This window comes from Neoarius graeffei, chromosome 9 (genome assembly GCF_027579695.1).
Source record: "Neoarius graeffei isolate fNeoGra1 chromosome 9, fNeoGra1.pri, whole genome shotgun sequence".
NCBI lineage: Eukaryota > Metazoa > Chordata > Actinopteri > Siluriformes > Ariidae > Neoarius > Neoarius graeffei.
The window spans coordinates 84467240-84539328 of NC_083577.1; the positions used below are offsets into that span (position 1 = coordinate 84467240).

Below are 72089 nucleotides of genomic sequence, written 5' to 3' on the forward strand. Positions count from 1 at the left end.
ACAGATGGTTCGAAAGACCCTCAAAATGGTCAGTGTGGCATAGGAATCTGCATACCAGAACTCAAGAAGACATATGGATATCGACTGAATAACCTCTTGTCAATATACTCAGTAGAATTAACTGCTATAATTACAGCCTTAAGATGGATTGAAGAAGTTAAACCTTTAAGGTCAGTCATATGCATAGACTCACTCTCTGTTTTGCAAAGCTTTGTCTCTGGAAATGCAATAAGAGATGACCTAGTTCTTGAAATGAAACAGCTATTCGCTCAACTCAGAAATCTTGAACTCACTGTTCAATTTTGCTGGGTTCCAGCTCATACAGGCCTCAAGGGTAATGAAGTTGCAGATAAAACTGCCAAGGAAGCTTTAGGTCATCAATGTATTGCAATTCACACACCATTAGGAAAAGGGGAAGCTAAATCTCTTATCAAATCAATACTATGAGTAGATGGCAAGATGAATGGGAGACAAACCCAAAGGACAGGCAATACTTTAATGTACAACAACAGATTAGTGGGAAAAGAATCACTTCAATGGGACTGGGAAGGAAGGTGGAAGTTATGGTACATACACAAGGCTGAGACTAGGACACACTGGCCTCAATGCCACACTACATATTTTAGGGAAAACTAATGGACTTTGTGCTGAATGTCAAGTTAAGGAAGACGTAGAACACATTCTTTTCTGCTGTAAGAAATATAACGATCATAGGGAAAAATGGTTAGAGCAAGTAGGTAAAGAAGGAGACATTCATAACATTCTGAAAGAGGAGGGAATGCAGGGAAAGAGTATTAAAGCCCTTATGACATATCTGACAGACACTAGACTAATGGGTAGAATTTAGTTCCTTACAAATTTTTTTTCTCCCCCCATCATGCCGAAGACTTGACCTGACCAACTCACACACTCCTATACAGTAGGTGGCGATATACAATTAAATATTGTGAAACGCCATTAATCAGAAGAAGAAGATGATTTCACTATGGAATTAGTTACTAAACAGAGCGCAGAGGAGCAAACACCGCGAAGCAAACAGACACACGGTATTTACATCGGAGATCACCATTTCTAGCAAAAAAAAAACGCAACCTCGTTTTCCAGATTGAATGGAATACTTGAATGATCGGATGATACACGGACCGTTCTAGGATTACATTCCATCGGAGGCATTGGTGTGTGCAAGGCGCGGTTTCTCTTTCTGATGGGGTAAGTTTATTAATCTAAGGCTGTGTGGTTATTTTTGCATGTAACGGAGAGTGTTGTGGTTTGGTTAAGCCTAGGTCACAACTGGACGTATGATTTTTTGGCTGTGTGATTTTTGGCGTTTCCCAAATCGCTGCGTTTTTTTTTTGTTCACGGAGAAAGACGCGCGTTGGCCGTAAGTTTGTCTTGCAACCTGAAAAAAACGTAAGCGCCCGTAGAGTTTGTTTGACATGACAAAGAACCTCTGCGGCCGGTCTGCGGCTCGAACATCAGCGCATCACACGCGCGCTCTCGTGCTTTTCACACGCGCGCTCTCATGCGTTTCATGCGCGCTCTCCGTGTGTTTCTTGCATTTTTTTTGCATGTAGACCGGCCGTAGGAGTGCGTACTGTACGGCCGGTTGTGACCGAGGCTTTACATGAAACTAGTGTTGTGTTAGTTGTGTCATCATCGTGCTCTTTCTTATGGTGTGAGTAATTTTTCAACCACAAAACGTTAAAGTATACTTTAGGACTTATTTTTGTACTTCATAATTGTGTTGGGCATACTTTGCATGGAAGGAAAATTGACGTAGTGATCTTTGTTTACATGAAAGTAGTATCGTGCTAGCTCGTAGGGGGTAGAGCTTTCCTTAATGTCATGCAAATGAGCAGCATTATGTGCCCGCCCTACACCCAGAGTAGCTGAGATGGAAAACTTTGAGGGCGATTTTGTCCCTTTTCTGTTTTAAGAAGTATACACTTTCAAAAGGCCACACATTCTTCAAATATTGTCAGATCTCCACATGGAAGGCATCATTGGAAAGCTTAGAAACTGTACTTTCTGAATCTGTCGATAACTCAAAATGCCCCCAGGCAGACATGTGTCCCTGGATTCTGTGATCTGCCACATATTCTCCCGGTCTCTGAGCCACCACCACAACAAGGAGATCCCCATGACAACACTCCTGAAACCCAGACATCAACCTCCCGTACTGCACACCATGCACATGGACCTGTGCAACACACTGAAGAACAGACACCTAGTCACACACAAAACTTAACTCAAGATCCTGTCCAGTTTCTCCATTGCCCAGCAAGTAATAATTACACTACACGCTCTGGGAGAGTTTGCAAGCCAAATCCTAAGTATGAGCAGTAAGCATTAGGCTATGGGACTGTAAAAAAAAATGCTGTAAGATTTATTGACTTATTGAAACTGAATGTGATAGACTGTGATTCAGTTTGAAATTAATTGATAATTTTCAAGCGGTAATGGCATGGATTAGAATCCCTTGTTAATGCATTATATTGAAGATTTTGTTCATTGTTTACACAGCCATGAGCTAAAAAAAAGGGGATGTAGAACATTTGACTGTTATGTTATTGAATAGTTTAGAATAATGAGATCAGTCTGTGCACCTATTAGAAATGAATAGCACACTGTGCAGGTGCGGAGTTGAGAGGCCAACCTAATGAGTTCTGACCACAAAAAGTCACTTGCCTGTAATGCCACTACAAGTTACTAAGTAAAAGCTGTTATTTTGGAATCCTGAATCCAATCGCATCTTTCAGCAGTATGTGTGGCAGTGTGTGTGTGCACTCTAAAATCTTGGTTTAAATGTGCATCACCAACACATTCTTCAAGACAAGGCCTCACCACAGAGTGTCCTGGAGACACCCAAGGTCCGGACACTGGCATCAACTGAATATGATCACCAGAAAAGCTGCTCTCAGCAGCTTGTTTCTCACATGGAGTTTTCACAGTGCTAATCGTGAGACAGACCATTCCATGGTGTGCAGCAAAGTCTGACTGAAACCTAAGAAGATCCACCAAACCAAGCAAAAAGGATGCCCATGCATGAATACCACTAGGGCAACCAGTCCAGAGCATCACACAGCACTCAGTGATCAGATGGAACACGCCTTTAAAGAACATAGTCATGTCCATGGAGAAGAGGCGGCAATTCATCCGTGACACCATCTACAACACGGCCATGGTTTTCTTTGGGAAGAAGGGGAGGAAAAGTCAAGATTGGTTTGAAGCCAACCTATCAGAGGTGGAACCTGTTACCAATGCCAAGAGAGAAGCCCTGATCAACTACAGGAGAGACCCATCAGAGAAGAACCTCACTGAATTAAGAACAGCACAAAGCAACACCCAAAGGATGGCTAGATGTTGCACAAATGAGTATTGTCAGAACCTTTGCCAGAACATCCAGTCCTGCACTGACAGTGGCAATGTGCAAGGCACGTATGTATGAGGGGATGAAGAAAGCCTTCGGACCCACCGGTAGCAAGATTGCTCCACTGAAGTCCAAGGATGGTGAAGTCATCAAAGACCATGCCAGGCAGATGGAGAGGTGGGTCAAGCACTACCAGAAACTGTACTCCACCAAGAACGTAGTTGCTGAGCCTGCCCTTGCCAGCATCCCAGTTATGCCTGTCATGGTAGAATTTGACATACCCCCTTCAGAGGATGAACTCAGCAAGGCCATTAACTCGCTGGCTCATGGCAAGGCACCAGGCATGGATGGCATCCCTGCTGAAGTGATCCAGTGTGGGAAACCAGTGCTACTGAGCTGCCTTCACGAACTGTTCTACCAGTGCTGGGAGCAGAGATCCGTTCCCCAAGACATGCAAGATGCAAACATTGTCATGCTTTATAAAAACAAGGGAGACCACAGTGATTGCAATAACTACAGAGACATATCCTGCTCAGCATTGTTGGCAAGGCATTCACCCAAGTGATTCTTAAGAGGCTGCAGACACTAGCAGAGCACGTCTATCCTGAGTCTCAGTGTGGTTTCAGGGCAGAGAGATCTACAATTGACATGATCTTCTCACTCAGGCAGCTACAGGAGAAGAGCCAAAAACAGATGCAGCCCTTATGTGTTGCCTTCATAGACCTGACCAAGGCCTTCAACCTTGTGAACAGAACAGGCCTATTCTCACTCCTGAAGAAGATTGGATGCCCACCGAAGCTGCTGAAGCTTATCACCTCCTTTCATGATGGCATGCAGGGGATAGTGCAGTTTGACAGTTCTTCCTCAGAGCCTTTCCCCATCCAAAGCGGTGTGAAGCAGCTCTCCAGGATCATCTTCTCCCTTCTACTGTTGTACATCTTCAGGACATCTGACAACAGGGTGTACCTACACACTAGGTCCGACAGCAAGCTCTTTAACCTTGCACACCTCAGAGCAAGGACCAAAGTTTGCTGGGTCCTGATCCAGGAGCTCCTATTTGCTGACGATGCTGCCCTCACTTCCCACACACAAGCTGGTCTTTAGAGGCTGGTCAGCTCCCTTGCACATGCTTGTCAGGAATTTGGCTTCACCATCAGTCTGAAGAAGGTGGAAATCATGAGCCAGGATTTCAACAAAGCACCCAGCATCAGCATTGGTAATCACACCCTGCAAGTGGTGGATGAGTTCACCTACTTAGGATCAACAGTCTCCAGCAACCTATCCCTCGACCCTAAGCTCAAGAAGCGAATAGGAAAAGCTGCTGTTGCCATGGCCAGGCTGTCTAAGTGAGTGTGGGAAAACAAGAAGCTCACCACAGCCACTAAGATCACAGTATACAGAGCCTGCATAGTAAGTACTCTCTTCTACAGCAGCAAGAGCTGGACAGCCTACAAGTGTAAAGAGCACCACCTCACCAGTTTCCACATGCAGTGATTGCACCAAATCCTTGGCATCTCCTGGAAGGACATTATGTATTATGCAATTATCCAACCAAGATTCAAGAGCCATTCAAGATTCAGGAGAGCTTTATTGTCAATACCTTCATAAACAAGTATACAGTACAATCAGCCAATCATGTGGCAGTAGCACAATGCATAAAATCATGATCATGCAGATACAGGTTAAGAGCTTCAGTTACTGTTCAAACATCAGAATGGCAAAAAAGTGTGACTCCTGTGACTTTAACCACAGCATGGTTGTTGGTAGCAGATTGACTGTTTTGAGTATTCAGATCCCTTTATTTGTTGCACAAGTCTTTGACTGTGTTTGAATTTGATTTTGAAGGGATATAACTGCCATTTTACCCATTAATCTACACTTAGTAGCCCATAATGATGAACTGAAAAGTTTTCAGAGATGTTCAAAAACTGAAATCCCTTTTTCACAAAAGTATTCAGATCCTTTATTCAATACTTTGTAGAAGCCTCTTTGGCAGAAATTACAATTACAGTCTTCTTGGATATGTTCAAAAGCTTTGCACACTAGGATTTGGACAGTTTATCCCATTCCACCTGACAGGTCCTGTCATGCTCCATCAGATTTGAATGACTGGACCCTTTATTATCACTGAACCAGTGAAATTGACCATCAACCTGTCCTTACAGAGGGGGAACAGGACAGGAAGACAGGGATAAAAGAAAAAGAAACACAGTAGTAACATGAGGTGAGATGAGGGAAAAAAAGCACCCCCACACTATGCTCCTGTCAGGAGTACAGTGTGGGAACATTAAAAAAACCTCAGCATAAGCACACAATAACACAAGTACACTTTAAAACATGGGACTTGAGGGGGGGAAAGGAGGGGGCAATCAGGGGTAGGGGTAAGGGGGGAGGGGAGGAGGTAGAGATAACCCAGCGCAAGCAAGCAGCCTTCTGTTTCTGCAGCCATGAGGGTGCTGGTCACGCACCCGCTTGTCACACTGGGGGTGAGAACGGCGATCGCGGAAAGTTGGAAAAGGAATGCGAGAGCGTCTCCCAGCAGTGACCTTCAGGGGGAAATGTTGTCCCAGCAACGGTCTTATCCGAGGCCGGTGCTGTCTCAGGGAGCCGAATGTCGACAAGATAAAGATTGTTTGGTCTTTCGAACAGACGCAGTCTTTGCACGTCCACACCGCTTGTCCATATCTGTCCATTTCGTCCATTCTGTTCAAATTGGTCTCCGAAATACTTATTCCTTGCAAAGCTGAAAGCTTCTCCAAGATGACAACCATATTGTGGTTCAAGTTCTGAAATGGTCACAGTCTGAGTGCTGACAGCTTTGCCCACTGCTTCAATCATATCGGGCAGCTTTGTGGGGCTTTGAACAGCTGTCACCATTGTCTGATTTCCTCGATATACCAGGGCAATGCCTAATCCAATCAGCAAAAGCCCTGTAATCATGGTTCCGAATAGGTAGATATCTTCGATGTCCTCCACAGAAAGAATTCCCAGGCACACGACCCGCCACCGCTCCCACACATCCATCGTGTAACCAGCCACGAATGTTCCGGCAGGACAGGTGGGTTCCCCCGAACCCAGGCTTCTCGTCGAGAAAACTGTGTCAATTTCGTTAGGAGACCAGTTTATCAATTCCATGCTTTTTTTAGTTTAGAAAGCAATGCGGAGAGAGTCTCTTCAAAAAGTACAGACAGATGAGATGAGACAAAGAAGCACAAGCAGGGAAAAAAGGAGGGAGAGCAGAGAAAATGCAACCGCCTTCCGTGGAAGCATGGAGAGAAAATTTGATGGCGAGCATCTGTGAACTGCTATCTTCAGGTCTATCCACAGATATTCGATAGGGTTTAAGTCTGGGCTTTGTATGGGCCACTCAAAGACATTCAGACACTTGCCCTGAAGCCACTCCAGTATTGTTTTGGCTGTATGCCTAGGGTCATTGTCATGTTGACAGGCAAACTCTCTCCACAGAGTCTGCATGGATTCTGGAGGAGGTTTTCTTCAAGAATGTTCTGGCCTTTAGATGTGTTCATCCATCCCTCTATTGTTATTAGTCTCCCAGTCCCTACCATCCACTTTATTAGGAACACCTGTACACCTGCATTTTCATGCAGTTATCTAATCAGCCAATTATGCACGGTAGCACAATGCCAAAAATCATGCAGATACAGGTCAAGAACTTCAGTTAATGTTCATATCAAACATCAGAATGAAGAAAAAATATGATATCTGTGACTTTGATCATGACATGGATGTTAGTACTAGTAAGGCTGGTTTGACTATTTCAGAAACTGCTGATCTCCTGGGAATTTCACACACAGCAGTGAAATTTTTAACCAAAGGAAAATTAAAGGCAATATACTATGTCTTGGATATTCAATCTTCAATTTTCTGTACTATTTCTAGTCATTGTTTAAAATTACACAGATTTGTGATACTGACCATGTTCAAGCCTTTGTACAAAAGGACAGATTTTTCTTGAGTCTTATCCCTTCCATTGAAGCACATGTTCAGACAATATTGCAATGGATTTTATCTAACATGGATTGTCAGATTTTATACAAATGTACAAAGCCCATGAGTCCATGTCAGCTTTAGTGAATACTGTCATTAAAGGCAGAATTACCAATTACTAAGAAATTCTGAAATCCATGACAATATTTATGAAGATTTTAGTTTTCAATCAAGTTGTTGCTGACAGTATAATTTGTAATATACATATATTCTGCAAAGGAGTTTGCATGTTCTCCTCGTGTCTGCATGGGTTTCCTCTGGGTGCTCCTGTTTCCCCCACAGTCCAAAGACATGCAGGTTAGGTTAACTGGTGGCTCTAAATTGACTGTAGGTGTGAATGTGAGTGTGAGTGGTTGTTTGTCTTCATGTGTCAGCCCTGTGATGACCTGGTGACTTGTCCAGGGTGTACCCCGCCTTTCGCCCGTAGTCAGCTGGGATAGGCTCCAGCTTGCCCGCGACCCTGCACAGGATAAGTGGTTATGGATAATGGATGGATGGATATATTCTGCAAATCCTTTTCTACCAGAGAGGATGGAATACTGAAATCTTACATTCAGCAGATTTAAATTTATAAATTATGGTGTCTTTTTGCATTGATGCCATTCGCCGTATTGAAAAGACAGATCTGTGAAGACCATAACATAAAACTAATTCTGAATATTAAAACAAAGGACAGAGCCACTTTATGTAAAAGCTTTGGAATAATTTAAATTTGATATCCTACTATACATTTTTGCAACATATTTTAAATGAAGAGCCACTTTTTAAATACACAGCCACTGGGATTGCACAAGCAAGTGTATACTTAGTGCTGGTCCCAAGCCCGGATAGTTTGGGGGTTGGGGGGTTGGGTCAAGAAGGGACATCTGGTGTAAAAACCTATGCCAGATCAAAGATCCAGGAAAGCCTAAGGGTTCACAAATTATATGAGAATGTAGTATTATTTCAAGATATCTCATCTCATTATCTCTAGCCGCTTTATCCTGTTCTACAGGGTCGCAGGCAAGCTGGAGCCTATCCCAGCTGACTACGGGCGAAAGGCAGGGTACACCCTGGACAAGTTGCCAGGTCATCACAGGGCCGACACACAGAGACAGACAACCATTCACACTCACATTCACACCTACGGTCAATTTAGAGTCACCAATTATCCTAACCTGCACGTCTTTGGACTGTGGGGGAAACCAGAGCACCCGGAGGAAACCCACGCGGACATGGGGAGAACATGCAAACTTCACACAGAAAGGCCCTCGCCGGCCACGGGGCTCGAACCCGGACCTTCTTGCTGTGAGGCAACAGCGTTAACCACTACACCACCGTGCCGCCCCTATTTCAAGATATAACATGTATAATTTAAATGCTTATATAAAATAAGTAAAAAACTATAAATTCTGAACCCCAAGTCCCCATAAATAAACTGAATTAACGACACTGCATTTAAAAAAAATTTACTCATTTAAGCATAAATTTAAGCATTATTACACAAACTGTACATTAAATAATTATAGAATTTCCTGAATGGATAGCTGTAAACTGTTTGATACAATCTTTCTGTTGAAGACTTTGGTTTGCTTGAAGTTCTTTGTGGGCCAAGTCCACTGTCTTGTCCATGCAAGAAATTCTGTGGTAATAACAGTAAAAATAACAATTACAATATTAAGAACATGTTAGTGCATAAACATGTCATTTTGTAGAAAAAAATTAAGGCACTCATCTGAAAGACATTTTAACAGTGTTGAAGATGCCTGAAATACAGGCTTTGTATATCTCCTGATGTTGGATGACAGAAATACATTTGAAAAATAGTTTATGATAGACTAAACTGCCATTACAATATTGATTTTGTTTACTGCAAATGAAATTTAAGATACCACTTTAACTGGTATTGCATAATATTATACAATACACATTGTAAGATATTTATGTTCATGTCCTGAAATAGCCAAAAGAAATCATTACTCCATGCAGTGAATGTGTGTATATACTGTATATTGTCCTATTTTACTCGAAAGTCTCACCAATGCCAAAAAAAACTTTTTTAAAAATTTTTTTAGTTTCTGTTTTACTTCTACACAGTTTGATTTCAACACAATACAATTTGATTTATGATATTTATCTTAAGTTTACATTACAGTACCTGTATTGTTCTTGTATCAAGGATCTTTGAATTGTCCATATACTGAGTTGAATCTCTCAAAATATTGGCTGTCCTGAGTACGGTTCATTCTTCTTCCTTGCATTTGCTTTGAACAAACAAAAAACAAATGTTATCTGATAGCATGTTAGAAATGTATTATATTTACTTTCCTTTTCATGGTAGATTTTTTTTTTCCAGAAAACTTAAGTTTTGAACTCAAAAGTTTAAAAGTTAATGAACGCACTCTTCCTGAGCATACACAGTCAATCTGTCCTTCTAGATCCTTAAAAATTTTAGAATTATAGCGTAAATGTGATCTGACTAACTATCTAAACTATTTAGACCTAAATAGTTCCACCATTGATTAAGCAATGTATCTCGTGATGTCAAACATAAAAAAAAAATTTATATGGTGCGAGTCAGTCATGGTATATCCTGGATATACCATGAACTGATGTCACAATTTCAAGCTATACAGCTGACTCAAGTCACAGCTGTGGCTCCATGAGCAATTCTGTGTGTGTAGATCTATGTATCATGATCATGCCTAGCAAGGTAGGCAATAGCATGGTACATTGCACATGTGCAGGTTGAAGGTCACAACAAATAAATAAACAACAAATATAGTTGCCTCCAGTGAGTTTATGCTGAGATTCAGTCTAAACACTTAGTTTTAAATTTTTTGATGAGTGATATTTAAGTTATTCTACGAAATCAAGTCGTACATGAGCTGATAGCCAACGAGGCACATCATGCAGAGTCAGCTATAAGCCATATATGACGAAATTGAGTGGAATATCTTTTATTCTATTCACATTCACTGGATTTTGAGAAACAGAGCATTTTTACTTTTATTCTTTGCATATTTGATAAATAAAACCTATACAAAACGTCCAACAAAATAATTTCCGCTTAGAATGTAAACAAACCAGCAAAATGACAGGAGCAATTTGTGAAAAATGCTATCATAATATGTCTGTGAAGATTCTCAGTCATCCAGGTCATGGTAAACTGTGAGTGGTAAAAGAGAGCAACTGGACTTGCTTGAAGATTCTTGAAGACGTTTCACCTCTTATCCGAAAGGCTTCTTCAGTTCTGTCTGACTAATAGGGAGTATCAAGTATTTATCCTCTCATGGATGAAAAGCAATCCTAAGGTGTTGTTGAGTCATCCTGTTGGTGTGGGTCACTGGGGGCTGGGTGTGAACGGCCTAGAGTGTCGTTGGGGTGATCAATGGATTGTTGGTTCTTTCTGTCCTCCTGTGAGTCACTGAAAACAGCTGGGTTTTGGTGTGCATTCAGTTGTCTGGGAAGTGTGCCAAGGACTGCATTGTAGGTGGCTGATAAATTATGTCTTAGACCACCACCTCTGTTCAGTGATGGCCATTCCAGGTTGACAAAAATGGCTTCTTTAACTCCTCGCTCATACCAATGATCCTCTCTGGCTAAAATGCGTATGTTGCAATCCTGAAATGAGTGTCCTTTGTTGTTAAGATGAAGATAGACAGCAGAGTCCTGGCCTGAGGAGCTGGCTCTCCTATGTTGAGCCATGCACCTGTGAAGCGGTTGTTTTGTTTCCCTAATATACAAGTCCGTGCATTCCTCACTGCACTGAATTGCATACACTACATTGTCCTATTTGTGTCTGGCTATTCTGTCCTTAGGGTGGACCAATTTCTGCTTCAGGGTGTTACTGGGTCTGAAATGTACCGGAATGTTGTGTTTGTAGAAGATCCTCCTGAGTTTCTCAGATAGACCAGAAATGTAGGGAATGACAATGTTCTTGCATTTGTTCCTGTTATCCTCCTTGTCCATTATTTTCCTTTTTCTGCTCTTGAAGAAAGCCCAGTTGGGATACCCGCAGTTCTGAAGTGCTTTCTTGATGTGATTCTGCTCCTTCTCTTTTCCCTCTACCATTGTAGGAATGTTCTGAGCCCTGTGTTGCAAGGTCCTAATGACCCCCAATTTGTGTTCCAGTGGGTGGTGTGAGTCAAAGTGTAGGTACTGGTCTGTGTGAGTGGTTTTCTGGTAGACCTCGATGCTAAGGCTTCTGTCTTGTCTAATGTGTACATCACAATCCAAGAAGGCTAGATTATTCCCACTGACATCCTCCCGAGTGAAATTGATGTTGCTATCCACTGCATTGATGTGCTTAGAGAAGGCTTCCACCTCATGGGTTTTGATTTTAACCCAGGTGTCATCCACATATCTGAACCAGTGGCTGGGAGCAACTCCTGAAAAAGTGGTCAAAGCTTTATGATCCACTTCCTCCATGTATAGATTGGCCACAATAGGGGACACCGGTGAGCCCATGGCACATCCATGCTTCTGTCTGTAGAAACTTTCATTAACTTTCATTAAACTGCTTATAGCAGCAAATTATAGCACCATAGCCCGTGCTATTGAAATAATGTTTAGGTGCCACTATTAATAATAATAATAATAATAATAATAATAATAATAATAATGTTCTAAGGTGGGCGGCACGGTGGTGTAGTGGTTAGCGCTGTCGCCTCACAGCAAGAAGGTCCGGGTTTGAGCCCCGTGGCTGGCGAGGGCCTTTCTGTGCGGAGTTTGCAGGTTAGGTTAACTGGTGACTCTAAATTGACCGTAGGTGTGAATGTGAGTGTGAATGGTTGTCTGTGTCTATGTGTCAGCCCTGTGATGACCTGGCGACTTGTCCAGGGTGTACCCCGCCTTTCGCCCGTAGTCAGCTGGAATAGGCTCCAGCTTGCCTGCGACCCTGTAGAACAGGATAAAGCGGCTAGAGATAATGAGATGAGAGATGAGATGTTCTAAGGTTGTCAATGCCAGGGTGATCAGAAAAGATGAGCTCTCGCTGATCTATAAAATACTCCAATGGTGTGCGTCTCAAAGAGCCTCTGACAACCAAATCCAGCTTCTAGCCTTCTCATGGCAGAACTGTTTGGAACTAACAGTGAAAGGTGGGTTTCTGGTGCCTCAAAACCAGTTGCTCCAGGTGGATTAGGCTCAATAGCTGTGATAAGCAACTAATCTAGGGGAAGGACAACCCCGAAATAAAAACCAGGGTGGATGGAACCCTTCAGCCTTGGTAGGCATTCCATCTAGCTGAAGGTGCCAGTGAGGAGTCTGTGAAATACCAGGTTGGGATCTGGCACGGGATAACTCTCCTGTGATGAGGGTATGTGGAGTCTCTCTGAGCTTTGGCTAGCAGGCCACTAGTTTTGGTGTGTTCTAATAAACACACTGGGAGGAAAGCCCTACACAAACCAAACTTGTTCATGAAATTATGCAAAGTTATGAAACAGATAATGCCGAATGGGACTGATCCTATATTGGACGGTGTTGTGCCCGGCAGGTTGGATGTGGAGGACCAAGCACCCATCGGTTGTCATCCTGCGACATGCCAAACCAACACAAATAAGCAGTGTGACAGTGCAAAAATACACAAGTGGACAAATGCTAAATATAAGATTGTGATTGAGTGTCATGAAAGAGTAAAACTTGAAGGGAGTAGAGGTGTTGGAAAGAGGACACTTAGTCAGTGGGAAGCAAGAGGCATGTTCAAGATGAGCGAGAATGGGCTTATGAACTGGATCTGGGCAATACTGCATGAAGGCTGGCTAACAGACGCTGGAGGTCAGAGGAAAAGTGCAAAGAGATGGGGATGGGAACCATCAGTCAGGACTGGAGGATGTTTATGTTGATAGAGATGTTGAAGATCAGGAGGAAAGCTGATTGAAATTGGTAATCTGGAAGACATTCCAGAGGAAATCGTGGAAAGAAGAATGCCCAACAATCTTAGTGATGAACGGGTCAGTCTTTTAAATAGACTGAAGGAAATTATTGTTATTGCGGATCGGGTAGAACCAGTCAATTTGTGATGTTTTGATTGTGTGAAAGTGAAGTTAGCAACTTGTAAAGTTGATGAAGTGTTGAAGTACATCCCAACAAGAGATATAATAGAAACCAGGAATTTGATAAGATCCACATCCATCTTGGTAGAAGAGATGGTTGGCCTAAAGGAGAAGAAGGAGAGAGTCAAGAAAGAACCATGATGGAAGTGCAGGATTGAGAGGGATATTGAAATTTTGCAGAAAGATTTAAGCCAAGTTGAATAGTGGTACAAAAGAAACTGGAAAAATGGTAAAAGATTCCATGAAGAATCGTCTTGAAAGAAAGTACCAAATCAAGAAGCAATGCTTTTGAACAGTGATCGAGACAATAAAGCAGAGATTGCGTGCAAAGGCAGTCAAGGTGACATGTTACACAGAAAGGATTGAGCAGTACCAGCAAAACAGGTCATTCACCAATAACCAGAAGCAGTTTTTCAACAACCTGAAAGGGGATAAGATGAATGACATCCCACCAGATGTGGAGGAGGTTCGCCAGTTCTGGGAAGGAATTTAGGGACAAGACATTTTGCATAATACTGGTGCACAGTGGATTACATCTGTATGGGAAGAACTAAAGGGGACTAACACCCCACAACAAGATCAAGTAACCATCACAACTGGTGATGTGAGTGACCAGGCACAGAAATTGCTGAATTGGAAAGCGCATGGACCCAGTGGTATTCAGGGGTATTGGCTGAAGTGGTTTAAGTCAATGCATGAGAGAATAGGTGGGCAGTTGAATGAATGTCTGCAATGTGGTAAAGTTCCAGACTGGATGGTCAAGGGAAAAACAACACTAATTATAAAGGATTGGGATAAGGGTAGTGTGGTGGGGAACTACAGACCTATCGCTTGCCTTAACCTCCTTTGGAAGGTTCTAATGGGCATTCTTGCTGAGAAAACTTATACTTTCCTCACCGAGAACGACCTGTTCCTGGTTGAACAGAAAGGTTGCAGAAAGGATCTAAAGGTACGAAGGATCATTTTGTCATTGACAAGGCAGTAAAGAGAAACTGCAAAAAGTATCAGAAGAACCTCTGTATGGTCTGGATAATTAAAAAAAAAAAGGCCTATGATATGGTGCCACACTTATGGATACTGGAAACCCTGGATATGTTTGGAGTAGTGGAAAAGGTAGTGACCCTAATGAAAAGCAGTATGCCACAGTGGAGAACATGACTATATTCTGGAAGTGAGCATCTGACAGATGTGAGTATCAAAAGAGGAATATTTCAAGGGGACTCTTTTTCACCTCTTTTGTTTATGATTGCTCGAATTCCTTTAACAATGGTGCTTAAGAAGGTGAAAGTCAGGTATGAACTGAGGAAGAATGGACAAGGCTTGAATAATCTCCTCATGGATGATTTGAAGCTGTTTGCAAAAACAGAGGAGGAGATTGAAAGACTTGTCAAGACAATGTAATTGTGCAGTCAAGATATTGGTATGGAGTTTGGGATATCTAAGTGTGCTGTACTCACCATGAAAATAGGCAAGAAAGCAGTGTGTAGAGGGATTGAACTGCCAGATTGTCAGCACATGGCAGAACCTGACCAGGGTGGGTACAAGTACCTTGGAATCCTTGAGTTAGATGATGTCCTGCACAGCCAGATGAAGAACAATGTCAGCAAAACTTACCTGAAGAGACTGGAGCTTCTCTCAAGATCAAAACTGCATGCACAACATCTCATTACTGCCATTAACGTATGGGCAGTAGCAGTTATTCGTTATAGTGTGGCTATTGTGAGATGGACGCAGGTCGAGATTGACGAGCTCAATCGGACAACGCGAAAGACAATGACCATGAATGGGGCACTCCACCCAAAGGCAAATATACAGCAGCTGTACGTGAAGAGAAATGGAGTGGGTGGGGTTTGATCAGTGTAAAAGAGTGAATTGAGACTGAGCGGCACAACTTGGCAGAACACCTGGCCAAAAGTCATGAGAAGCTGCTGAGGTTTGTTGCTGAACAAGAGGCAGTGAGAGGGCAAGATGTTGAAAGTGTAGAAGATTTTAAAACCTGAGGATCTAAGGAGAAGGAAGATATAGTGGTAGAGATGGAACTGCATGGACAACTCCACAGAGACACTGTGGAACAAAAGGATACAGAGTTATCATGGCTCTGGTTAAACAAAGGTGATTTGAAGAAAAGTACGGCCAGCTTAATAATGGATGCACAGCACCAAGCACTCAACACCAAGTCAGTGCAGCATGACATACCACACAAGTACAACTAACCTGTGTCGTTTATGTGGAGAAAGAGTGGAAAATGTCACCCACATTGTGAGTGCATGTAAGTGCCTGGTACAGAAACAGTACAAATGATGGAATGATAAGACATGCCTTAATATCCACTTGCTTCTAAATAGATGATATGGGCATGAGATAGGTGAGAAGTGGTATGAGCATACCAGAGAAAGTGATGGATGATGAGGGTAAAGTGAAGATTCTGTGGGATTTTGATTTTCAGACAGACTGAGTACTTGAACACTGTTGGTCTGACTTGGTTCTTTACAAGAACAAGGAGCAAGAATGTCTGATTATTGATGTAGCTATCCTGAGTGAGAAAATAATGTATGCAGAACTTAAGGTGGAGATCTTACGGCTTTGGGGATTACCAGATCGAAGGTTAAGGTCATCTCTGTAATCAATGGGGTTTTGGGATCAGTCCCAAAGAAATTGAAGACCTATCTTGACATGCTTGATGTTAAATGTGATATTAAAACCTTGCAAAAGTCAGGACTGCTTGGATCAGCACACATATGTGCTGTCTGTCTGAGGTCCTTGTTGTGACTTGACAGACAGCAGAAAATACCAGTACAAACTGATAAATTATGTACTGTACGACATAATAATAATAATAATAATAATAATAATAATAATAATAATAATAATAAGTATTATTTATGTTGTCTTAAAATATAATTTAGTATAAATACACAGGTGATTATAGAGAATTGTGTGCACTGATTGGTCAAGAATTTTGGATTATTTCTTGATAATCACCTTGAGTGACTCGACAAAATGTTGGCCAGTCGCCAACTGTAAGTGGGGAAAAATTACAAATTATGAAAGAAAATGCTGTTCGTGGGCGGCACGGTGGTGTAGTGGTTAGCGCTGTCGCCTCACAGCAAGAAGGTCCTGGGTTCGAGCCCCGGGGCCGGCGAGGGCCTTTCTGTGTGGAGTTTGCATGTTCTCCCCGTGTCCGCGTGGGTTTCCTCCGGGTGCTCCGGTTTCCCCCACAGTCCAAAGACATGCAGGTTAGGTTGACTGGTGACTCTAAATTGACCGTAGGTGTGAATGTGAGTGTGAATGGTTGTCTGTGTCTATGTGTCAGCCCTGTGATGACCTGGCGACTTGTCCAGGGTGTACCCCGCCTTTCGCCCGTAGTCAGCTGGGATAGGCTCCAGCTTGCCTGCGACCCTGTAGAAGGATAAAGCGGCTAGAGATAATGAGATGAGATGCTGTTCGTAAAACCACTAAACATGCTATGAAATTTGGTCTAAAACTATTCAAAGGTAAGGTGGAATTGTGTTTTATTTTATCTATTTCAAAACAAAGTATTTTATGTGTCAGCATAGATAAGTGACACAAGTCTACATGAGTCCTTTATTAAATTTGCATGCCGTTTTTGAAGTTTGAAATAAATGTATTTTTTAAATATGATTTTTAAATTTTTTTAGATAATCACGTGTATTTATACTAAAACAATTATCCACCTCAGGCTCAGTGAATAATAACTGAGACAAAGTCTCGGTTATTATTCATTCACCAATATTCACTTTGCCTTTGGCAAATAATTGTAATTATTATCTTTGCAGGCCATCTCCCATCCTAGTACTAAACAGGTTCTTAGGCAGTGCCAATGTCTGTCTCAGTAGCCCTCACCCTCTCATCTATTTCATAGCTAGGGTTACAGTGGTGGACTGGTCTTCTGATAACTGCAAGAGTTTGACTTGCTACTTGCATCTGTATTGTGGTGTGCCTCACCAGATGGCAGTAGGTACCATTTTTATGATGGTCTTTGGTATGACCCTACAGTGAGTAGAACTCATGATCTCCCAGTCAAGAGGCAGACACTCTAACCACTAGGGCAGCTTGCGGTATATTATTATACATACAGGACATTTTTCCATGGAATAAAAATGTGTTTTATTCCCTTCTAGCGGGTTTTGTTCATTTGGTCTGATAGCATGCAATATTGTTAGGATATTGCTTATCCTATCTGTATTATGTCACTCTACCCAATGGAGAATGAGCGTTGAATATAGTTTACAATATTGCGTGGTTGTCAAGACAATATAATGTCACATGTTGGAGCTGATGGAAATATCCAATGAGAAAGTTTTCTGCTGCGCATGCGCAGAAACATTTCTTTGTTCACCAGGAAAGAGAAAGATGTGTTGAACACCGGAAAGGCTACCAAAACTTCATTGGATATTCTTCACGCATATTTACAAGAGAAAAACGTACCAATGGACAGAAAAAAACTGGAAAAGAGACATGTCGGAGACATAAAACTTCCACGCTCGCGAGCGACTGTGACAATTTGTAAACAAACATGGCCACCAAGTTTACTTCATTGAATATGGAAGATTTTGAGAGAATTTTGAAAGACAAAGACGTGTTGAACACCTGAAAGGAATGTGTATGTATAATGATAATAATAGTAATAATAATATTGGCTGGCTTTTTTCATGGTATATCAGATATATTCCATTCAGCTAGCATGATTTTGAGCTTGTCTTCAACTCATTATCATGCTAGCTGAATGGAATATATCTGATATACCACTCAAGGCCAGCGGTATATCACTGTATTTCTCTCTCACTCACACACACACACACACACACACACACACACACGCGCATATATATATATATATATATATATATAGCCTTTCAATATATATCCATAAATTAACTCACAGGCTCATCTCTGTTGTTGTCTGTGTGATTAAAGTCCACTTTCTTTTTCCATTTCCTGTAACAAAAGTTAAATTGTTCTCAGATTTGCAATGTAATAATGTATGTTTTTAATACATAAATCAATAGAAAATCAAAAAGTATTTGATGTAAACATTCTACTTTTAGTATTATACAGTATATTTATAATTAGTATTATACAGTATGTATGACAGAGTTATAAAAAGAGCTAAATACTTAGATCATAGACACTTGGTAACTTTTACAACTGAGAAAATTACTTTCCTGTCATGGCGTATCAAGAGGCTTACAATACATACACAGTAGTAATTTAATTTGTGAATACAGTCAACTCCTGAATTATCAGCATCCGTCAAGAAAATGAAAAGAAAAAAATAATTTGAACAGCGTGGACTGAGAAATATTTTCAACTTAAACATATAGGAACCTGTATAGTTTTTATTTTAACATTATTTTAGCAAATTACTAACAATCTTTAGTGCATTTTTCTTCTGCAAAACACTAGTTTCAAGATTATCCACATAACATCAATTATTATTTGATTAAATCTTCCCTGGGGAGAATAACAGCCCTGAGTTTTTCCTGTAATCTCTGGTTGACTGTATATTATAAATCTTTAGACCGACATGCAGAACCTCTTTTGTGTTTCATTAATCGTTTTATGTTTCTGGTTGAGAGTACATAGTGCGCGAGTTTGCTGCCTCTTCTCTCCGACGTTTTCTTTCTTACTTTTTTTTTCTTTAACTGTGCTTCTGATTTTTGGCAACGTGTTGCAAATCCATTTTGTTTCTTTTTGGTTAATTTTGGACTCTTCTTGCTTGGTTTTGACACCATTTTTTTGCAATCACCTGTAGCTAACCCACATGCGAGCCCCTTCTATCTTTCCACCCGCTTGACTTCAGCAGTAGTTTCCACCATTTACTACGCTGTTGCCCTGTTTTATGTGCTGGTTAGTCAAATTGCTTCCCTGCACTGTACTCTGGGTGTGGTACCGCTGGTGTTTTGGCTATGTTTATGAGCGGTGTTAGGCTAAGGTGGCTTTGCACCTTACATTGGACTGCATCTATCCATCTGTTTTTGGATTGTGACTGTGGGTCTGGGTATTGGTTTTGTGGCCCGGGCTTTTACCCATGTTTTACACCTACTCGCCGGAGGAATTAAAAAGCCTAAGTGTGCGGCACCACTTGGATTCTGCGGTATTTAATCTGTGCCGCTCTATTGGAATTGTGCGCTGCCCTTGGTACATTCACCGGTCTCCACGCTCTCTGACTGCTCATTATGCTTCAGAGTCTTCCATACTCATCATATGGACTCACAATCGGATTGCCAAGGTCAACAAGAACGCTCATGGAGTTAGTCACGGTGTTCTTCGCTCACTTGGGAAACTGCGATGTTCTGCTGTCTCTGGATTGCCACCTGTGTTTCCTGCGAAGATTGGCCTTTTAAACTCCCGCTCCATCACCAACAAAGCATCACTCATTAATGACCTAATTATCCAAAAGACCCTGGACATCTGCTGGTGCAAACATGGCAACAGGCTGAGGACTACTACATTTAAATAGGTCTTCACCAGCTGGATACACACACATATCAAAGCCACGTCTCACAGGGAAAGGTGGAGGTCTAGTTGCAGTTTTCCGATGTGGTTTGAAACTTAGAGATTGTTTTTCATGATGTTACATCCTGTGAATATCTGGCTCTGAAAACCTCCACTCCCACACAGATATTGCTGCTCTTAATCTATCGACCTCCCAAATCATTGCCATCACTTTTTCTGTCTGCACTGAATGAACTGCTAACTGTAGCCTCATCTGTCTGTACTGCTATCATTCTTCTGGGTGACTTTAATGTTCATGTTAACACTAGTTGCTCCCTGACTGATGAGCTCTTGACTGTCTTTGAATGTTTTGGTTTAACTCAGCATGTTGACTTTCCCACACATAATCATGGTCATATACTTGACTTGCTTTGCTCTACTGGTATAAAAATTGTATCTGTATCGGGTTCTGATGGAGGTTTTACTGACCACAAGTTGATTGAGTGTTGTCTCAGTGTGCCTTCTTCTAAACTTCCGCTGTGTTCTACTGTCTCTTTCTGTAATCTTTCTTCTATTGATGTGCATTCTTTCTCTGCCTCTCTCCTCTCTTCTTCTTTTTGTAAATTTGCTGAGGTTTCCTCTCCTGATGATACAGTTTCTATTTACAATAATATGATATCTAACACGCTTAACACTTTCACTCCCCTTAAAACTAGACAGGTCTCCGCAAATTGCGCCTCTCCTTGGTTCACCTCTGAGCTTAGGGCCATGAAGGCCAAGGGAAGGTGGCTAGAGCGCCTTTATAAGAAAACTGGCCTTACTATTCATCTTTCACTCTTCTCTGAACACATCGCAAAGTATAAGGATGCTCTTAATGCTGCCCGATCCTCCTACTATGCCAACATCATTAAGAGTGGCAACCATAGACCCAAAACTCGGTTTAATACAATAAATAAACTTCTTCAGCCTCCTTCCTCAACCACTCCCAGTTCCCCTGCTCAGTGTCAGGCTTTTTTGGATTTTTTTCAAGGATAAAATTGACAGTATTTACCAACACTTTCATTCTGAAATTCATTCTTCTGTCTCACAAATAGCTCCTCATCAAGCTGACTGCTCTGTCTCTGCTTTCTCTCCTGTTGATTCTTCTAAAGTGTCGGAAATCATGACTAAGTCCTCCTCCTCCTCATGTCTGCTGGACCCTGCACCCACTGCACTTCTTAAATCCTGTGTATCTGCTATCTCCCCTTATATTGCTCATATGATTAATCAGTGTTTTGCTTTAGGCACTGTTCCCATCTCCCTCAAAATTGCTTCTGTTACATGGCAATTCCATGTAAATGTCAACCTCACAGGAGATCCCAAATTTCAAACTAAACAAACTAAATCAATTAACAAATAAATAAATACATACATAAATAAATATTTTGATCACCTAATATGTCACTGTCAGTCTTTCTTTCTTATAATGTAAAACCCAAGCTAAAATCAACTTTGATCATGTACAATTCTATATTATTGCCACAAGCCACAGAAATGTATGCTAAAATCCACAAAACAGCAAAACAATAGCCATCCTAAATATTATTTAAGAACTTTGATAGTTTTAGCTGATATTTAGAGAGTTTTTCAAAGGGTTATGGTGGTTAAATTGCTGATTTTCTAAACATATGCCATGTCTATTTCAGACGCGTCACATCCATAACGGAATTTCGTCACATCCATAACGCTGACTTTTCCTTCCGAAACTCTGCATGAAATACAAAATATTTTAAACAAAGATTTTTTAATATTCACCTTGGACCCCTCTATCAAATGGATATCTCCATTTCGACATTAGGTTTACAATTTCACATGTACAGTCACCCAAGAAAAGTGATACTTTTTCTGTCACATCCATAACGCATCTTTTATTGGCATTTTCTGGCATGCCCTAGATGTACTATGGGAATTGTTCTTGTTCTATCACTTCTCCAGTATGGTACAGCCTTAAAATATGCAACACCTGTTTAAATACTGGGAGACAATAAAACATGCACTGGGTCATTTGTTGCCATTTTGAGTTCAAGTGTCACGTCCATAATGCTGGAATTGCTCTACTAAAGAAACCTGGTCTAGATTCTTTTTCACTGTCCAATTACAGACCCATTTCAAATCTCCCTTTCCTAGCTAAAGTAATGGAGAGAGTTGTAGCCTCTCAGCTTCATACTTTCCTTGCTCGTAATGATCTCTATGAACCCTTTCAGTCAGGCTTTCGCAAACTGCATAGCACTGAAGCTGCTCTCTTAAGAGTTGTTAATGACCTCCTGCTCTCAACTGATGCTGGTCATCTCAATGTCCTTGTTCTCTTGGACCACACAGCTTCCTTTGACACTGTACATCATGAGATAATCATTTCCAGACTATCTTCTTTTGGCTTAGCTTTAGCCTGGTTTCAGTCATATCTAGCAAACAGGCAACAGTTCATCTCTATTGGTGTTCATAAATCATCCACTGTTACTGTTGCTCAAGGTGTGCCTCAGGGTTCTGTCCTTGGTCCCTTTCTTTTTATATTAAATATGTTTCTCCTATAGGCCAGATTATTCGTAACCATGGCCTTAACTTTCATTGTTATGCTGATGGCATTCAAATCTACATCACTATTACCCCTTCCATAGCCTCTGTTCAGCTGCTAAGGACTTGCATCACTGACCTTAAGCTATGGTTGCATAACAACTGCCTTAAACTTAATGCTAGCAAAACGGAGGTTCTATTAGTAGGTACCAAAAGACAGGTTCTGAACCTCTCCTGTTTCACTATTGATGTTGATGGCGTGTCTATTAGTCCTTCCCAAGTTATAAAAAACCTTGGAGTTCTCTTTGACTCCACCCTTACGTTTGAACCCCATCTTAAACTAATTACTAAGAATGCTTTCTTTCACTTCTGCAATATTGCACGTCTCCGCCCTCTTCTCTTGGAAACTGATGCCAAAATGTTGGTCAATGCATTTATTTTTTCTCATCCTGACTATTGCAATTCTCTTTTATGGTCTCCCTGCCACATTGCTCAATCGCTTGCAGTACATCCAAAACTCAGCAGCTAGAGTCCTCACACTCACCAAGCGCACTGCTCACATCACTCCTGTTTTATAGCAACTGCATTGGTTGCCAGTTATTTCTCGGATCAAATACAAAATCTTGCTTTTAACCTAGAAAGCTCTTCATGGTTTCGCCCCTTCCTATCTCTGTGAGCTAATTCATTTGTACTGTCCCTCCCGCTTCCTCAGATCTTCTGTCTGTGGATTTCTGACTGTCCCACGTTTTAAACTGGCATCTATGAGTGGCAGATCATTCAGTGTTGCTGCTCCTAAACTTTGGAACTCGTTACCACAATCTCTTCCTTCAAAGCTAACTTGAAACTTTTCTCTTTACCTCACACTACTCTTCCTAGTGTGGCTTTGTTTTTGGGTAACTCCTGTGTAAAGTGTCCTTGGGTTTGTGAAAGGCGTTATATAAATTGAACTTATTATTATTACTTATTATTATGTTTATTTGGGGCGGCACGGTGGTGTAGTGGTTAGCGCTATCGCCTCACAGCAAGAAGGTCCTGGGTTCGAGCCCCGGGGCCAGCGAGGGCCTTTCTGTGCGGAGTTTGCATGTTTCCCCGTGTCCTCGTGGGTTTCCTCTGGGTGCTCCGGTTTCCCCCACAGTCCAAAGACATGCAGGTTAGGTTAACTGGTGACTCTAAATTGACCGTAGGTGTGAATGTGAGTGAATGTGTACCCTGCCTTTCGCCCGTAGTCAGCTGGGATAGGCTCCAGCTTGCCTGCGACCCTGTAGAAGGATAAAGCGGCTAGAGATAATGAGATGAGATGAGATTATGTTGATTTGGATGTATGTTTGGGGTCATCATCCTTTTGGCCAAATCCTAACCTTCTAGCAGAGACAGTCAGGTGTCGCAGAGACAACCAATCTACACACCAGTGGCGGCTGGTAGTCTTTCAAACAGGGGAGGCTGGTCGGTTACGATATTTCCAGATTTTAAAAGAAAAAAGAAAAAACACATCAATTTTGCCCATACTCTTGCCTTTGATCTGGCTGATTGTTGGCAGGGTCACAAACTGTGAAATAACAGGTTCTTTTGGCCCGTTAGCCTACTGTCCAATATACATGATGGTGGTGTTGGGGGGTATATTTTCACATTTTATATTTTTAAATTGTGGCATGTTGTTTAAAAATTTATCATTATTGAAAGCAGCTCTTTGTCAGGAACCTCAGCAGTAACAGCAGAGTGTTCTGGAATAGGCACAAGCACTGACCTTGGGGAGCCAAACATAGAGCTGGGTGCCAAACATAGAGCTGGGTGCCACACATTTCATTCAATGACACTTTCCCTATATTTTACTTATATTGACTGAGAAATGTTTTATTGACAATTTTGATAACCCTTCACTTTTAATCCAGGTCTGTAGTGTGAAATGTTCTCGGCTGTGTTTTTGTTTAAAAATGTTTTCCAAATTGTAGTGGTGTTTAATTCATATCCAGAAAAATATATATTTCAATATAATATACTCAGCATAAACATTTTAAATAGATTCTATATTTTTGGTCCATCCATGACATATTACTAAAGTAGCCTATTTACTGTTGTTGATGTGGGTCACTTGCTGTTAGCCAATTCACTTTCTCGTACCAGGAGAGCTGAAAGGAACGAGTATTATTCCCTACCTTTTTCACCAAGTCAATTTGAGGCGTTGGTCTACCCTTCTCTTTAATTTTAATTTTTTCCTCGAAAGGAAGACTGGCAAATGGCTTCGCCAAAATTAAATCAGTAATGCTTGGCATCCGTGCGCAGCTTTCTTGCTAGCTGACTAGCCCCCTCAAGTTCAAGTTCAGTCACTCAAATAAACGAAATTTCTGGAACTAAGATAGCAAACTTGACAACACTATATTTACACTTTATTTACAATGAAAATATATACAAACTAAAAAAGCTGGTAGAAACCGTATGTAATGAATGAAATCGAAATGTAAGCTGATCTCTTACAATACACCACAGCACTTGGGAATCTGCATGGGACTGAACTGAAATTCACCGCTGCCTGTCTATACTGTAGTTGAAACGAGCTGTCAATCAAAGAAAATATCCGGCCGCTTTCACCAATCACCAGTCTCCTCGAGGAAACTGCCATGTCCCTCCCACTGTGAGGCTCAGAGTCCATGGGCGGGCATTTTCGCAGTATTTGTCCAATAACCGTCTTGCATTTTGAGATTGACAAGCGCATAGCTCCCAAATGCCGTTGAAGTCCACTGAGGCTGGGAGTCCGTGAGACTCCGTGGGAGGGCATTTTCGCAGTATTTGTCCAATAATTGTCTTGCATTTTAAGATTGACAAGCGCATAGCTCCCAACTGCCATTGAAGTGCACTGAGGCTGGGCTGCATCGCGCTGTCACGAGGGGGAAAAACTCACGCACACATTAGGTGAACTGGGGAAAGTTATAACGGAATGATTTCGCTCTGTAGTTGGGTTCAGCACATGTATTTCTATGATTCTGGATCTGAAATAGCAATGTTATTAGGTCGGCTATAACATAAGCCTAGCGCAATTCATCCTACACAATGTTCGTCATTTTTAGAGGAGGCTGAGCCTCCCTCGTTGTCTTAGAACAATTGCCCGTGCTACACACTAGGACAAAACAGATCCATCCATCCAACCATCCATCCATCCATCCTTCCTTCCTTCCTTCCTTCCTTCCTGTCACAGGTGAGCTGATTTCGGGTGAGAGGCGGGGTACGCCTTGGACAGACTGCAAATCTATCTCAGCAAAACAGCCACATGTATGCTCAAGTGTCCAGTTCCTGACATTTTTCCAACTCTTCCAGACTTGGAAACATAGTTTACGTCTCTGATTAGAGTTAAAATATTTTTTAAATCCTCTGACTTGTGCATGTCAGCAGCCATTTGTTTATTTATTTTATTCCATAAGCTCTCTCATCAATTCAATTCACTTTTATTTGTGTAGCACTTTTGACAATACACATTGTACAGAACAGCTTTACAGAAATCTAGCTGTGGACTTAGACCCTTAATACATGTTGCATCAAAGACTAATACATTAGTCACAGCTGTCGGGAAGTTGATTAATTGGGCAGACGATAAGGAGATGCAAGTAGACAGTAAAAGCATAGCTACAGCGTTAGTGCCACCTAAGGTATTAGGCAGAGACCCGTCCACCCGTAAATTTGACGGGCGATTGCCGATTTCAACGGGCAAGTATACACACAGACGGATACTGAAACGGACGATAATGCTGAAAATTTTCGCACATGAATACTCCCACATGTCATCCGATAAATCCAGTTATGTTCCGCCCACACACGGACTGGCCATCGGGAGTAGCGGGAGTTTTCCCGGTGGGCTGGTGGTTCAGCGTGGGCCGGCGGAGAAAAAAAAAAAAAAAAACAGTTGCGCGCTGGCCTTTAATATGATAAGCAATGTTAACAGTTTGTTAAAGAAACTGTTAACATTGCTTATCATATTAAAGGCCAGCGCGCAACTGTTTTTTTTTTTTTCTCCGCTGGCCCACACTGAACCACCGGCCCACTGGGAAAACTCCCGCTACTCCCGATGGCCAGTCCGTGTGTGGTTCCGCCATCATTTACAAATCGTAAGAAACACAGTTTAATACGAAAAATACTGAAAACTTGAAATGAAAAATCAGAATATTTCATCGTTTCCGCCATTTTGGCCCGCACTGAATCTTGTAACATGCGGACTGAATAAATCGCGAATTCTGATTGGTCGAAAATTGCCAAACACCCTGCGTTGTAGTTTCCTCTTTCTTGGCGGGAGAACCGCATTTTTTTTTGCTGACTCACTCTTCTGGATCAAGATGAATCCCAACAAACGCCCCAAATTGAATGTGACAAAAACTGATTCGTTTTTCCACAAAAAGACAGAAAAGGTATGTGTGATACATTGATTAACAAGGGGGGTTCATTGGGGTATGGTAAAATAGAATACTGTTGGTTTTTTTTTTTATTAAATACTGTAACTAGATCAAAAGATTATATACAATTCATTGTTGTTTATTTTCTTTTCACTTTTGTTACCAAATCAGACACCATACATACATCTGATACATTCAGGAGTGAAACTGAAAAAAATACAAAGTAAAAATATGCAATATTTCTGATCAAAAATTACACGCCATTTCACCCTGAAAATGTCCTAGAATGCAGGAAATGAAGTCTAAATTTCAAAAATTTTCTGGGGGGGCATGCCCCCAGACCCCCCTAGAGGGACTTCGCGCCTGCGGCGCTCGTCTTTGCACCTGCGGCGCTTATCAGGATTATATAAAATATTATTTTTGACTGGTAAATTTCTTTTTCTGCCTAATACCCTAGTGCCACCCTAGCATGAATACCCACAACATCTCTGGGAAATTTCATAGTTTGTTTCATCATTATGCAAAGGCAAGGCTCAAGCAAGTTTAGCTAGTTTGTTGTGGTCTTACTGATCACAACAAAAATACAGGTGAACAAACACAATCAAACATCTTTTTTACATTAAAAATATTCATTAGTTTAAGGCATAAACATTGGTTATCTTCAGTTTATTATTAGCTAGCATCCACTAATAATGTTGAATTAATAATGCTAGAATATTCAGAAGACAGTATAATGTTATCATGAATCATGTATAGAGTTGGTTGCAAATGTCGGGTTTTATTAAAGATGACGGAGCAAACAAACCAGAAAGGCAAATCCAAATTTTATGTCAAAATGCAGGCAAAAAGGTTCTGTAGGATTGAGATGTTCCCCTATTACTGTATCAAACCACTTTGAACAGCCATGACGTCGACTGTATGTGCAAAAGAGGAACATGTAAGATCTAACATTTTGTTGCAGGCCAGCACATATATTTTTATTTATTAGTGATGCAGTGCTATGCATTGCAACCTATTGCCTCCCATATGTGTTTGTTCTTGTGTTGACCTGTAATTTCCTTTTGGCTATAATTTTCTTTTTTGTCCTAAAATGGAATTAAAAAGCAGGGAATTTGATTTTTGTAACCCTGCACCAACCCTGATCTTTAGAAGTGATATGTTCTTATATGGTGCAAATGAAAGTTCGTAATGTTTTATTTGTCCACAAGTTACAGAATCACATTTTCTTTTGAAGGTTGTCAATATTTCTGGAGTTGACTGTTCTCATCTCATCTCATTATCTCTAGCCGCTTTATCCTGTTCTACAGGGTCGCAGGCAAGCTGGAGCCTATCCCAGCTGACGACTGTTCTCATTGATTAAAAAAAAGTCCTTAAAATAATTTAAAAGTCACTCACCAGTGAAGACAAACAGCACAGAAGATAAAGAGACACAGTGCAACAGCTCCAGTAACCGAGAAAACTATATAGAGTGGGATTGGTTTGGACTCACTCTTCAGACCTGGCAACAGATACAGATAAAAACACATACTGAGTGTATAGTTTAGTACTATTTTAAGTAGTTTTAAATTAATCACACACTACTTTAATTAAAAATCTTAATTTTACAACTTATAAATAAAATGTACATTTCATTAAATTTATGTGACATTACCTTCTATGGTTAATATCCATTGTAATTTTGGTGGAAAACATGTGTATAATCCTGCATCTGAAGGTTGTACATCAGATATCTGTAGTTTTCTGGGATCTGTGGGGTCGACCTGCATCCTACGTGATGTGTAGTTTGTGGTAGTACTGTTCTTTGTTGGGCTGTAGTTAAAAAGAAGATTCCCGTCCTTATGCCAAGTAAAATCTCTTATATTATCTCGAGTTCCATTGCAGTGTAAAGTAACAGTTTCCCCCTGAGAAGCCGTTCTGTTCATCTGGTGTGGAATATTTCTTTCATATGACTTGGTACAATCTGCAGGAATGAAACAGAAGTTATATTTTTATAGTCATATGTTATTAGATACACCATTACTAAATTAAATGTAAATGCATGATATTATCAGACCAAATTAATTGATATACATTATTTTAAACTCCTGAACTGTGTAGAAGTTACTGTATAAATGTAGATATACATTTATATTCACAGTCCAAGGGAAATACTATAAATATTTGATTTTAAGCATCCATTATGTGTGTGCGTGCGTGCACACACATGATTATACATTGTGTACACACACACACACACACACACACACACACACACATGCACAACAATACCAATAGTTTTACAGTCCACTTTGTTGTAGTAATGCATCATCATGTGCTCTTTACAAATGTACAAGTAACAGGCAATATGAGGCAAGCAGCTCAAATCAATTATAACAAAATTAATACCTCCAAAAGTTAATAGAAACATGATGAAACAAAGTCCCAGATGCAAATTCCTTGTCTGACGAAACGCCATAGTAACATTGTTCTGCAGGTAATAAAGAAAATCTTTTTCACTCTGAAGCGCAGTCGCGTGTTAGATAGAGGATCTGAAGTGTGTGTAGGTAACTACACTGGAGACAAAGAGGACTGTGGAAAGTCAGAGGAAGTGGGTTTAAGAAAACAGAACTTTACATGAAGTTGAAGTGCTGCCTCCTCCCCTTCCCCTGTGAGAAAAGATCTAAGGTGACCACAGTTGTGTACTAAAAGATTTATTCCCCAGAGTTAGTTCTCACTAATCTTTCCATGCACCATGAATTAATAAGGCTAATTCATGGTTTAGATAATGTCTAAATAGCAGCTGTTAAGATTACAATTACATGTATTTTGCAACATCAGTTTGCTTTATGTGTTAAATTTGAAATCAGTGTTTGAATATTGAACGTATACTTTTTATAAACCCTAGAAATGCACAAGTGAAACTGATGGCCTTTACTTGGCAGTGAAGTCAATCCCAAGAGGTCTCAGTGACCACTAACATCTCTCATCTCATCTCATTATCTCTAGCCGCTTTATCCTGTTCTACAGGGTCGCAGGCAAGCTGGAGCCTATCCCAGCTGACTACGGGCGAAAGGCGGGGTACACCCTGGACAAGTCGCCAGGTCATCACAGGGCTGACACATAGACACAGACAACCATTCACACTCACATTCACACCTACGGTCAATTTAGAGTCACCAGTTAACCTAATCTGCATGTCTTTGGACTGTGGGAGAAACCGGAGCACCCGGAGGAAACCCACGCGGACACGGGGAGAACATGCAAACTCCACACAGAAAGGCCCTCGCCGGCCACGGGGCTCGAACCCGGACCTTCTTGCTGTGAGGCGACAGTGCTAACCACTACACCACCGTGCCGCCCTACCACTAACATCACCAACACAATTTCTGTATCAGCAACTAGTGCTAAACTGAAAACGTTCAGATGTGTTCTACTTCATCCTTATTATATTTAATCTATGTTCTGTACATTACTGACAAATACTGGGGTTAATATGAAAAACACCTAAAACAAAAAAACAAAAACCACATATGACCTGGAAGTTTATTTGATTCCTGCCCCCCCCCCCCCACACACACACTATAATTAGGCTTTTTATAGGATGATAAAATTGAAATATTTTACATAATCAGTATCTATGCAATAATTGGGCCTGCAGTTAAATCTCTATATTCAAAATTAAGCATGTTAAAACAGACTAAAGCTCTTAGTTTACTGATGCTTACTATATTGTTTATTTTTATAACAGTTAATGTAAGATCATGGCAAAATTAAACTGGAAATTGTTAACTCTAGGCTAGATAAAATGTCTGTGTGTCCAGAAAAAAACTGAGATTCTGAGATTCGTCACAGATATGTCCAGAAAAAAAACATGAATTTCCCATGTATTTCACATGTGATCACGTTACCACATGTGGTAACATGTGGAATACATGGTATCAGATTTTGTAACATGTGTTACCATGTAGAGCACATGTGTAAAACATTCCCACATGTGATTCACATAAAATTAGGCCAAAACCACATGTTTCCCCTGTGCAAAACACATTTTCCACATATTTCACATGTGAAAAATCACATGTGAAGTTCATATGGTTTTTCTGTAAGGGCACTTGTTCCATGTGAAACTGAAACAGGAAATTTGCTCAGCAGACTTGATCCTGTTTGCTACCTGTTTTAAAAGACTAATCACATGGATACATAACTTCTGTTTGTTGCTTTACTAAATGTTCATTATGATAAAGCTTGTATTTAGGTCAGCTATCAATAGGATTATAAATACAAATTTGATATTGTCATTCAACATACATAAAAAGGAAATACATAGAGTTTACATAATCTGAGTATTATTTGAGCTTGTCATGGTGCAGCCCTGCAGAAAAGACACTAGACTGACACTAACAAGTCAACAGCATAATCTTTTAACCACATCATAATCTGAGTAGAACATTATGCAAGTCACAGGTTGCCACTGAGCACAGAAAGAATGAGTGACTCCCATCACAGAGAGGTTTTAACTTCCTGTTTAAATTTCTCACCATAAACACATTCTTTCTCACATTTGTAACCTCTTATGTACAATTCTATATACTCTTCATTTAGAACCCCTAAGGATTCTGTGGTTCTTGGTAGAACCCTACAACAGAGTGTCTCCATGTAAGAAAGGATTCTGAGTAGAAGCCCGCCTTTATTTATTTAATTATTTATTTTATTTTATTACAACCCTGATTCCAAAAAAGTTGGGACAACGTACAAATTGTAAATAAAAACGGAATGCAATAATTTACAAATCTCAAAAACTGATATTGTATTCACAATAGAACATAGACAACATATCAAATGTCGAAAGTGAGACATTCTGAAATTTCATGCCAAATATTGGCTCATTTGAAATTTCATGACAGCAACACATCTCAGAAAAGTTGAGACAGGGGCAATAAGAGGCTGGAAAAGTTAAAGGTACAAAAAAGGAACAGCTGGAGGACCAAATTGCAACTCATTAGGTCAATTGGCAATAGGTCATTAACATGACTGGGTATAAAAAGAGCATCTTGGAGTGGCAGCGGCTCTCAGAAGTAAAGATGGGAAGAGGATCACCAATCCCCCTAATTCTGCACCGACAAATAGTGGAGCAATATCAGAAAGGAGTTCAACAGTGTAAAATTGCAAAGAGTTTGAACATATCATCATCTACAGTGCATATCATCAAAAGATTCAGAGAATCCGGAAGAATCTCTGTGCGTAAGGGTCAAGGCCGGAAAACCATACTGGGTGCCCGTGATCTTCTGGCCCTTAGACGGCACTACATCACATACAGGCATGCTTCTGTATTGGAAATCACAAAATGGGCTCAGGAATATTTCCAGAGAACATTATCTGTGAACACAATTCACCGTGTCATCCGCCGTTGCCAGCTAAAACTCTATAGTTCAAAGCAGAGGCCGTATCGAAACAAGATCCAGAAGCGCAGATGTCTTCTCTGGGCCAAGGCTCATTTAAAATGGACTGTGGCAAAATGGAAAACGGTTCAACTATAAAACATTTGGCGCATCATAAAACGGAAGATACGACAAAGACCTAAGACAGTTGAACAACTAGAATCCTCCCGTGAGCTGTTATTGTGAATTGAAAACACTGTGAGCATTCCCCCCCCCCCCCCAAAAAAAAAAAAAAAAATAATTAATTGCAACCCCGATTCCAAAAAAGTTGGGACAAAGTACAAATTGTAAATAAAAACGGAATGCAGTGATGTGGAAGTTTCAAAATTCCATATTTTATTCAGAATAGAACAGATGACATATCAAATGTTTAAACTGAGAAAATGTATCATTTAAAGAGAAAAATTAGGTGATTTTAAATTTCATGACAACACCACGTCTCAAAAAAGTTGGGACAAGGCCATGTTTACTACTGTGAGACATCCCCTTTTCTCTTTACAACAGTCTGTAAACATCTGGGGACTGAGGAGACAAGTTGCTCAAGTTTAGGGATAGGAATGTTAACCCATTCTTGTCTAATTTAGGATTCTAGTTGTTCAACTGTCTTAGGTCTTTTTTGTCATATCTTCCGTTTTATGATGCGCCAAATGTTTTCTATGGGTGAAAGCTCCAGACTGCAGGCTGGCCAGTTCAGTACCCGGACCCTTCTTCTACGCAGCCATGATGCTGTAATTGATGCAGTATGTGGTTTGGCATTGTCATGTTGGAAAATGCAAGGTCTTCCCTGAAAGAGACGTCGTCTGGATGGGAGCATATGTTGCTCTAGAACCTGGATATACCTTTCAGCATTGATGGTGTCTTTCCAGATGTGTAAGCTGCCCATGCCACATGCACTAATGCAACCCCATACCATCAGAGATGCAGGCTTCTGAACTGAGCGCTGATAACAACTTTGGTCGTCCTTCTCCTCTTTAGTCCGAATGACACGGCGTCCCTGATTTCCATAAAGAACTTCAAATTTTGATTCATCTGACCACAGAACAGTTTTCCACTTTGTCACAGTCCATTTTAAATGAGCCTTGGCCCAGAGAAGACGTCTGCGCTTCTGGATCATGTTTAGATATGGCTTCTTCTTTGAACTATAGAGTTTTAGCTGGCAACGGCGGATGACACGGTGAATTGTGTTCATAGATAATGTTCTCTGGAAATATTCCTGAGCCCATTTTGTGATTTCCAATACAGAAGCATGCCTGTATGTGATGTAGTGCCGTCTAAGGGCCCGAAGATCACGGGCACCCAGTATGGTTTTCCGGCCTTGACCCTTACGCACAGAGATTCTTCCAGATTCTCTGAATCTTTTGATGATATTATGCACTGTAGATGATATGTTCAAACTCTTTGCAATTTTACACTGTCGAACTCCTTTCTGATATTGCTCCACTATTTGTCGGCGCAGAATTAGGGGGATTGGTGATCCTCTTCCCATCTTTACTTCTGAGAGCCGCTGCCACTCCAAGATGCTCTTTTTATACCCAGTCATGTTAATGACCTATTGCCAATTGACCTAATGAGTTGCAATTTGGTCCTCCAGCTGTTCCTTTTTTGTACCTTTAACTTTTCCAGCCTCTTATTGCCCCTGTCCCAACTTTTTTGAGATGTGTTGCTGTCATGAAATTTCAAATGAGCCAATATTTGGCATGAAATTTCAAAATGTCTCACTTTCGACATTTGATATGTTGTCTACCCTGGTGAAAAATAAATGTGCTAAGTGTACTAAAATTTAGCATACTTTTGTGTACTTGAAGCCACACTAATCATCAATATACTTCAAGTGTGTTTATGATTAGTTAACTTGAGGCATGCTATTTTGGAACAACTAATTTTGTACTAAATATATTTTAATCATCAGCTGGGATAGGCTCCAGCTTGCCTGCGACCCTGTAGAACAGGATAAAGCGGCTAGAGATAATGAGATGAGAAGTATATGACTTTATATGTACTAATATATTCTTAATTAGTACTTTGTATTATAAGTACCTTAAAAATTAGTACACTTTAGAAATTACACATAACTTTCACTTAAAGTATATTTTAGTATAATATATTTCTATAAAGTGTAATATAGTATAATTATTTTAAAGTGTGTTAAAAGTGAAAGCGTGATGTTAGTATACTTTTTATATATTTACAAAAAGTACGATTTGTGTAAGTACATTTTCAGTATACTATTGAAAATATGAATATACTTTAAATACAATAAAGTACATTTTTTTTTTTGCCAGGGTATGTTCTATTGTGAATACAATATCAGTTTTTGAGATTTGTAAATTATTGCATTCCGTTTTTATTTACAATTTGTACTTTGTCCTGACTTTTTTGGAATCGGGGTTGTAAATAACTTCCCAGCCAAAGAATGGTCTGATATTTTGTGAGATATTACAAAAATAAACATATCACTGTCACGCTACCAGGCTCACCTAACACTCTGGACTCCACTATCCCACTCACACACCTGACACTACCACATGCACTCCATCAGCCAACCCCGAGCCACTTCCTAGGAGTGGCTCCCCTGAGTTCTAATTGTCATCACCTGCACCTTTTTGTTTGTCTGTATTTATACCCCTCTGTTTTGTTAATTGCACAATATTGCCTCCATGTTTCCATGAGCCTACTGAGCGATTATATTTCTGATTGCGGTTCCGTGTATGACTCTTTTTGCCTTCCAGTTTCTTCCCGTTTCGCCTAGCCCTTGTGTTTATCTGCTCATTTCTCTCACTTCCTGGTTTCTCGATCTTCGTCTGTTTCTCGACTCCGATTTGCCTAGCCCTTGTGTTTATCTTGCCTGTGTTTTCCTGATTTCTGGTTCTTGGACTATTGCCCATTTCATAACCTTGATTTGTCTAGCCCTCATTACTTTGTTGAATTTCCCGGTATTGACCTGGCCTGGTTATTGTACATTGTCTTCTCTCACCGTGTCTATTAAAACCTTGAGCTTATTCTTAATCCGCGAGCGTCTGGTTTGTCACAGCCGCATTACAATGACCAAATTTCAGAGGGAACTAAATTTCACCGATGTTATGAAATCAAAAAGCAATCTTGCTTTACGGATTTATTTTTTCAAAATGGCCAAATGAGGAGAGTTGAGACAGTTCATGTTACACGTTTTTTTTTCCTTGTGGTTTACAAATTGTTTAAAAACGTTTGTTAATGTGGACATGCACCTGCATGAGGATGAAGCTTATTTCATTCCTTCTTGAGAAATGAACTGTTTTGTTGCATCAAGTTTTGAGTAAACTGACATTTTTCTATTGCTGTACCAGCATTGTGTGTTCATACAATTCACGTTACAAGTTTTGATAATAAATTAAACATGTAGGCCTAGGTATTTTATTTTTGTTCCATGTCTCTCCATTATGTCCCAAGTCTCCCAACATAATGTCCCATGTCTCCCCTCAGTGTCTCATGTCTCCCAGCAAAAAAGACAGAAGAAGTGAGGCCTGAAGGCCAGTATATGTGACAAGCTGAGAAACTAATGTTGTGGTTAGAGAGTATTTACTATACCCTCTTATGCAATATGAATGTGACACGACCTGCAAAGAATTTCACACAATCTACAAAAGCTGAAAACTTGCTCCGAGTCTCCCTGCTCTCCTCTACAGGATGTCTGTACCTTGCTGCAACTTCTGATGAGTCCCTGCACATGAAACTCATTCAGCAGCAGTAATGTCTCAATGAGAGGATCAAGATTTTTTACGATAACATATACAGTGCCCTCCACAATTATTGGCACCCCTCATTAAGATGTGTTCTTAGGCTTCTAATAAATTCATTTTTTAAAAATAATATAGGAAAACAATGCAAAAAAAGAGAAAACTCCAACCTTTAATTCAAGCATTTATTCAGTGGGAAAAAAAATCCCAAATTAAGAAAATTCTTTTACATGAAATCATGTGTGCCACAATTATTGGCACCCCTGATGTTAATACTTTGTACAACCCCCTTTTGCCAACAGGACAGCACTTAATCTTCTATAACATTTCACAAGATGGGAGAATACAGAGAGAGGGATATTCAACCATTCCTCTTTGCACAATCTCTCTAAGTCATCCACAGTCCTCTCCTATGCACTCTTTTCTTCAGCTCACCCCACAGGTTTTCAATTGGGTTGAGGTCTGGGAACTGAGATGGCCATAGGAGGAGCTTGATTTTGTGTCTGGTGAACCATTTTTGTGTAGATTTGGCCACATGTTTAGGGTCATTATCTTGCTGAAAGACCCAGTGACGACCCATCTTCAGTTTTCGGGCAGAGGCCACCAGATTTTGATTTAAAATGTCCTGGTATTTCAAAGAGTTCATGATGCCATGCACCCTAACAAGGTTCCCAGGGCCTTTGGAAGAGAAACAGGCCCACAGCGTCACCAATCCAGGCTTTTTCCATGCATGCCTCCCAAACAGCTTGTTGGCATGTAGATAGCGCCTGATGGTTGTTCTGGAGACTTTGTGACCCCAAGATGCTACTCTTTGATGCAATTCTCGAACAGTGAGCTTTGGAGAACTTTTCTCTTACCATCTTCCTCACTGTGCGTGGTGGCAAAATAAACTTGCATCCTCATCTAGGCTTGTTTGCCACTGTTCCATTTGTTTTAAACTTCTTGATGATTCCTCTGACTGTAGATATGGGCAGGTGTAGGTGAGCGGCTATTTTCTTGTAGCCATTGCCTGACTTATGAAGGTCGACACACATCTGCCTGACTTGAATGGTGTGTTCTCTTGTCTTTCCCGTGTTGAAGAGTGGATAAGAGAAATAGGCCTCTGTGTCACATCATATTTATACCCTAGGGAAACAGGATGTGATGAATTACTAATTAAAGCTTCCTAGATACTCTGATCAACTTTTATAAACTTCAGTAGAAATGACAGAAATGCTTCAATTACATTTTTTTTCTAGGAATTGTTATGGGTGCCAATAATTGTGGAACAGGTGATTTTATGAAAAATAATTATTTCTTAGTCAGGGATTTTTTTTTTTAAATTCACTTGAGTTAAAGGTTACATTTTTCTACAATTTTCAGTGTGAGATTATGCTTCTGCAATAAAAATTGAATTTATTTTAAGGCTTTTAACACGTCTTAACCAGGGGTGCCAATAATTGTGGAGGGCGCTGTATGTTGTGTAACCTGTTATTACTGCCTCAAGTCCAGTGTTTCCAGAACAGTATCCAGATCCACCATGACCCTGACCAGGATAAAGCACTTAATGAACATGAGTGAGAGAGATGTATAATGGAGAAAATGTTATGAACGCTGCATTATTTTCGCATTCCAACTGTGAAACCCATGCTCATTTAACAGGTTAGTACCTGATCGTGAGTGATTTGAAAGTCCTAAGACAGTTTGTCACCTGAGTAATATGTTTTTTCAGTTGCCCTTTATGCAGCCACAGATACTGACAACCATCTTTAAAGTTCACCTCACAGTAAACACTTCCTACAGTTTTCACCTACACTTAAATGTCCTGCACAAGTTGCTTCAGCCCTGACTCATATCAATTGTGGTGGGCTTTTTTTACTCCCTAGATTTGGTCAAACATGTAATCTCAGTGATAATTAATATGATATATTAAATATAGAAAGCTTTAGGTGATTCAGTACACCTGTATAAAAAAGTGATGAGCAGAAATGACTCTTTTCCACCTCATTTTAATGAAAGCAATTATGGATCTTTTATGTTAAATGGTAAAATAAACAGCCAGACCAACCAAACACACGCTTTGAAACGCTGTGGTTGTTGTATGTCCATGACAGCTTTCTGAGTAACTGCAGTGCTTACCACATCCTGAAGAGAAGGTTTTTTTTTTTCACATGCCATCACAAGTAAAGTGTAAAATTACTTCACAAACTTTTGCAAAAATCCAGTGTTGCTTTATTATATACTTGTATTGATCACACTAATTCTTCTCATGTTTAGCACACTGCAAAAAACCGAAAACTGAATTTGAGAAGAAAATTCCTTAACACTAGTGAAATTCTCTTGCTGCATGGACAGATAATTTTACTTTACAAGACATCTTGGAATAAGTTGGTTACCATCTAGAACTAGTTTTAATAATCTCAGAGTTGGTGTCTTGTATTCTTCTATGCTGTGTCATGGTGCAGGCACTTACAGACGTATGCACAGAAGAGGAGTGTAGAGCAAACAGTGAACAAGTCAAAACGTGAGACGTGAATCAGGGTCGAAGAATGAGCAATGGTTGGGCGAATGACAAACGAGACAAACAAGGACAGTCAGAGTAAACGAGAGGGGGGGAAGCTAAGGTCAAGAAAACATGCAGCAGTCAGAAATAAACAAGGCTCGGTATGTACTGGGAAAGGCAGAATGATACTTTCCAGTGAAGTGGTGTGAGAGTGCGGTTGAAATAGGCAGAGGGATTAATAGGGTGATGAGTGACAGCTGTGGTTAATAGTCAGGAGACAGAGAGTGCTGTGAGTTCTGGGAAGTGTAGTTCATAGAGTCCATGTTTGTAGTTTGGTCGAAATCGGCAGGTTTACTGACAGAGCCACCCCCTGAGGAGCTACCACCGGGAGCTACAGATTTTTTTAGGGCGACCCCTACCTCTGGGTGCAGGTTTGTTGGGATGTGTGGCATGGAATTCTTGCTTGAGTACTAGATCAAGGACATCCTTGGTGGGAACCCAGATCTGTCCCTCAGGTCCGTAACCCTCCCAACCTACCAGGTACTCGATCTGCCCTCTTCGTCGTCTAGAGTCGATGATCTTGTTGACCTGGTAGATGGGTTCGTCCTCCAGGTCAAGGGCTGGGTGTTCCTGGCTGGGTGTGTTTTCAGCGAGAGGGCCCGGGATAGCAGGTTTCAAACAGGATACATGAAATGTGGGTGATAGTCTGCTGTGAAGGGGGAGTTCAAGCTGATATGACACTTCGTTGATGTGTTCTGCGACTTTGAATGGCCTGATATATCTTGGTTGTAATTTCTTGCAGGAATTGGATTCCTGGAGATTTTTGGTTGCAATCCAGACTCTGTCCCCTGGGTTGTATACAGGTGTTTCTACTCTTTGTTTGTCCACATACTCTTTGTACTTGGCATTGACCGTTTCAATACATTAGTGTACTTCTTCCCAAACTGTTTGGCTATGTGAGACCCAGTCCTCTATGGCTTGAACCTGGTTGGGTGAGTCGTCCCAAGGGAACAGGGGTGGCTGGTAGCCAAGTATGCACTGAAATGGTGTTAACTGGGTTGCCGGGTGCTTGAGGGAGTTCTCTGCATACTCAGCCCATGGAAGGAAGTGTGCCCAGTCCCCCTGGTTGTGCATACAGAATATTCTTAAGAAACAGCCAATCTCCTGATTTGCCCTTTCGACTTGGCGGTTGGACTGAGGATGGTATCCAGATGTGAGACTCACCGACACTCCTGATCTCTCCATGAAGTTCTTCCAGAAGCATGAAGTGAACTGTGCACCCCTGTCACAGTTTGGGATGCTGTTTGGGGATGCCAGGTAATGGAATGAGTCTGAGGGCTTTGGAAAAACAGTCGATGGTTACCATGATGGTTGTGCTACCTAGTGAAGGGGGGAGGTTGGCGATGAAATCAATGGCAATGTGGGACCAGGGTCTCTGAGGAACCAGGAGGGGACAAAGTTTGCCAGCTGGAGGTGTTCTGGGAACTTTGACTTGGGTGCAGGTGGAACATGAGGAGATAAATTGGTTGATTTCTGTGAGCATGTTTTCCCACCAGTACTTATTCCTGATCATCTGATAGGTGCGTTGGCTGCCAGGATGTCCAGTGGCTGGTGAGGCGTGGGCCCACGTAATCAGTTTGCTTCTAAGATGCTTGGGTACATATAGGAGACCAGGTGGAAGATCATTGGGAAGTGTTTGGGGTTGAAAGTCTCTGATTTCTTTATCTATGTCCCAGGTAATTGACTGGATGAAGCACTGAGGAGGAAGTATGGGATGGGTACTGGGGTTTTGGAGCATGGGAGCAAAGTTTCATGATAGGGTGTCAGCCTTAGTATTCTTGGAGCCAGGACGAAACAAGATGGTAAAATTGAACCTGGTGAAAAAGAAGGACCACCTGGCTTGGCAAGGATTTAGCTGCTTAGCCTTTCTGAGATATTCGAGGTTTTTGTGGTCAATGAGAATAACAAATGGATGCGTGGATGAGTGTTGCCACTCCTCAAGGACCAGTTTTATTGCAAGTAGTTCCAGGTTTCCCACATAGTAATTTCTTTCTGCTGAGGAGAGTTTCTTGGAAAAGAATGCTACTGGATGGAGTTTCTGTTTTTCTCCAAAACGTTGTGATAGCACAGCTCCAACTCCCATGTCAGACGTGTCAACCTCTAAAATGAAGGGTTTGGTTGGATCTGGATGTTGCAAGATGTGAGCTGAGGTGAAGGCTTGCTTGAGGCGACCAAAAGCTTCTTCTGCTGTGGGGTTCCAGTGAAGACGCTTGGGCCCCTTCTTAAGTAGTGATGTTAGTGGGACGGCGCTGGAGCTGAAACCCTGAATAAAACAGCGGTAGAAGTTGGCGAAACCTAGGAAACATTAGAGTTCCTTAACTGACGTGGGAGTGGGCCAAGATGTGACCACAGAGACCTTGGATGTGTCCATGCTAACACCTTCGGAGCTGATGATGTAGCCCAGGAACGATATACGGTGCTGATAGAACTTGCAGTTCTCTGCTTTGATGTAGAGGTGGTTATGGAGTAGACATTTGAGGACCGTCCTAACATGTTCAATGTGACTCTTCATCTGAGGAATATATTAAGATGTTGTCAATGTAGGGGATGGCATATCTGCCTAGCATGTCCCATAACACATCATTAATGAGACACTGGAACACGCTGGGCGCTGAAGAGAGGCCATACAGCATTACCCAGTACTCAAAGTGGCCGGAGGTTGTACTAAACACTGTCTTCCACTTGTCACCTTTCTTTATTCAGATGAGGTTGTACGTGCTGTGTAAGTCAAGCTTGGAGAAGATCTTAGCCGACTTGAGTTGTTCTAAGGCTGCTGGGACCAGAGGAAGTGGATAAGGGTATTTGACTGACACTTGATTCAACCCTCTGTAGTCAATGCAAGGATGAAGACCACCGCCACATTTCTCCACAAAGAAGAAGCCTGCTGAAGTGGGAGATTTTGATGGATGGATGTATCCCTGTTTGAGGGCCTCTTGGATGTATTCCTCCATAGAAGATTGCTCCTTCTGAGAGAGAGGGTAGATGCACCCTTTAAGTGGGGATATGCCTGGTAGAAGGATGATAGTGCAATCGTAAGGCCTATGAGGTGGTAACCTGCAAGTTTTACCCTTACTAAAATCCTCCTTGAGGTCCAGATAACACTCGGGAACATTGTCCATGGAGTCAGGCTGGGGGCTCTCCACAGAAGTGGAAGCAAACATGATCTTGGGGCAAGAGATACAGCCTTGAAAACATGTGGGTGACCACTGCAGAATCTCTTTGCTCTGCCAAGAAATCAAGGGGTTGTGGAGTTGGAGCCAAGGATAACCCAGAATGATGTCATGTCGGTCAGTGGAGGTGACATAGAGTGAAATGAGCTCTGAATGAAGAATGCCTACTTGGACACGAATGGGAGTGGTGTGCTGAGAGACTTGACCCTCCCCTATGGGTCCTCCGTCGATTGTGCTGATGTTGAGCAGACTTTGTAGTGGGGTTGTGGACAAATTGAACTTCTGGATAACCATGCTGCTGATAAAGTTCCCCTCTGCTCCTGAGTCTATGAGAGCTGAGAGGACGTGGGTAGCAGAAGTCAACTTCAACAACACAGCAACTTGGAATGACTTGGAAGTAAACCTGTGATTGGGACTTGCGTGGGACATTCTGCAGAAGATGAGTGAGGAGGGTGAACGGGGCAGCGGTTGAGCTGATGTTCTGAACTCCCACAGTAGAAACATAGTCCCTCCCTTCTCCTCCTAATGTGCTTGGAGCGTGTTAACTGGGTGTGGGAGATTTCCATAGCGGAGCTCTGTTCCGGGGTATGAGCAGGCTTACCAGCCTCATGTAGAGAAGGATAGTGAGTCAGAAGATTGCCCAAACGGAGCGCAAGGTCAGTGAAAGAATCCAGTGTCAACTGTTCATCCCGGCAGGTGAGCTCACTCAGTATTTCTGGGTGTAGCCCCTTGCGAAAGACTGTTTTAAGTGCAGGCTCATTCCACCCACTAGCAGCCGCTAGTGTTCTGAATTCCAGCGCGTACTCTGCCACTCTCCTGGAACCTTGTGACATGGTGAGTAAACTTTCACCTACTTCAATGCCTTTGGGTTCATGGTTGAAAACCCTCTTAAATTGGGCAAGAAACTGTTCATAGGCTTTCATGTGTCTGTTGCTGTTGTTCCAGACAGCACTGGCCCACTGAAGGGCTTTACCTGTGAGAAAGGACAGAAATTTAGCTATCTTGTGCTCATCAGACAGGTTAGGCATGATAGCAAAGTACATTGAGCACTGGAGGAGGAAACCCTTACATGTGAGCGGATCTTCTGCAAATTTCTCTGGGGCAGGTAGTTGTAGCGCTGGGCTCGGAGCTGGTTTGGAACACGGTAGGAGGGCCTGCGAAATCACAGTTGCTAGTTGTGACATCCTGGTGTTGATGTCAGCTAGCATCTGCTGATGCTCTCCTAGCAAGCATCCCTGACGGCTGAGAACTGTCTGCTTCGCCTCTTCTGCTACATCCATGATGGCGAAGTATCCTGTCACAGTGCAGGCACTTACGGATATATGCACAGAAGAGGAGTGTAGAGCAAACAGTGAACAAGCCAAAATGTGAGACATAAAACAGGGTCGAAGAACGAGCAATGGTCGGGCGAATGGCAAACAGGGCAAATGAGGACAGGCAAGAGAGTAAATGAGAGAGGAGAAACTAAGGTCAAGAAAACATGCGTCAATCAGAAATAACCAAGGCTCGTTATGTACTGGGAAAGGCAGAACAATACTTCGCAGTGAAGTGGTGTGAGAGTGGAGTTTAAATAGGCAGAGGGACTAATAGGGTGATGAGTGACAGCTGTGGTTAATAGTTGGGAAACAGAGGGCGTTGTGAGTTCTGGGAAGTGTAGTTCATAGAGTCCATGTTTGTAGTTTGGTCGAAATCGGTAGGTTTACTGACACACTGCAAAAATGATATCTTAAGTTAGAATATCTTGAATATAGTTGCAATGATCTAGCATTTCCTATTAGAAGAATACAAGACACCAAAGGCAAGATGATTTCACTCGTATTAAGGAATTTTCTCCTCAAATTCAGATTTTTGCAGTGCATAAATATGTAACTTAGAGGGTGGATCTTTTTGTCTAAGGTATTCAAGAAGGTAGTGGCTTTACAACTTCATTATCATGTGACCAAGTCTAATCTTAAATCATTAAAGTTGGTTTCTGCTCATTGCACATTATTGCCCCTTTCAAAAAATGGTCTCCTATTCTTTCCTATTCTTGCATTGGTGATGCATGTTCTAGATAGATAGATAGATAGATAGATAGATAGATAGATAGATAGATAGATAGATAGATAGCTTTATTGTCACTCACCTGTACATTCAGAGTGCACATTTCAAAAATTTCATTCCACTGGCTTATGTCTATATACTGTACTAACTGCCACATATAACTATTGCACATAATCCGGTAACCAAAAATATCAAATTTACAATTAGATACTTTAAATAAAAAAGAAACTTAAAATAATATTCTACAGAATAGAATATACTAACTATGCTACATATATTAAATATATTGCACAATAAAGGATTTATAGCAGCATGTAGGATATTGCACATAGTCCACATAGTGAGGTTCTTGTCCAGATAAATATCTCATCTCATTATCTCTAGCCGCTTTATCCTGTTCTACAGGGTCGCAGGCAAGCTGGAGCCTATCCCAGCTGACTACGGGCGAAAGGCGGGGTACACCCTGGACAAGTCGCCAGGTCATCACAGGGCTGACACATAGACACAGACAACCATTCACACTCACATTCACACCTACGGTCAATTTAGAGTCACCAGTTAACCTAACCTGCATGTCTTTGGACTGTGGGGGAAACCGGAGCACCCGGAGGAAACCCACGCGGACACGGGGAGAACATGCAAACTCCACACAGAAAGGCCCTCACCAGCCACGGGGCTCAAACCTAGACCTTCTTGCTGTGAGGCGACAGCGCTAACCACTGCACCACCGTGCTGCCCCCAGATAAATATGGTAGGGGATTATTTAGAGTTCAGGAATCTGATGGCTTGGGGGAAGAAGCTGTTAGAGAACCTGGTTGTTCTGCTCCAGATACTGTGGAACCTCTTGCCAGAGGGCAGCAGAAAGAACAGTCCGTGATGCAGATGGGTGGAGTCTTTTTATAATGTTCTGAGCCCTGGTCAGACAGCATTCGACTGCAATGTCTTGGATGGACGGCAGAGACGTCCTGATGATCTTTTCCACTGTCCTCCCCACTCTTTGCACGGTCTTCCAGTCTGAGGCTTTGCAGTCCCCAAATCAGACAGAGACACAGCTGGTCAGTATGCTTTCTGTAGTGCTCCTATAGAAAGTGGTGAGGATGGGAAGGGGGAGGTATGTTCTTTACCTACTTGATATTACTACTGCTTTTGATTCAGTCAATATTAATATTCTCCTCTAGTCTCCAAACTCAGATATCTAAGATTGCCCTAACCTGATTTGTTTCACAAGGATCAGTTCTTGATTCTGTACTATTCATCATTTACATGGTATTTCTTGGTGCCATTTTTCATAGTCATTGTATCAAGTATTTTTTATGCAGATAACACACAAACCTACCTTAGCACTCAACCTTCCACTCCCCTTCCAACTGCCTCACGTACAATATAAACTTTAGATATATCTGCAGGGTCCAAGCAATCTTTACAAATAGTGCCCCAGCGGCCAGTTTTTGGCATTTACACAGAACAAAAAAGAGAGTTTAGATGAACATGCTAATCAAATTTTTGGCAATAGATCAATGTGTGAAATGTCAGCTGAAAGCTGATTGGATGAACACAACCATCTTTCTTCAGTGATGATTAAAAATCCAGAATGATGCAGAACAACAAATTTCAGCTCAACTGGACTTTTGCTTCCTGAGGAACAGCTATTTGAACTTAACTCCATCCCTTTCAGTGACCACACTCCAACTTTTGCAGATGTCCCCCGAACATTGTACTGAACATATCTTTTATAGGTTTGGTTCAAATCCGTATGACCAATCATGAATTAAAGCTATTTGAGTAAACCAGCTCTGCCTCCTTAGAACTGATTGACATGTGGTGGCTATTTCACTTAAAAATCCCTATATCCATCCATCTATCTATCCATTATCTATGCCGTTTATTCATCAGGATTGTGGGGAAACTTGAACCAATCCCAGCTGACTTCGGTCACGAATCTATCATAGGGCTAAAGCAGAGATGAACAACCATTCACACACTTTCACACCTATGGAGAGTTTAGGCTATGTTCACATTAAGTCTCATAGTTCAATTCTGTTTTTTTGCTCAGATCTGATTTGCCTAGCTTGACATTCATAATTATAAGTGACCTGTACCTAACTGTAATGTGAATGCACCTGTCCTCCGAAATGGCATGCATACACACATTTATACATTTTTTGCACGCATTTCCAAAAACAAAACATGTTATATTTATCAGATGACTAAATGGACTTGCTAGTAGCTAGTATGTGCATCATATTTTGCTCTGGAGGATGGTGAAAATTTGTCAGCTGTACATGATCAGGTTTAGAAGGGGAAAAAAAGCCAGTCAAGTAGCTTTTGTTGTTTACACAGCTATTGTAGCTCTCCATTGTTGTTTATCTGCACTGTCAATGGTGGCTGATGAAGACAGTACTCAGTGCATGCCTAAAGGCAAAAAGCCACATGAATTACAATCTGACCTTTTCATTCATATAATATTCCCACAAATTAGATAAATATCCAAATTAGGACCACATATGAAAGTGACTCAAATCTGATTCGAAAACATCGTATTTATGTGCCCACACAGCCCTGGAAAAAAATCAGCTACGTGTCATATGAAGGCAAAAAAAAAAAAAAAATCTGATCTGAATCACTTCACATCATTAGATTAGATTAGGGATAAAATTAGCTCATGTTTAAAGTCATTCAAATTCTGTAAAGCTGCTTTGCGACAATGTCTGCTGTTAAAAGCGCTATAGAAATAAACTTGACGTGACTTGACTTCAACCTGGTAATGTGAATGTAGCCTTAGAGTAGCCAGTTGACCTAATCCATGTGTCTTTGGACTATGGGAGAAAAAGGAAGCAGAAGAAACCCACACACAGAACATACAACTCTACAAAAAATGACCCCAGTTAGCCACAGAAACCTTGTGTCGTGAGGCGCCAGTGCTAATCACTGCACCACCATGCCATCCTAAATCCCAACCTGTTTTCAATAATTATTGAACTACACACTATCCTGAGTGGATTGACATGAATATTGTTAAGATTGAAAAAAAAAAAAAAAATCCTAGGACTAATGTCCAAACATAGGTTTTGCATATTATGTGAATTAGCAAAAAATAAAATAAACAAAAAAATCCCATCTTGGCAGAAATTACTGCATGAGGTCATGAACAATTATGGCTTAAGTCAAGGAATAAGGAAAAAAAAGTATTTTGAGAGTAGCTCTTACAGTTCTCAAAATATGGTCTAAATACAAAACTTTTGCACTATAGCACCACTATTGGGCCCATCTCATTTGCCTGAGTAGCAGGAGTGTTTACTACAAAATTCATATCTCTTTGACTTATGGTATGATAGGCACAATTTGTTTTGAGAAATTCAGGGAAGAAGAAGAAGAGGAAAAGGAAGATGATGATTTTGAAACAGCATTAAATTAAATTAGGTAAGGGGAAGCATGGTGATGTAGTGGTTAGCACTGTCGCCTCACAGCAAGAAGGTTCTGGGTTTGAGCCCAGTGGCTGACGAGGGCCTTTCTGTGTGGAGTTTGCATGTTCTCCCTGTGACTGCGTGGGTTTCCTCCAGGTGCTCTGGTTTCCCCCACAGTCCAAAGACATGCAGGTTAGGCTAATTGGTGACTCTAAATTGACCGTAGGTGTGAATGTGAGTATGAATGGTTGTTTGTCTCTATGTGTGAGCCCTGTGATGATCTGGTGACTTGTCCAGGGTGTACCCCGCTTCTCACCCATAGTCAGCTGGGATAGGCTCCAACTTGCCTGCAACTCTGCACAGGATAAAGCGGCTACAGATAATGGATGGATGGATAAATTAGGCAAGAGCAAGTTGATTTGAACTTTCACTATTTTTGCAGCTGCCTATTGAGGTATTTCACCTGACGTCACAGGGTCACGTGACGCCCCGGTGTCCGCCATTTTGGATGGCAAGTTACATACTAACGCTGCAGACAGAGAGGGAGAACCAGCTTGAAAAAAAACGTACAAGTACAATTTCTTGTTAAGAATGTAAATAATATACTGCAGATGAATTCAGTAATGCACCAGAAATCACCAGTAAATTGAAAAACAAAATATTGTATCTTTTTTATGATGAATGAGCCCCCTAAAATAAATCATTTAATTTTTCCTGTTTTCTCTGTTTACCCTGTTCGAACTATGCTGATATTTTCGGGGGGTCCCTTTTTTTTCCCGGGGGGGGGGTGCTTGCGCTTGTCTCAGAGCGCGGATCTTTTTTTTTTATATTGAAAGTATCAAGTCATTACAAAACAAGTAGATAAAGTGACATCAGAAATAAAACGCAATAACAGAGGCTAGAAAGAAACGGGACAGAAATAAACAGGGAAATTAAGTAAAAAGAAAGAAAGAAAGAAAGAAAGAGAAAATAAAAAGAGCGCGGATCTCCAAACACATGAGAAGCCTATCTTGCGCACATATCACGCGGACTCCACACCTCCACACACGCATCGCGTCTGAAGTCATAACTCATCAGGGGAAATCGTGTCCGCATTGGCATGTTCAAAAAACAACCTCGCGTCAACAATGATACCACACGCAAAGAAAAAAAAACAGTCAGGCTACTCAACAACCAACCTGGCAGCAGCAGTCGTTGTCATGTAAACACAACACTTCGGATATGCAAATGCTTCCCGTTATGCACGATTGCTATGTCAATAAACATCATTTTGCCAATATTTTAGAGACCCCCCAACATTTCCCAAATCATGTTTTCAAGGGATCTCGTGTCTGTTTCAGGGGATCTCGGATCCCCCGAGTAACAAGAAAGTGTTGTGAACATAGCCTACCTTGTACCGTTTCAAACTGCTGGGGTCATCCTTCATCAAATTGTTAACTTCTGTCGACAACCTTGGCTCCATACCAAGGCTGGGTAGTGTTTATGATAAAAGACAGATCCAATTTAACACGAATCACAGTTTACTTTCTTGTTAAAACGCGCAAAGGTCTCCACCATCTCATACCGCCTTGCACTGAAGGACTTAAGCGTGCCGTCCAAAATGGCGGCATCACGTGACTTGGTCATGTGAGTGAAATACCTCAATACACCTATCAGCTGCTACATTAAGACCACTGACAAGTGAAGTGAACAACACTGATTGTCTCATTAACACCTGTCAGTGGGTGGGATATATTAGGCAGCAAGAAAACAGTCAGTTCTCAAAGTAGATGTGTTGGAAGCAGGAAAAATGGGCAAGCATAAGGATCTGAGTGACTTTGACAAGGGTCAAATTGTGATGGCTAGATGACTAGGTCTGAGCATCTCCAAAATGGCACATTTTGTGAGCTGTTCCAGTATAGACCCTTTTCAGTCACGTGACCTTCGTAAACGCGACCACCATTTTGGACATGTAGCAGACTTCGGCTCGAATTGGTTTGAATGCAAGGAAGGCGACAAACGGAGAACATACAAGAAAAAGGAGCGAGATGCAGAAAACACCTTCGCTATCCAGCGACGTAGGGCATTTACAGGGCGAGCAGAGGGAGAAATAACAGTAACGACACATTAGCAACGCCGTACAGAAATAACGGTTTATGGCACAGACCCTTTCGGTTCTCGCTCATCTAGCTGCTACAATGACTGCTTAGACTGCAACAATAATACCTAACACACATTTAAGTATCCGTCGTAAAGACGTGAAACTCATCGAGTGACGAGTGTGTTCATTGATAAGCTAACACAATCTAAAAGTAGACATACCATCACACTGCCCTGGCGCTGTGTACAGTTTACCTTCTACGGTTTGTGCACTCACTATTTGCCATTACTTTCTCCAACCGTTGTTAGAGATTACAGGGAACGGCCTGGATTTAAGAGACAAATACATGTTCCTCTTATTTTGAACACTTAGCCCATGTTTACATTAGACCGTATCAGCGGATCATCAGATTAACGTTTTTAAAAGCGATTAGCGTGCACACAGCAACACCAATACACGATTCGTCTGCACACAGCAACACCAATACACGGATACGCTCGGCTCCGCAGGCATCCTGTGCTCCAAATCACTCCGCCCTGAACAGCGAGTGCCCTCTGGAGGGTGCACACTCCGGCCCTGCGCAGCTCACACAGCGCGCGAGTGAAGTGCACGAGCCACGATTCGGGACTGAGCCGCTGTGTGTGCGATCCCAGCGCAGATCACTTACCACTCGCAAGTGGAAGGATGGCAAGCCTAAAGACAATCGTTTTTTTTTTTTGTTACATAGTCAAGAGAGGTGTCGGATCACTGGATCCAGTGTAAATAGCTGCCGGAGCCAACGCCCGAGGTTCCGGAGTGCGCTCCGGCTTGCTCCCCCTCAAATTAAGCGCTGTTTGTAGGACACTGCCTCTGATCTGTCCTACAGTCTACCAACAGCAAAGGAACACAACGCCAGCTAATGTCGTTAGCTAATAGCTACTACAGAAGAACAAAGAGGTTACAATGGGTTATTTTAGCCTATTTGGTTACACACTCGCCGCCACAGAATGTTAACAGCAATGTAATGCCTTTTCTGGCTAATTTTATTCGTCTTACCTCCAACAAAGTGGTCACTACACAAGTGCTGGTATGCCGAGGGCTGCCAATCTGTTACTGGCCGCTATCCATCTTCTCCGTCGGGATCCGATAAAATGATAACCCTTGCCTTGTTTGTTGATGGTTACTACATCCAGGTGCACAACAATATAGTGGCATGATGGAAGTCTTGCTGAAAATAAACACTTTCTTTGCTGCCGTTCCTCAATGCTGGCTGTGGTAAACTACTGGTAGTACATGTCCAAAATGGTGGCCGCGTTTGTCGTGACGTCACGTGAAAAGGGTCCATACAGTGGTAAGTACCTACCAAAATTAGTCCCACAGAGAACAACCGGTGAAGCGGGGACAGGGTCATGGGCGGCCAAGGCTCACTGATGTGTGTGGTGCGAGGTTAGGGGTAGGGGTAGGCCTGGTATTACTTAACTGCATTAAGAATTATGTGAATGGAGTGGAATAAATAAATAAAGTGCTATTGAGTTAGCAGGACGCCACACTCACCGTGCAGATACAGTGGTGCTTCAAAGTTTGTGAACCCTTTAGAATTTTCTATATTTCTGCATAAGTATGACTTAAAACATCATCAGATTTTCATACAAGTCCTAAAAGTAGATAAAGAGAACCCAGTTAAACAAATGAGACAAAAATATTATACTTGGTCATTTATTTATTGAGGAAAATGATCCAATCTTACACATCTGTGAGTGGCAAAAGTATGTGAACCTTTGGTTTCAGTATCTGGTGTGACCCCCTTGTGCAGCAATAACTGCAACTAAACGTTTCCGGTAACTGTTGATCAGTCCTGCACACTGGCTTGGAGGAATTTTAGCCCATTCCTCCGTACAGAACAGCTTCAACTCTGGGATGTTGGTGGGTTTCCTAACATGAACTTCTCACTTCAGGTCCTTCCACATCATTTCATTTGGATTAAGGTCAGGACTTTGACTTGGGCATTCCAAAACATTAACTTTATTCTTCTTTAACCATTCTTTAGTAGAACAACTTGTGTGCTTAGGGTCATTGTCCTGCTGCATGACCCACCTTCTCTTGAGATTCAGTTTATGGATAGATGTCCTGACATTTTCCTTTAGAATTCGCTGGTATAATTCAGAATTCATTGTTCCATCAATGATGACAAGTCGTCCTGGCCCAGATGCAGCAAAACAGGCCCAAATCATGATACTACCACCACCATGTTTCACAGATGGGATAAGGTTCTTATGCTGGAATGCAGTGTTTTCCTTTCTCCAACCATAACACTTCTCATTTAAACCAAAAAGTTCTATTTTTGTCTCATCTGTCCAAAAAACATTTTTCCAATAGCCTTCTGGTTTGTCCATGTGATCTTTAGCAAACTGCAGATGAGCAGCAATGTTCTTTTTGGAGAGCAGTGGCTTTCTCCTTGCAACCCTGCCATGCACACCATAGTTTTTCAGTGTTTTCCTGATGGTGGACTCATGAACATTAGCCAATGTGAGAGAGGCCTTCAGTTGCTTAGAAGTTACCCTGGGGTCCTTTGTGACTTCTCCGACTATTATACCCCTTGCTCTTGGAGTGATCTTTGTTGGTTGACCACTCCTGGGGAGGGTAACAATGGTCTTGAATTTCCTCCATTTATACACAATCTGTCTGACTGTGGATTGGTGGAGTCCAAACTCTTTAGAGATGGTTTTGTAACCTTTTCCAGCCTGATGAGCATCAACAACACATTTTCTGAGGTCCTCAGAAATCTCTTTGTTCGTGCCATGATACACTTCCACAAACGTGTTGTGAAGATCAGACTTTGATAGATCCCTGTTCTTTAAATAAAACAGGGTGCCCACCAACACCTGATTGTCATCCCATTGATTGAAAACATCTGACTCTAATTTCACCTTCAAATTAACTGCTAATCCTAGAGGTTCACATACTTTTGCCACTCACAAATATGTAATATTGGATAATTTTCCTCACTAAATAAATGATCAAGTATAATATTTTTGTCTCATTTGTTTAACTGGGTTCTCTTTATCTACTTTTAGGACTTGTGTGAAAATCTGATGATGTTTTCGGTCATATTTATGCAGAAATATAGAAAATTCTAAAGGGTTCACAAACTTTCAAGCACCACTGTAGGACTGTAGATGGCTCCGGCAAAACCAGAGGTGGAGGTTTGTGCATTTATACAGTATAAATAGAGCTTGGTGTACAAGCTCTGTTCTTGCCGAGAGACACTGCTCACCTAATGTGAAGTTTCTTATGGTTAAATGTAGACCTTTTTATCTCCCAAGAGAACTCACATCAGTTATAGTTACTGCTGTATATACATCACCAGATGCTAATGCTAAGCTTGCAATGGGAGAATTGCATGCAGCCATTAGCAAACAGCAGGAAATGCACACAGAGGCTGCCTTTATTTTTGCGGGTGACTTTAATCACTCCAACTTGAAGACAGGAGATCAGGAGATGCACAAGCCTACAGTACAGCCAGAGCTGACCTGAAGCGTGGCATTAAGAAGGCCAAGCACTGCTACAAACAGAAGGTTGAGGAGCATTTCTCCAACTCCAACCCCCAACGTATGTGGCAAGGCATTCAGGTCATCAGTGACTACAAGTCCAATAACCCTTCCCTCCCATCCTCTGATATCTCCTTTCTCAATGAGCTCAACAATTTCTATGCTCGGTTTGAGAAGGACAACCAGGAGTCTACATCCAGGGCAAGGCTGACTACAGACCACCTAAGGCCAATTTATGCTGACAACGCAGTCCTCGCAGATGGCGTCGCAGATGGCGTCTGCGTAGCCCCCCCTTCGCAGACGCTCTGCGCGCACCTCCCAAAAATTGTGACCACCGCAGAAGCCTCGCAGACAGCGTCGCAGACAAGAGGGCTCTGATTGGTCCACTCTACATCCGCTGTACACGCACTTCCGCTTCCCTACTTTCCCGGTTTGGTTTGTTTTCATGACCGCCATTTTTAAAAACACGAGCAAAGATGGAGCAGCACGAAGAGCGGTTGATCGAGGAAGTGAGGAAGTACGAACATCTATATGACTCCAGTTCTAGTCATTATAAGTAACCGGAGGATAAACACTCCACTAACCACACCCACCAACTACTCCTAGTGATTTCGCGACTTCGCGCCCCCTTGCGTTGTGGCGGTGAATAACATCGCGCACGCCTATTTTACTCCCCGCTCAACGATAAATTACAACTGTCTGCGAAAAGCTATCTGCGAAAGCCTTGTCGCAAGAGCATGCAGAGGCCCTAACACTCTCCCCCACTGATGTCAAAGCAGTGCTGAGCAGGATCAATCCACATAAAGCTGCAGGCCCTGATGGCATCCCCAGACATGTGCTCAGAGCATGTGCTGGGGAGCTGGCAGGGGTCATGATGGACTTATTCAACATGTCTTTGGCCCATGCTGTTGTTCGGACCTGCTTCAAGATCACCTCCATCATGCCAGTATCAAAACACTCCACTCCAGCATGTCTCAACGACTACCATCCAGTAGCACTCACCCCCATCATTACAAAGTGTTTAGAGCAGCTGGTCCTAGCACATCTCAAATCCTGTCTTCCCCCCACCCTGGACCCCCACCAATTTGCCTACCGCAAGAACAGGAGCACAAAAGATGCAGTCTCCATAGCACTGCACTCTGTCCTCTCACACCTGGACAATGGCAACACATACACCAGAATGCTGTTCATAGACTTCAGTTCAGCATTTAACACTGTCATCCCCTCTAAGCTCATCACCAAAATCACAGATCTGGGCATCAGTGCTCCCATCTGCAACTGGTTGTTGGATTTTCTAACCAACAGGCCCCAAAATGTTCATTTAGAGCATCACTGATCCTCCACCCTCATCCCAAACACCAGCATACCACAAGGCTGTGTGATGAGCCCGTTCCTCTACTCCCTTTTTACTCATGACTGCAGACCTGTACATTACACTAACACCATCATCAAGTTTGCGGATGACACCACAGTGATAGGCCTCATCAAGAACAGCGATGAGTCAGCCTACAGGGAGGAGGTGGACCGCCTGGCTGTGTGGTGCAACGAGAACAACCTGCTGCTCAACACCAATAAGACCAAGGAACTCATCGTGGACTTCAGGAGGAATGCTGACACACACACACACCCATCCACATCAATGGTGCAGCAGTGGATCGTGTGATTAGCTTCAAATTCCTGGGGATCCATATCTCGCAGGACCTCACCTGGACAACCAACTGCTCCAACTTGGTCAAGAAGGCTCACCAGCATCTCTTTTTCTTGAGGACTCTGAAGAAAAACCACCTCTCTTCAGACATCCTGGTGAACTTCTACTACTGTACCATCGAGAGCATCCTAACCAACTGTATTACAGTCTGGTATGGGAACTGCTCTGTCTCGGACCGGAAGGCCCTGCAGAGGATGGTGAAGATTGCCCAGCATGTCGTGGGAGCCTCATTTCCTGCTATTGAGGATGTCTACAGGAAGCAATGTCTCAGGAGAGAGTCCCTGCTATCCAGCACACAAACTGTTCACTCTCCTGCCCTCTGGAAGGTGCTACAGGAGCCTTCAGACCAAAACCACCAGGTTCAGGAACAGTTTTTTCCTTCAGCTGTCTCACTGCTGAACTCCGCCCCCTACACACACACACACACACACACACACACACACACACACACACACACACACACACACACACTCACCAACTCCCCCCCCAAACAAACTGAATTGACTTGAACTGACTTCACTGCACTATCACCATTTGCACTACTGTTTATTCATACCGTGTTTTGTATATACTGCAAATATCTATATACCATTGGACTATAGTTCATTCATAAGAAAAGATAGCCTTTTATTATCCCACAAGGGGAAATTTACATTGTTACAGCAGCAAAATATATAAAGAGAAAAAGATAAGGCACTGAAGGAGTAGTGCAAAAGTACTAAGTATACAAAAAAGGAGATATATAAAATAAATTAACTACAAATTTAAAGATAAAAAAAATTAACAAATTTGCATAAATTAACAGGTTTGCAGATATATAGTTAACATAAGTGTATTACAAAGGTGGTATTGTACGTGTAAGTATTGCACAGGTATTATTACCAGTATTACCCAGATAGTATTGCATAAGTAAGTTGGTATATTGCACAAGAGCCATTTAACCATGTGTAGCTAGCAGTTTGCTGTAAAGTACTGATGCTGATAGTCAGTGCACACAGTATACGTTCAGAGGGGTTTCTATGGATGTAGAAGTGATCTGGACAGTATTGTTCATTATTGTGAGGAGTGACTGGTGCTATGCTTGGTGAGGTGCCTGTTGTACAGTCTCACAGCGGTAGGGAGGAAGGAGCTGATGTATCTCTCCTTAACACACCACAGATGGAGGAGCCGGTCACTGAAAGAGCTGCCCAGTACTGCTGCTGTCTCCTGCAGTGGATGGGAAGTGTTTGCCATTAAGGATGACAACTTGGCCAACATCCTCCTCTCCCTCACTACATCCACTGAGTCCAGTGCACAGCCGAGGACAGACCCTGCCTTCCTAATCAGTTTGTTCAGTTTTTTCCTCTCTGCTGTTGTGATGCTGCTTCCCCAACAGACAACTCCATAGAATATGGCTGATGCCACCACAGAGTCATAAAAAGAGTCCAGAAGTGGACCCTGTACTCCAAAGGCCCTGAGCCTCCTCAGCAGGTGGAGTCTGCTCTGGCCTTTCTTGTACAGGGCGTGTGTGTGATCAGTCCAGTCCAGTTTATTGTTTAGATGAACACCCAGGTACTTGTAGCTCCTAACGATCTCAATGTCCTTTCCCTGAAAGTTCACTGGGCTAGGTGAAGAGAACCTCGTCCTGCGGAAATCCACCACCAGTTCCTTGGTTTTACTTGTATTGATCTGGAGGGAGTTCCGTTGGCACCAGTCCACAAAGTTCCTTGTCAGTTCTCTGTACTCGCCATCATCACCATCTAGGATATAGCCCACAATAGCAGAGTCATCAGAGAACTTCTGTAGATGACAGGTAGCTGTATTGTATCTAAAGTCCGCAGTGTGAACAGAAATGGGGCCAGGACTGTCCCCTGTGGAGCCCCTGTGCTGCAAAGAATGGTGTCTGACACACAGTCCTTTAGTCTCACATACTGTAGTCTGTTTGTGAGATAGTCCATAGTCCACAAGGTAAGATGATGGTCCACCCCGCGCTCTCCATCTTACTCCTCATAAGAGTCGGCTGGATGGTGTTGAAGGCACTGGATAGATCAAAGAACATGATCCTAACAGTGCTTCCTGCCTTTTCAAGATGAGAGAGAGATCTATGAAGCAGGTAGATGACTGCATCTTCCACCCCAATGCCTGGCTGGTAGGCAAACTGCAGGGGATCCATAGCTGGCCCCACCAGTGTGCGGAGATGTGCCAGAACAAGTCTTTCCAGAGCCTTCATCAGGTGAGAGGTCAGTGCCACTGGTCTGTATCTGTTTAACTCAGTGGGGTGTGCAGTTTTTGGTATCAGAACTACACACGATGTCTTCCAAAGGACCGGCACTCTTTCCTGTTCCAGGCTCAAGTTGAAAATGTCCCACACCATTCCACACAGCTGGTCAGCACAATGCCTCAGGAGGCAAGGGTTGATGCCATCAGGACCTGCAGCCTTTCTATCCTTCATCTTACTCAGTACCCTCTTGACTTATCCTCTGTCGAAGGACAAAAAAGAGCACAGCTGAGTGCTTGGTGTTGCGCATGGAGGTGTGAAGCACTGAGCTGGAGGTATGATGGCTGAGGGGTGCTGAGAGGGTGAGAAGGAGGTCTGTGGGCTGGGTGATGATGACCAGGAAGAGACAGTAGCAGTAACAGTGGGCTGATCTGGGGGGAGGGCTGGTGCCTGATAAAATCTGTTAAAGAAGTTGTTCAGGATGTTTGCCCATTGCAACTCACCTCTAAGCTGCCTATTGGACTCCTTAAGCCCTGAGATGGTTTTAAGGCCCCTCCAGACTCCACTCACGTTGCTCTGCTGCAGCTGGTCCTCCATACTCCTCCTGTAGCGGTCTTTGCCTTCCCTGATCTTTCTTCTCAGCTCCTTCTGTACCCTCCTCAATTCCTCTCTGTTTCCTGATCTGAATACCCTCTTCTCATTCAGGAGAGCCTTCAGCTCAGGAGTGACCCAGGGTTTGTTGTTTGAGAAGCACTGTACTGTTTTAGTGGGCACAGTGTTCTCCACACAGAAGTTTATGTTGTCCATGATGCAGCTCGTGAGTCTGTCTACATCCTCATGGGGCTCACGAAGAACATCCCAGTCTGTAGTGCCAAAGCAGTCCTTCAAAGCCTCATAAGCCTCATCAGTCCAGCTTCTCACCTGTTGTGTATTGACTGGATGTCTGTGAACAATAGGTCTGTAGACTAGCAGGAGATGCACCAAGTTGTGATCAGATTTGCCCGGGGGGGGGGGGGGGGGGGGGGGGGGGGGTTATGTATGATATGCTTCCTTGGTGTTGGCATAAAACAGATCCAGTGTCTTATTGTCTCTTGTGCTGCATGTTACATACTATTTGAAGTTAGGGAGAGTGGAGGACAGGGAAGCATGGTTAAAATCCCCAGAGATCAGGATGAGAGCCTGTGGATGCTGTGTCTGCAGTCCGCTTGTCACTGAGTGGATGATGTCACATGCCATGTTTGCGTCCACAGAGGGGGGAATGTAAGCAGTTATTGCGATAACGTGAGAATTCCCTTGGTAAATAATATGGTCTCATGCTAATGGCTAACAGTTCAATATTTTTACTGCAGATTTTCTCTTTAATAGTGATGTGTCCCAAGTTACACCATCTATCGTTGATAAACACAGCCAGTCCACCTCCTTTCCTCTTACCGCTCTCCTTTGTCTTGTCTGCACACTGAATTTGGAAGCCATCAAGCACGATGTTAGCATCCGAAGTTAGCTCAGTTAGCCATGTCTCTGTAAAGAGCATCAGACTACACTGATAGTATTCGCACTGGTACCGAGTCAGCACCGCTAACTCATCCATTTTATTGGGAAGAGATCTTACATTCACCATGATAACGGATGGAAGGACGGGTTTGTAGCATCTCTTCCTGGCACGATGCTCAGCACCGGCACGTATTCCCCTTCTCCGCCTCCTTAATTCCCATGGTATGTCCAGAATCTCCTTGGGGATCACAGCGGTGTTATTGAGTGCTAACAGCTGTTCCCTGGTGTAAACAATAGACCCATGGCTGTGCGCCGGCTCCCCCGACATGAACGCAAACAGAAATCCACAAACAAGCAGAAAAAACGCAAGTGTTCCAAACATAGTTCATGTAGTTAAATAAATAGTAGTTAAAAGAAACTAAGTAAACTGTGAAAAACTTAAAAAAGAACATTAAAAAAGGCAAAAAAAAAACAAGTAAGAATGAAAAGTAAGAGAGGAGCTGGTATAACTGGCTGCCACTCTCGAGGGGCACCAGAAGTAAAAGAATGTGCATATTGCACATTTGTACATACTGTAAATATCATATTATTAAACCATTCCATACCCTGTAATTCCTGTACATTTATATTTGTATATTACACTTATTTACTGCTATGCACTTCTGGTTAGATGCAATCTGCATTTTGTTGCCTTGTACCTGTGACATGTGCAATGACAATAAAGTTGAATCTAATCTAATCTAATCTAATCTAATCTAATCTAATCTAATCTAATCTAATCTAATCTAATCTAATCTAATCTAATCTAATCTAAATAAATGTCAATGGAAGGCCTTTACAGAGATAAGACAAACCTGTGTGTGTGTGTGTGTGTGTGTGTGTGTGTGTGTGTGTGTGTGTGTGTGTGAGAGAGAGAGAGAGAGAGAGAGAGAGAGAGAGAGAGAGAGAGAGAATGGTCAGTAAACTACCTTTTAACACTTTAGAACACTTTTTATCTGTTCACGATCATTTGTGTTTGAAATAAAATATGTCATTCTATTTGAATGATGTTAAGGTGAAACAGGATTTTTAAAAAATATTTATTTATTTAACAAACAGAGTGGGCTCTTCCACCTCTGTGTATGACTGTAAGTTAAATTTTGAGTGTGCTGGACTAAATAGTTACTGTGAAGATCAAGACTGTATGCAAGAGACTCACATTTGTAAAGCTGAACTATGATTGCTTGTCATCCTGTCTTTAAAAGCAAGATCCTGGCGACCAGTGAGCCTTGGTCACCCATGACCCTGTCCCCGCTTCACCGGTTGTTCTTCCTTGGACTAATTTTGGTAGGTACTAACCATTGTCATCCTGTCTTTAAAAGCAAGCTCAGCGGGAAATGCTGGCCTGAACTTGTGGTAAGGACCATCAGATATCAGTGGTTATTTGAAACACTACTACCATCACCCACACATTTCCTGCAGCATCGAATGACTGGTACCCACGCATGAAAATGTCAGTTGTGAAGGTGTACGTGCTAGTTTATCATTGCTATTTCTGTTCTATGTAAACAACTTAAAATGTTTTATTTTCATACCAATTTATGTTAACTTTTTTCACCATATCAGTCAGACCAACTAGTTCTGCTTTTTAGACATGTAAAGCTACTAAGAATGAATAATACTTCTGTGTATTGTGCTTTGTGGATTTTATATATTGTGTCTATATCTACTATCTGTTGTATCTTGGGTCTTTGTTTTCCTGTTTCTTGCATATTGTGACTTGTGCCTTACTTGGTTCCTCTTATTTATTCCCTGGACAGCATTTTGTGACACTTGTCTGTGAAAAGCGCCATATAAATCAACTTTACTTACTTGCTTACTACATTGCAGTTTTTCTTCACTAATTGAATTAATCATGTAAGCAATGTTTAATTTCAAATAATTCAAATTTATAAATGTATATGACTGAGACATTTATTCCCATTTTTCTTTTTGCTCTTTTTTAAAAATTAGTATTTGACTGACATATCTGACTGACCGTTAAAACAATATAACACAAACATACAAGAACCTGCTTCTTCATGAACACACGAAGGTTTAAAAATCCAGATTTCACTACGCATTAAAAGATCAATCAGTTTATATGTTTCACTGTTAGTTTATCTGCCCTATATGCTCTTTCAGTATGAGCATCAAGGAAATGCGTATTTAGAAGGAAGCGATGGTGGCAGCAGCTATAGTTGTTGCTCAGGATCCAAAGTCATCGCCATCAATATTATTCAAGCTCATCATCATTTGGTAGACCTGTCAAAAAAGTTAATTAAAAAGTGTTAGTGGATTACACCATAATTTGAGGTGATTACTTCAGTTAGAATGAGTGACAATGTGGGGGTCATATAAGCAAGTGGGTTTATAGCGGAAAACTTTCACAGGAAGTTGTCATCTCAAAGTGGTGATAGAGGCTATCATCTTTTGTCTAGTTACACAGATTGGAAAATTAAAAAAAAACACCCACTGCAATTTAAATTTTAAATAACCATCACTAAAGGTTCATACTCAATTACATCCCAGTAATAACTTCCTATGTAATTTGTTATTATAGAAATGATAATGCATTAGAACAAGTGCATTAATATAAAACTATGATTTACCTTACTGTCAGAGATACTGTTATAGAAAACTAACACCTTCTGATGAATCAGAATTGATAATTCAGCATTGACGTGGTACAAAGCTAATTACAGTGCAGTGCAAAGGTCTTACGCATCCTAATTTTATTATTTATAAGTCTATAAATTTTTCTTTGGAGTTTGTTTTCTGCATTACTGTGTCAGTAAAAAAGAACAAGGCCCATAAAATAACTGCTGCATGTTGTATGGTTGTAAAAAAACACTTACCAGTGTACCTAATAAATTTTTCATATGGAAACATTTCATGTCCTTATATTTAAAGTTATCTTAGCTTAACAGAATTACTTTACATGTGCCTAAGACTTGTATATAACATGATGTGTTAAAATATTGATGCTAAGTAAAAACTTACAAGCTCACCACCAATTTCTGTTTGATCAGAGACCACTTTCTTTTGCACTTTTCTTGTATTTGCAGTGTAACATGAATGGAACAAGCAACCAAAATTTGCAGCAGCAAATTTTAGCAATATTTTTGTATAATCTCTTTTTGAGAACTGTCTATCTTTTGGGTATTCATGTCTGACCATGGGCAGCACGGTGGTGTAGTGGTTAGCGCTGTCGCCTCACAGCAAGAAGGTCCGGGTTCGAGCCCCGTGGCTGGCGAGGGCCTTTCTGTGTGGAGTTTGCATGTTCTCCCAGTGTCCGCGTGGGTTTCCTCCGGGTGCTCCGGTTTCCCCCACAGTCCAAAGACATGCAGGTTAGGTTAACTGGTGACTCTAAATTGACCGTAGGTGTGAATGTGAGTGTGAATGGTTGTCTGTGTCTATGTGTCAGCCCTGTGATGACCTGGCGACTTGTCCAGGGTGTACCCCGCCTTTCGCCCGTAGTCAGCTGGGATAGGCTCCAGCTTGCCTGCGACCCTGTAGAAGGATAAAGCGGCTAGAGATAATGAGATGAGATGTCTGACCATATACAGCACCAGAAAGAAAATCACAAATGCAGAAGATCCAAGCAGAATTACAGTATTAGAATGAAGCAATATACACAGATCAGCCATAAAATTAAAACCACCTGCCTTATATTGTGTTGTTCCCTATTGTGCCACCAGAACAGCTCTAACCTTGCAAAGCATGGATTCCACAAGACCACTGAAGGTGTGCTGTGGTATCTGGCACCAAGGCATGAACAGCAAATCCTTTTAGTCCTGCAGATTGTTGAGTTGGAGCCTCCATGGATTGGACTAGATGTTCTTCCTTGGACCACTTTTGGTAGGTACAGACCACTGCATACCTATTCAGCAGCTAAGTGCTCTGGATTAAATGTAATGAATTCATGTTCAACCACAATTTTAATTCTATACCCTTATCACCTCACACTTATTTATGGATGTACCTTATACAATTGGAAATCTTAATTGTAACTGAAGTGACATACATAAATGCCATTTGGGCTATGCTGCACGAGAGTAATATCTTAATTAATGAGCAAGAAATACACTCCTTGATCAAATACTCCAATTCAGTCATGTGAGACCCTCAGAGATTTACCCACCAAAGCAATTACTAAAGACCATACCTGCATAAGATAAAAAAAACCCCCCAGATTACTGCAAACACAGCATCCTGATTTAATGATGATGATGATGATGATGATGCAGTCAGTGTGATTAAAGATGAGGCTTACATGCACTGTAGCAGCTGAAATTGGAGAGTGGCTTTAAAAGAGGAGTTAAAAGTAGTGTAGGAGCCATGAAGGTATTTATTATGATGAAATGTATTATATATAATTTTGTGGTTTATGTTATGGGTTAGGCGGCACGGTGGTGTAGTGGTTAGCGCTGTCGCCTCACAGCAAGAAGGTCCTAGGTTCGAGCCCCGTGGCCGGCGAGGGCCTTTCTGTGCGGAGTTTGCATGTTCTCCCCGTGTCCGTGTGGGTTTCCTCCGGGTGCTCCGGTTTCCCCCACAGTCCAAAGACATGCAGGTTAGGTTAACTGGTGACTCTAAATTGACCGTAGGTGTGAATGTGAGTGTGAATGGTTGTCTGTGTCTATGTGTCAGCCCTGTGATGACCTGGCGACTTGTCCAGGGTGTACCCCGCCTTTCGCCCGTAGTCAGCTGAGATAGGCTCCAGCTTGCCTGCGACCCTGTAGAACAGGATAAAGCGGCTAGAGATAATGAGATGAGATGTTATGGGTTATTTGGTTTATTATGTTTTGTTATTTTTTGTTGTTGTTTATTTTGATATCACAGTAATTGGGTGATGAGCTTATGGGTGGTAACATTTAGCTTATAAAGTCACAGGTGCAATGGCACGGGCGGAGGTAATTAAGACGAGAGGGTGAGCTACTGGGAGGCCGTACTTTTTGTTGACCGCTGTTTTATTGTTGTTTATGCTTGGATTGATGAGTGGATTGCTGGATGGCTTCCTGAGTTGTTCGCGCCGAGTCCTTTTTTCCCGCGAGTGCCGGCGTTAATTACTAATCCTTTTTTAACTTTTTTTTCTACAAATAAATTTCCAGTATCCTCTTCATTTTTATTGTACTGTCGCTTTCATTTTTGTACTTTTCACTTTCGCTTTCCTTTTTCCGGTTTTTTTTCCCGTTTTTTTCTCTTTCTTTTTTTGGAAGAATGCCGAGACCGGAAGCTTTCTTTTTCTCTCCTCCTGTGTAAAGACCACAAGCGGAGGCCATCCACATCTGATCTGCTTTAATATCAACAGATCTTCATTTAAGGTACGTGAATCTTTTCATCATGGCACACCTTCAGCCTGTTCAGTGTGCTGAGTGCAGGATGTTTAGTCATTCTTCCTCCGTCACTAGCGATAGCTTTATTAGCTTTACTTGTGATAAGTGCAGATTAGTTAGCTCTCTGACGGAGAAGATTACAGTGCTAGAAGCGCGTGTCCAGGCTTTAGAGCAGGTTAGTGAGCGTGAGAACAGTGTAGCTTCTGTTAGGGAAAGTCTGGACGCCCTAGGTGGAGTTAGCAATCCCCCAACTCCGGCATTAGAGCCCTTACAGCGGGGCGAATGGGTGACGGCTCGGCGGCATAAGCGTAGAGCCAAAGCTACCACTGAGGCTCGCCCATGGGAGCACCACTCCTCTCCGCGTCACGTGTCGAACAGGTTTGCTCCCCTTAGTGATGCACCCACTGAGAAACCTGAAAGAGCTCTGGTTATAGGGGACTCTATCATACGGCACGTGAAATTAGCTCAGCCTTTAGGGGCACCAGCAGCTTTAGTCAGGTGTATACCAGGAGCCAGGGCGCCGGACATAGCAGGTAATCTTAGGGTCCTAGGCAAGCACAGGTTCTCAAAGATAGTTATCCATGCAGGAGCTAATGAGATACGCCTTCGTCAGTCTGAGGTTACTAAGGCTGCTGGGCCATAGAAGGTTCACGCTGCACGCTGCATGCTGCACGCTGCACGCTACACGTTCACGTGAAGAACCGGACCCTGGGCCATTAAACTTCATGCTTGGATGTTCACGTGTTGCATCTGTTCTACTTTGACCGAGTAACCAACAATATGGACTCTTCGGATGACGACAATTGCCTCATTCTGCTTTTACTGAGACAGAGGAAGAGAAAAAGGAACAGAATTTGGAGCCGAGAACACTTCCTTCTGAGAGAAACCCGTGGTGAATTTCACCGAACATTCTATAATCTGCTTGACAATCCCGATGAAGAACTATTTTTCAATTATACCATTCAATTATATTTTTTCTGAAGTTTTCCCCTGAAAGCATAGAGTTATCTCCCTAGACCCGTTCTGATTGGCTGGCGCGGCGGTGACCGCATGCATTGACTGGAATTTCCGTCTTCACGCCTAGAAAAAAGTGTGCATGTTCATTTCACGCTTCACGCGTGAAGTGTGCAGCGTGCAACGTGAACGCCGTTCTATGGCCCAGAGCAAGTCATGCTACGTTTGTCCACTTTTCTTTACACGCGTGTAGCGTGCAGCATGCAGCGTGCAGCGTGAACCTTCTATGGCCCAGCAGCCTAAGAGTAACTTTGTAGAGGTGTTTAAATTAGCGAAGGCGATGTCCGATGCTGTAGTATGCTCTGGCCCCATCCCAATGCGGCGTGGCGATGTAGCTTACAGCAGGTTATGGTCGCTGAACTGCTGGCTGTCCAGGTGGTGCTCTGAAAACAGTGTGGGCTTTATAGATAATTGGGCTAATTTTGAGGGCACTGCTGGCCTGTTAGGGCGGGACGGTATCCATCCCACTCGGGAAGGTGCTGCTCTCATTTCCTGCAGCATAGGTCATAGTCTCAGAACAGGCCTAGTTAATTTCTGACAATCCAGAGCCAAGGCCAGGGAGCAGACAAACAGGCTAAACCGACTGTCTGCTAGCTGCACAAAGTCGTCACTCAGGGCCCACTACATCGAGACTGTGTCTGTTCCCCGAGCTCAACAAAAAGGTAGAAATTTTCAGAGAGTTTGTTCCAGTAACCTAATCAATATAAAATTAGATCATACTGACTGTACAGCTGCTGCCAGCACCTTTGATCTAAAGGTGGGGCTATTAAATATTAGATCTCCTACATCTAAAGCGCTAATGGTTAATGAACTCATTACTGATCAGGAGTTTAATGTACTGTGTTTAACAGAAACATGGATTAAGCCAAATGAATATATAGCATTAAATGAAGCGAGTCCTCCTGGATACAGTTATATACACCAGCCTCGTCTAACTGGCAGAGGAGGAGGCGTCGTGGTTATTTATAACGATTATCTAAGTGTAACACAAAAACCTGGTTATAAATTTAATACATTTGAAGTTCTTCATACTCATATAATGTATGTGGCCTCGAAAAATAAGTCTACCCAGTTAATTCCATTGCTTATTATTTACAGGCCCCCGGGGCCATATTCTGAGTTTCTTTCTGAATTTGCAGATTTTATCTCAGATCTGGTTATTTCCTTAGACAAAGCTTTAGTTGTCAGAGATTTTAATATTCACTTCGATAACCCAGAAGACCCTTTAAAAACAGCGTTTGTGTCCATCTTAGACTCAGTCGGGATTAAGCAGAATGTCATAGGACCGACCCATAATGGTGGTCACACCCTTGATCTAATACTAACATTCAGATTAAACGTAGATAATATAGTCATACTTCCACAGTCTGAAGTTATCTCAGATCATTGTCTCATCTCATTCAAGATATGTCTGAGTAATAATATATGCACCTCACCACGCTACTGTATTAAATGTACTTTCACGTCAACTACTGCACAGAGCTTTATAAATGATCTCCCAGAGCTGTCAACTTTGATTGGGTCACTGTCAGCCACGGGCGATTGCTCTAAGACAACGAGGGAGGCTCAGCCTCCTCTAAAAATGCCCTTATAACTTTAATGTGTGCATGAGTTTCTCCCCCTCGTGACAGCGCGATGCAGCGCAGCCTCAGTGGGCTTCAATGGCATTGGGAGCTCTGCGCTTTCAATCTCAAAATGTAAGACGATTATTGGACAAATACTGCGAAAATGCCCGCCTACGGACTCCCATGGACTCCCAGCCTCAGTGGACTTCAGTGGCATTTGGGAGCTCTGCGCTTTTCAATCTCAAAATGCAAGACGGTTATTGGACAAATACTGCGAAAACGCCCGCCCACGGACTCCGAGCCTCACATGGGAGGGACATGGCAGTTTCCGCAAGGAGACTGGTGATTGGTGAAAGCGGCCGGATATTTTCTTTGATTGACAGCTCGTTTCAACTATAGACAGGCAGCGGTACAGTGTTGCCAGATTGGGGGTTTCCCGCTCAATTGAGCGGTTTTAAGTGCATATTGGCGGGTTTTGAACATATTTTGGGCTGAATAACGTCAGCAGTATCTGGCAACATCAGTTCAGTCCCATGCGAATTTGCAAGTGGTGTATTGTAAGAGATCAGCTTACATTTCGATTTCATTCATTACATACGGTTTCTACCAGCTTTTTTAGTTTGTATATATTTTCATTGTAAATAAAGTGTAAATATAGTGTTGTCAAGTTTGCTATCTGAGGGCCAACAATTGCGACGCCGAGGGAATCGTCGACCTGGTGGTATTGGAACAGTTTGTCGCCCGCTTACCAGCCGGAACCGCGGAGTGGGTCCAGTGCCACCGCCCGGCGTCGCTGGATCAGGCAGTCGAGCTGGCGGAGGATCATCTGGTGGCTGTCCCGGCGGCAGGACAGCAGATGGCATTGTCTCTTCTCTCCTCTTCTCTCTCTCTCTCTCTCTCTCTCTCTCCCTCTCCTCCTGTGTCCCGTCCTCGCCCCATTCCCCCACCGCGGAGGCGGGGGCCGACTCCACCCCAGCCGGCCCGCCGCACCCGCGGTGCCCTCCCGTTTCTCCCTTCTGTGTCTGTCTCTCCCCCACCTCAGGTGAGTGAGCCCCAGATCACCGGTGCAGAGGGAAAGCCCGGGCCGGTTTGCTGGCGCTGCGGGGAGCCGGGCCACCTTCATCAGCAGTGCACAGCAATGGAAGTGGGCGCGGTGGTTCGGATTCCCGACACGCCAGAGGCCGCCCTCGATCGGGCCGGAGCGTATCGCATACCGGTGAGTATCCAAGGGGCTACATATCAGGCATTGGTGGATTCTGGTTGTAATCAGACCTCAATTCGCCAAAGCCTGGTTCAAAACGAGGCATTGGGGGGAGCACAAGGGGTGAAGGTGTTATGTGTGCACGGGGATGTTCACAGCTACCCTTTGGTGTCGGTCCACATTATTTTCAGAGGGGAAAAATTTATAGTGAAGGCGGCGGTTAATCCTCGCCTTACCCACTCGTTAATTTTGGGGACTGATTGGCTGGGATTTCGGGGTTTAATGACACGCCTAGTAGAGAGTGGGTCCTGCCATTTGACAGGGGGAGGTCCCGGTGTCGCTTTGGCGGGAGCAGCTGTCACAGAGCCGTCTACGTCATCTCCGCGTCAGAGTGAGGACCCGCCGGCTCCTCCTCTCTCTATTGGGGAATCCCTCGCGGATTTCCCATTAGAGCAGTCGCGAGACGAGACTCTGTGGCATGCGTTTGACCAAGTGAGAGTAATCGATGGTCAAACGCTCCAGCCGAACGCCACCCCGTCCTTCCCCTACTTCATGATTATGAAGGATAGATTATACCGAGTGACGCAGGACACTCAAACTAAAGAGCGAGTCACGCAGCTTTTAATTCCGAAAAGCCGCCGGGAATTGGTATTCCAGGCGGCTCACTTTAATCCCATGGCTGGACACTTGGGGCAGGATAAAACACTAGCCCGAATAATGGCCCGATTCTATTGGCCGGGGATTTGCGGCGACGTCCGTAGGTGGTGTACGGCATGCCGCGAATGCCAGTTAGTAAACCCAGCGGCCATTCCAAAAGCGCCTTTGCGCCCTCTACCGTTAATCAAGACCCCGTTTGAGAGAATTGGGATGGATCTCGTCGGGCCATTAGATCGGTCAGCACGAGGGTACTGCTTTATATTAGTTCTGGTGGACTATGCAACGCGATACCCGGAAGCCGTGCCTCTGCGCAATATCTCAGCACGCAGTATTGCAGAGGCACTCTTCCGCGTCATCTCCCGAGTTGGAATCCCAAAAGAGATTCTGACTGATCAAGGCACTACGTTTATGTCACGAACACTGCGCGAACTGTATGGGTTATTGGGGATTAAGCCGATCCGCACCAGCGTGTATCACCCACAAACGGACGGTTTGGTAGAACGATTCAACCGCACCCTCAAAAATATTATTAAAAAATTTGTAAGTGAGGACGCACGTAATTGGGATAAGTGGCTTGAACCCTTGCTGTTCTCAGTGCGAGAGGTCCCCCAAGCCTCCACGGGGTTCTCCCCGTTCGAATTATTATATGGGCGTAAGTCGCGCGGCATCCTGGACGTGCTGCGGGAAAATTGGGAGGAGGGACCTTCACAAAGTAAGAATGAAATTCAGTACGTTATGGACCTGCGCGCAAAACTCCACACGCTCACCCACCTAACTCAGGAGAATTTGCGGCAGGCCCAGGAACGGCAAGCCCGCCTGTACAACAAGGGTACGCGCCTTAGAGAGTTCACTCCGGGAGATAAGGTACTCATACTGTTGCCCACGTCGAGCTCCAAATTGATCGCCAAGTGGCAAGGACCCTTTGAGGTCACACGGCGAGTCGGGGATGTCGACTATGAGGTGAGGCGAACGGACAGGGGTGGGGCGCTACAGATTTACCACCTCAATCTGCTTAAACTCTGGAACAAGGAGGTCCCCGTGGCATTGGTGTCGGTAGTTCCGGAGAAGGCGGAGCTGGGGCCGGAGGTTCAAAAAGGAACATTGGCATCACATACCTCTCCGGTCCCCTGTGGAGACCACCTCTCCCCGACCCAACTCACGGAGGTCGCCCAGTTGCAGACCGAGTTTTCGGATGTGTTCTCGCCCCTGCCCGGTCGCACTAACCTCATAGAGCACCACATAGAGACACCCCCGGGGGTGGTAGTGTGTAGCTGCCCTTACAGGCTACCCGAACACAAAAAAAAGGTGGTTCGGGAAGAACTTCAGACCATGCTCGAAATGGGCATCGTCGAGGAGTCCCACAGTGACTGGAGCAGCCCGGTGGTCTTGGTACCCAAGGCCGACGGGTCGGTCCGGTTCTGTGTGGACTATAGAAAAGTCAACGCGGTGTCTAAATTCGACGCGTACCCAATGCCTCGTATTGATGAGCTGCTCGATCGACTCGGCACTGCTCGATTTTATTCGACACTGGATTTGACGAAGGGATATTGGCAGATCCCCTTGACTCCACTATCCCGAGAAAAAACGGCCTTTTCCACACCGTTTGGTTTACACCAATTCGTCACCCTTCCATTTGGGCTGTTTGGGGCGCCCGCGACGTTTCAGCGGCTGATGGACAGAGTCCTCCGCCCTCACGCCACGTATGCGGCAGCATATTTAGATGACATCATCATCTATAGCAATGACTGGCAGCGGCACCTCGAACATCTGAGGGCCGTCCTTAGGTCGCTGAGGCGAGCGGGGCTCACAGCCAACCCAAAGAAGTGTGCGATTGGGCGGGTGGAAGTACGGTACCTGGGCTTCCACTTGGGCAACGGGCAGGTGCGTCCCCAAATTAATAAGACGGCAGCAATTGCGGCCTGCCCGAGGCCCAAGACCAAAAAGGGGGTGAGACAGTTCCTGGGGCTGGCTGGCTATTATCGTAGGTTTATACCTAATTATTCGGACGTCACCAGCCCGCTGACTGATCTCACTAAAAAGGGGGCACCAGATCCGGTCCAGTGGACGGAGCAGTGCCAGCGGGCTTTCTCAGAGGTAAAGGCTGCACTGTGTGGGGGGCCACTTCTACACTCCCCTGACTTTTCTCTCCCCTTTATGTTGCAGACCGATGCGTCGGACAGAGGGCTGGGGGCGGTTTTGTCCCAGGAGGTGGAGGGGGAGGACCGCCCTGTCCTGTATATCAGCAGGAAGCTGTCGGTGCGTGAGGGGCGCTACAGCACCATCGAGAAAGAGTGTCTGGCCATCAAGTGGGCGGTTCTCGCCCTCCGGTACTACCTACTGGGGCGCCCTTTCACCCTCTGTTCGGACCACACGCCCCTCCAGTGGCTCCACCGCATGAAAGATGCCAACGCACGGATCACCCGTTGGTATCTGGCGCTCCAACCCTTTAATTTCAAGGTGGTCCACAGGCCGGGGGCGCAGATGGTCGTGGCGGACTTCCTCTCCCGTCAAGGGGGGGGGGGTGAGTCGGCTGCAGGCCGGACGGCCGCCCGGCCTGAGTCGGGCGGTGGGGGTATGTGGCAGCGGGGGCGTGGTCAAGCGCCGGTCTGTGACAGGAGAGCGGAGTCAGGGAAGGTAAGTGGCAGAATCACGACACCTGAGAACAATTAACCTGTGTTTGTGTGTGTCTTCCCAGTGACCGCGCCCTATTTAAGGAGGGAGAGTGAGAGCAGAGGAGCTGATCTCCGGACTAGACGCTGACTGTGTGTGTGTCTAGCCAATATAACGTTGTTCACTGAAAAGTGTGGCAATAAAGCGTTTTGCAAAACCTGATCTCTGTCCTGCCGTCCTCAGTGCTCCACCCGCACGTAGGGAGTCCTACACTATCTTAGTTCCAGAAATTTCATTTATTTGAGTGACTGAACTTGAACTTGAGGGGGCTAGTCAGCTAGCAAGAAAGCTGCGCACGGATGCCAAGCATTGCTGATTTAATTTTGGCGAAGCCATTTGCCAGTCTTCCTTTCGAGGAAAAAATTAAAATTAAAGAGCAGGATAGACCAATGCCTCAAACTGACTTGGTGAAAAAGGTAGGGAATAATACTCGTTCCTTTCAGCGCTCCTGGTACGAGAAAGTGAATTGGCTAACAGCAAGTGACCCACATCAACAACAGTAAATAGGCTACTTTAGTAATATGTCAGGGATGGACCAAAAATATAGAATCTATTTAAAATGTTTATGCTGAGTATATTATATTGGAATATATATTTTTCTGGATATGAATTAAACACAGCTACAATTTGGAAAACATTTTTAAACAAAAACACAGCCGAGAACATTTCACGCTACAGACCTGGATTAAAAGTGAAGGGTTATCAAAATTGTCAATAAAACATTTCTCAGTCAAAATAAGTAAAATATAGGAAAAGTGTCATTGAATGAAATGTGTGGCACCCAGCTCTACTGCTGAGGTTCCTGACAAAGAGCTGCTTTCAATAATGATCAATTTTTAAACAACATGCCACAATTTTAAAATATAAAATGTGAAAATATACCCCCCTCCCCCCAACACCACCATCATGTATATTGGACAGTAGGCTAATGGGCCAAAAGAACCTGTTATTTCACAGTTTGTGACGCTGCCAACAATCAGCCAGATCAGAGGCAAGAGTATGGGCAAAATTGATGTGTTTTTTCTTTTAAAATCTGGAAATATCGTAACCAACCAGCCTCCCCTGTTTGAAAGACTACCAGCCGCCACTGCTGTCAGCCCCTGCAGAACTTGATCAGGCAACTGAATGCTTAGAGTCAACATTCCGCCATACTTTAGATAATGTAGCTACTCTAAAAAGGAAAATGGTCAGAGACAAAAAATTAGCATCCTGGTATAATGATGACACTCGCACATTAAAACAGACCACTCGAAAATTGGAACGTAAATGGCGTCAAACAAAATTGGTACTGTTCAAATTAGCTTGGAAGGAGAGCTTCCTGAAGTATAGAAAAGCTCTTAGTGCTGCGAGATCAACATATTTCTCCTCCCTAATAGAAGATAACAAAAATAATCCTAGATTCCTATTTAATACTGTAGCAAAATTAACCAGGAATAAGTCCACTATCAACACATGCACACCTGCAGTATGTAGTAGCAACGACTTCATGAATTTTTTTAATGACAAAATTGAGAATATCCGACAAAAAATTCAAACTA

General features: G+C 42.7%; 1 protein-coding gene across 1 annotated transcript; it reads right to left on the bottom strand.

Annotated features, from left to right (window-relative positions):
• Positions 1 to 8810: 8810 nt before the first annotated feature.
• Positions 8811 to 29347, bottom strand: LOC132891380 (uncharacterized). Its single transcript, XM_060928890.1, has 6 exons — positions 29184 to 29347; positions 28450 to 28758; positions 28194 to 28296; positions 18318 to 18372; positions 9516 to 9621; positions 8811 to 8999 (listed from the first exon to the last, which is right to left on the bottom strand). The coding sequence occupies exons 1-5, from the start codon at positions 29251 to 29253 to the stop codon at positions 9532 to 9534; spliced, it is 627 nt and encodes a 208-aa protein (XP_060784873.1). The 5' UTR covers positions 29254 to 29347; the 3' UTR covers positions 8811 to 8999; positions 9516 to 9531.
• Between the last annotated feature and the right edge of the window lie 42742 nt (positions 29348 to 72089).

Bases quoted from the DNA above. Each gene is read 5' to 3' on its own strand.
- LOC132891380 (XM_060928890.1), bottom strand. From the start codon at position 29,253: ATGGCGTTTCGTCAGACAAGGAATTTGCATCTGGGACTTTGTTTCATC. The intron at 18,373-28,193 runs GTGAGTGACTTT...CTTTTGTTACAG, and splicing joins TGTGCTGTTTGTCTTCACTG to GAAATGGAAAAAGAAAGTGG. The intron at 9,622-18,317 runs GTGAGTTAATTT...GTTTGTTCAAAG, and splicing joins ACAACAACAGAGATGAGCCT to CAAATGCAAGGAAGAAGAAT.